The sequence below is a fragment of the Diadema antillarum genome, unplaced genomic scaffold (genome assembly GCF_040938485.1).
Source record: "Diadema antillarum isolate AM-2024a unplaced genomic scaffold, OU_Dant_1.0 seq00000893_RagTag, whole genome shotgun sequence".
Classification (NCBI taxonomy): Eukaryota; Metazoa; Echinodermata; class Echinoidea; order Diadematoida; family Diadematidae; genus Diadema; species Diadema antillarum.
In genome coordinates, this window is record NW_027271756.1 from 575,538 (window position 1) to 647,626 (window position 72,089).

General features: G+C 39.7%; 1 protein-coding gene across 1 annotated transcript; it reads left to right on the forward strand.

Moving 5' to 3' along the window:
- The first annotated feature begins 4,024 nt into the window (after window positions 1-4,024).
- On the forward strand, window positions 4,025-37,811 carry LOC139740977 (pituitary homeobox 3-like). The gene is made up of 3 exons (XM_071651562.1): window positions 4,025-4,202; window positions 17,365-17,579; window positions 37,266-37,811. Exons 1-3 carry the CDS (start codon window positions 4,025-4,027, stop codon window positions 37,809-37,811), a joined length of 939 nt encoding a protein of 312 aa, XP_071507663.1.
- The last annotated feature ends 34,278 nt before the right edge of the window (window positions 37,812-72,089 follow it).

A 72,089-nucleotide genomic window follows, 5' to 3' on the forward strand; every position in this document is an offset into this window, starting at 1 on the left:
GGCTGCGGTTAAATCGGACTTGCGTGAGCACCTCCGGGCAACTACAGGTGAGATACGCGCTAGGTACTGTCAGGTGCGGACCAACTGCGGAGAGCTCCGGGTAGCAAATTTGTTTCCACGCAAGTCAAGCCGCAAAACTTCCCCAGATACGGTATAACAAGGCCTAGAGCATGCTCAAAACTTGTTCCGAGTGAGTCGTGGGGGTTCGCTCGCAGAGGTACGCGCAGAACATCAGTAGGAGACCCTTACCAGCAGCACCTCGCAGGCAACTCCAACGCAGGTACTTCTCAGTACCCATAAGTCGCTCGTAACAGAAAACGGATCGGTTTCAAAGCTCTCACGCAGGTCACACGAAATGCACGCAAGTAGAAGCTAAGTAGTACGCGTCTAGTAGGTAAGAAACAAGTGCGAAAATTGCAAACATTCTTGTTCGCCCGCGGAAAATCTTCTACGTGCTAGAAACTACCTCCTCGCCACAAGCCCGCGTAGCTTGCCCGGAAAGGTGTGACACGGCCTTTAAAGGATGCAAGTCATTTTTGTTTCCATGTATAACCATGGAGGTACAGTTCTACCTCCATGGTATAACGATGTGTGGTCGCGTTTACACGTGGGACTGAGGCTGTGAGGTGGCTTTTGGAAGAGCGCCATCTACGTTGCGCTCTTCATTCTGGCCACTCCGTGGGCTTTGTTTTCGTGTTTTGCATAACGGTGTTTTGTGAAACAGAACGAATCTATTTTCTTTTCTTCTTTCTTTTTTACATTTTTGTTTTGATAAAAAAAAACAATGCTCAATCATACAAAGTAGGTTCTGAGTTTCTTGTCAGGAAAAAGAAAAAAAAATCAATAAAATCGCAGGAGAATCCAAGCATTTGTAGGAAAATGAATAGAAATTTGTTGAAATTACTGTTGGAAGGCTTTAACAATGCGTCGGAGATGATACCTCGGTGTGTATTATGTTCAGTCTACACAGTAAGACGACAAATCAGTCACGAACAAAAACACATGTGTAATGAATGCAAAGAAGTTTTTACATTCAACAAAGAAGCGGTGACCCCGTTACTTGTTATTCATTACGCTCGGTTTTTTTTTATCAGTTATGATTTTTTTTTCTTATTTGATTTTGTTTTCTCATTAAAAAGAGGAATAAGTGAGTAAGGAGGGGGGTTGGGGGAGGGGGGGGGGTTGTGGGATTCATGCGTATTATGTTATCACCCCAGTCAGACTCAGTGTTTTGCAGTTACAGGAGTCTCTAACTTGAATCGTTGTGTTTGATAGCAAAGGAGTCATGACGGCACGTAATCATTCCCATGATAACCCCAAAAAGCGACATGATAGTCAGTGGGCCTTGCATTATTTTCGTCTCGTTGTTTTCATGAATACCATTTCCCTCTTTGGATGCTGCAAGTGTAATTTTACGCCATTGATATACCCCAGATCGTCTCTAATAGCCTTTTGTCTGGTCCGCAAAGACCTGTTACGAAATTAGAGCTACTCCCACTCATCCAACACTGCTTATTCTACACCAGTTCGACGAGTTTAGGCCATAGAAGTTGATGATTTAGAAGGTTGGGGTTGAGACAGGGAGGGAAGGGGGGCGGCTAGGGGGGTTGATCATTTTTTTTACATCCCCATAGGTAGGAGGTGGGTGGGGTTACAAGCTCTGTATGCCATGAATAGTATAGCTGGTTTCTAATTGTAGGCTATTCTCTGCCATACGAAGTATGATTTCGATGAAAAGGGTTTTCATGGATGGGCTGCGTGCCTCCCCTCATTCTGTTCGATTATCCTGTTGCGATCTTATCTCCCCTCATTTACCCCATGATCTGGCGACAGGGCTGCGAGAATTTCGCAATAATAATATCTCTCGTGAAAAGAACCCCATTGAGCAAGAGATTGATTTACAAAAAAAAAAGACAAAAAGGTAGACGTAAGACATATTTATAATTGTCTGTTGCCTCACGCCAACAACGTGCTGGAAAGCGTACAATTCAGATCAACGTTACAACTTCCCGTCGGCATCATAGTACGGCACCATCATGTAGGTCACTCATTTTTTATTGAAGTTTAAGTGTGTCTGGTGAAACAAAGTGACATTTTACCCCAGTTTTGTTCTTTGTTTCTTCTCTGTTGACAACCGACTGACAGCGAATGGATGACACGTAGAATAAAAGGGTCCAGTGAAACTAGATGTGTGTATATACGGATGGATAGATGGATGCTAGATACAAATATAGACCTATACATAGACATAAAGAAAGGGATATATATATATATATATATATATATATATATATATATATACATAGTTATATACATAAATAGTTGTTCAAAATCCCTACACCCCCCAAAAAAAAGAGAGGCAAAAAGGGAGGTTAATGGAGGTGAGATGGAATATTGATGAGTGGTCAGCGAATATAGCTGGCTGGACATCTCGACCTTGAAAGTGATGGGCACAGAAAATGATGAAGTTTGCCAGGCATGAAAATGACCACGAGGACGATAAAGTGAAAAAAAGAGCGAAAGAAGGTAAAGAAGGAGCAGAAAGAGAAGGAGGAGGAGGGGATGGAAACGATGATATCATGAAGAGGAGGAAGGGGCGAAAGAAAAGAAGGGGTGGTAGTAGAAGTAGAAGTAGTAGTTAAGCCATGGTAGTAGTGATGATAATGATTATAGTAGTAGTAGCTGTAGTAGTATGTTAGTAGTATTAGCAGTAATAGTAGTAGTAGTAGTAGCAGTAGTAATAGTACTAGTAGTAGTAGTAGTATCAGCAGCAGCAGTATTATTATTATTATTATTATCATTATTATTATTATTATTATTATTATCATTATTATTATTATCATCATTAGTAGTAGTAGTAGTAGAAGTAGTAGTAGTAGTAGAAGTAGTAGTAGTAGTAGTAGTAGTAGTAGTAGTAGTAGTAGTAGTAGTAGTAGTAGAAGTAGTAGTTACAAGATAGGGATGAGAAGAAAAATAGAGGACTAGGAGGAAGAGTTGGGGGGCAATGTGAGGTATAGTGAGATGGAGAATGAGAGACCCAAAGAGGAGATGTAAGAAGGGAGATGAAGTGTTAGGGGATGGGGTGAAAAGAACAAAAAGTAGAAAAAAAAAGCTCTACCACGCTGTATGTTATGTGTGTCATTTCCCCCACGTCTCGCTCCGTCCGACACGATACACACACGCGGGGCTTGAATTGTCCATGCGCCCCCTTGTAACCCACCGGAGCGCCGGTAGAGCCGCCGCAGCTCACGCTTACATTGTGACGTCACAGATGAGTACTTTGGTTGAGTGGCTCTACCAATCGGGGGGCTCTAGGGGAGCGAGAAAAGCTAAACCCAAAGTGAATGTTTTCTATCATATCCCCCCTCGTTCATGAGAATGCCTCTCGCGAAGTTTTTTGGAGTCATTCCCGCCGCCAATCTCCCTCTCGAACGGGTGATATATTATCAACCGAGTATTAAGCCGACTTGCAAACAAATGATCGGACGTTTCTCTCTCCAACACCTCCAAGGGACGATCAGGTCTTGAGTAGCAACGTTGACATCTCTCGCCGATTATTTTTTCCTCTCTCCCTTCTCGTGTAGTCACTTATACATTCCGTAGATTTTCGGCCGAATATTTTCCCTCCGCCGGCAGCTCGGAGCGTCCTAACCCGCCACCATCCCGCTTGATCCCTTGCGGTGATCCGCTACTTGAGCTTGGGGATTGTCGCTCACGAATCAGCCCATCTACATCAGGAGGGGGGCACATATTTTTTTCTTAATGTGAATTTTTTCTCCCGCGAGCTACCGGAACACAATCAAGGGGATTTGCCCACCCGGTAAACCGGCGGTGACACATACGGCAAAGCTTGGGCTTAGCTCTCGCCCCCTTTGGCAACGAACTTTGAAAGGGGAAAAAAAATCCTTGTCATACCTGCTGTGGCAAAATCTGGTTTTTATAGTCTAATACTCTTTTAAGTTCTCCGAACACCGCGTGGTTTTTCTCTTGTTTTGTAATTATCGACGATAATTGACTGGTGAACATGAATACCCTGCATGGACCGCTCTCCACGCTGGAAGATTTGGTAGCGAACGAGTCGGCTCGAGTATCGGCGGGCATAGGGAACGTCGCGGGCCAGCGTCCCGGCCACCACGGCAGCCAGCCAACACACAATCATGCTCGGTCTCCACCAAACGATCACACGCATTCCGACAAAACAGGTAAGCAAAACTGCAAATTCCTCCTGCCTCTGTTAATTGACATGCTACCTTTTTCAGTACCACTATTCATCCTGAAGTTGAGCTCGGCACCATATTTTTATGTCAGTAAAAGCCATACTCTGGTATCACCATTCTTTCTACAGATTGAACCGAACAGGTGGTGAGAACTATGCAACGATTTCCATACTGCTTTTTCTTTTTTTCCTGTGAGGGTTTAATATTCAGGAGGCAAGGGTTCAGCTAATCAAGCCAGCGGTCCAGGTGTGGCGAATATTTTAGCCAGTGTTCCGCCGCGATCACGCGCGTGTCAACTTTAAAGGTTGCAGAGTCTACCGGTGACAGACGTTGACGGTGTAAATCGTTTGAAGACCTGCTTTCTTCATAGACCCTTATAGAGCTATTATTCCTATACATCGAGAAGCCGAAATGTCGATAACATTCTTGCTTGCTGAAGAAAATTGTAAAATATGTATTGTTGTTGCTGTTTTTTTGGTCTGCGTTCGAGTTTACACAGTACTAATTCAGATTATAACGTAAAATGAGAACGATTAGAGTTATACTGTGGTGAAATGAGCTTGACGTGGTTAAGAATAGAAACTCTCATAAATCAAGACTACTATTTTTACGTTCTACGTAAAACATTATTTTGATCTGCATTCACGTAAAGAGCTTTCATGCACATCTGCTTGTGAATCTGTTGTATCATTTCGTCAATATTGTATAGCGTTATCAACATAACACAAGTACAAGACGTGACTGTACAGAAAAATCAAAGAAAAGAGAGAGATTCCAGAAAAGTGTCTCGTAGTAATTGCATTCACATGTATGTGACATCAGCTCAGGTAGAAATAAAAAACAGGATGTTGGCTTATTGGCTGACAACACAAAGTGGCGCTTGTCCTCACCTCGATCGCCTAGCCTCTCATTGAAAACGTGCAACGTACAGTTGACAGAAAAAACATCTACAACGACAAAAACAAAAATCGGTTGCCATGTGCACCATTCTCACAATGAGTCGTTTAGGAAGCGGAGTAGCTGGTCGGTGTTTTAATAAATTATGCACGTTGCCGAGCATGACAATAAATATAGAGGTACCTACATGAGCCTTCGTCTGAGAAGAAGCCACAAGAAGGCACAATAAAGATGTTTGATTCTTAGTAAATCGCTTTGAGTTGCAAACAATTTCATTCGTGACACAAATTCCTGACTACGCGTGATGAGACAACCTACACAAGTGTAGGTGACCTAGAAATTCGCGAGTGTCACGTGACGTGACTATACGGCGGTCACGTGTGTAGACGAGAGTGGAAATTCCTCTCTGGGACAGTTCGCAGTTGTTGTTGTCTTTATTTTGGCCTCTAGCAAACAATGTCAGCAATAGCACGACTTGATCAGATTTTTGCCTCAGTTTCAAAAGAGGCATGCACTTTTCCTTGCGAAAGGTAGTGGTTTTTTTTTTTTACCTATTAGAGTGCTCTGTTGACTTAAGGTGTTTGCACACAATGCTTTTTGTTCTCTCTCCTCTCCCTCCCTCACACACACATACACACACACACACACACACACTGTTTGTCCTTCTGTCTGTCTGTCTGGGTGTGTGTGTATGTGTCTGTCTGTCTGTGTGTGATTTATAACCATGAAATTTGTGCATATCATCAGACACGTGCACATCGCAAAATAGCTGGAACATGTGATTCCTATCACACGTGCAATAATAGCAATGTGTGACAAATTAAGGGACGAGTCTCAGAAAATGTATACCTGGTAGGCAGTCAGGGAAATCCGTAAGTGATCACGTGGCTTTGACCACACGTTTACACAAACATTAGCGTCAAGTCCCAAATATCAAATGAAACACACACGCACACACACATACACACAAATATAACATTATAAAACCCTACGAAATCGGGATCCGACTGAAATCATTTGAGATAACACAGTTGGCCTCATACTAGTACCACACATGAGACTTGCATTAGGCAACAAGACACAAAGTAACACTAACACACCAACACGTACACACACAAACATGTTGTGTTCAAAGTAATTGCCGAATAATAATACAAACACACACACACACAAGACACATACCCTTCGTATCAGGATTTGACTAAAATAATAGGAGATCACACATTTATAACTATAATGGACTTTATTCTGTTTATTCTACACTGACCCTAGGTGACAAAACACATGAAACAAACACATACAAACATGTCGAACTCAGAGCGATTACCTTATAATGATGCAATCAGCGTGACATGTTATTACTGTTGAATCAATGCTTAGGTTGTTTAAATAAACAGGACTGTAAGTGCCACATGAAAAGCAAAGAACAGAAACAGCATACATAATTGAGGTCAGCCGACAGTTGAACTATTGTTCCATGCAAACTCATTAGTTGTAATATCAAAGGGCATTTATTTTCATCATAATAGCGGCTATATACTAGGCATATGATGATGATGATGATTATGATAATAATAATAATGATAATAATAATAATAATAATAATAATAATAATAATAATAATAATAATAATAACAATAATAATAATAATAATAATAATAATGATAATAATGATAATAATAATAATAATAATAATAATGTCTTCTTTATCCAAGATAGCCTCTTCAGTGTTGCCACTGCTCTACCAGAGGGCCCTATCATTATTAATACCCTAGCGTTACCAGGTACCCGTTTATACACTTGGGTCTAGAGGGACATTATGTGGATATAAGCATCTTGTCCAAGGACGTAAGCACTTCAACTGAACTCGGGTCCTCCAATTGGGAGTCGGGAGTCTTATCCACTATGCCACAGTACCATCACAATTATTATTGTGGGGGCTTATTAGATACATTGTATGTTAGAATTTTCCTATATAGTTCCAGCGTGTTGAAATCAGTACGACATATACTTGCACATCTGGTTGAACATAGGGCTGATGAAAACACTGCTACACGAAGGATAGAGGCATTAGAACTAGCAAACAAATTACCGCACAGTATATCTCAATAGTTGAGGGGAGCGCATCCCCACTTACAATACTAGACGCTATCAAATTGATCTAGTTTAACAAATCGAACATTAGAGGACGAAAACATCCGGGGTTTGGCCTTTGTTGGTTATTTATATCGTCAGTCGTCTCATGTAGGATTGCACAATCGGTGACATAATCGAGTGATCGATAATCGATCGCAATGAGTTCATGTCGTGGCAATGTAGTGCCGCCAGATAGTATGCAGCCCGTGTAGAGCTGTTTTCACGAACCAAACAGTGATTGGCTGAAGGGATAATTATAGATTTATTGTCTGTAATGTTGTCCAATCCAGGAAATAAAATGTGTAATATCGTAATTACATTTTACCATCGGTTTGCGGCACACATATAGCGGTATTCAAAATCATTTGGTAGCTTTATCCTGGCTTATCCATTTCCAACTACGAGCACGGCGTCTTTTTATCATTAGTTTTCTAGATCCGTTCTCAATCGGCCTGCATTTGGTCGTTAACTCCCTTCTCTCTTTCTTGTTTACGAGGCCGTAAAACAGCAAATATTGGTTCACTTGAATGTTTCATTTATAGGCTAACAATATTCCTCGTTTGGCTATTAGTGGTTCTCGAACCATAATTACACGAACATTTCGACGTTGCAGTCGATGCTATATGTTGCAGTGAAACTACATTACTGCAAAGCTGTCTTTGTTTGTTTTTACTCAAAATTACAAGTAAGACAATCAAGTTTATCTTCAGGTTATACTGAGGTTATTTTTTTTTGTTTCAAGATTAATTCGAATGAAAAACAGATTATTAATCAGACGGGTGAATGCGTGCTATGATGTTTTTTTATTATGTTTTCTTTTTTAATCAAATGTCACTCCTGTACAAATGTATTTGTAAAATCGCAACTCTGACCTACATTTACTAACAAACACATTTGTACAGATTGTGACAATTGATTAAAAATATATCATAGGCAAGGCTAACTTTATATCACTTTGGCGTTGGTTGTGATGTTGTCAAGGATACTTATAACCAGTTAAGCGAAACAAAATAAAACGAAATTTACACCCTTTAGAATCACGTAATTTGCAGTTATCACTTCTGATCGTGGCCACTATTCACTGCAGGAATGGAATTACCTAGGAACTACCTAGTACCCCTAGCAGCGGGTCAAAAACTTAAGATACCCTCAGGATAATATCAAAAGACGACAAGAGTTGCCCTCATCTATGGGAATACATTATCATTATGTGATTATAATCATGACAATTATTCGTTATCACTATCAACACGATGTTAGCAGTGGTATCAGTGTCAATATTTGATGTCGTTGCCATTACTATAAGAATTAGTACTATAGGAATGATAATCTGATTCTATATAAAATCTATGTTGTAGTTTCCTTCCTTAGATTGTTCGAAGTAAAGCACTCATTTAATTCCCTTGGTAAATAGTAATAATTATTATGATGATTACTGATGGCGAATCAAAGTGTCGATTGCTATTGTACAAAATAAGAAAACTGAAGAAAAAGTCATCTGCAGTTGGAGCGCTTCAAGGTATTATAATAATCGATGAAATTGTCATTTCAGAGTATCGTGAGAACATAAACGATTAATACACGGCTTAAATCAAAGCTCCAAATTCAAGCAAGTGCAGCTATCCCACTTAAAACTCAATGATACGGTACCGCAATTAATGAATGCTGGTATCCCTTCCGCCCTGCGCTCTCTTCGTGACAACGGGCCCACGGCCCTCCGTTCAAGGTGACGAGGCGTAGATACAGATACTATCTTTCAAGTCGGCTGGGCAAGATTTGACGAATTAGGTCAGGCTACCTCTGCCGACTATCAGCGTACTAAAAATACGGGAATTACGTTCAGCTAATGTCTCGCTTATGATATGAGTCATATCTCTACGATTCTGTCGTCTACCCCGCTACTCGGCAAACATGTAAAGCAAACACTTTCAAACACACCCACACACACACATAAACAAGCAAACACAAAAATCCCACACGGCTGAAAAGGAAGAGCTTAAACTAAGATCAGGCCAATATTTTTTTGTTTGTTTATGTTTGTTTTGAATTGTTTTGTTGTTTGTTTTGTTGTGTCGTCAGAGTCAAATATGACCAGATCCTTCCAGGGCGATTGAGGCTTGGCGAAAGGCTGGTGCTGCCCTAAATCTATTATTTTAGTCCAAGTGAGAAATGGGATAGCATGACATTGTGATGCCAGTCAAAACGGCTGGGAGTGGCATGATTTTTTTGACCGCTGATCCCCGGCATTAGGGGGCGAGAGGTCGATGAACAATATTTTGCGACTTTACCATTTATAAGAGCTACCAGCGACCGCTCCCTCGCCCGTTCATGACCGCACTTCTTCCCATCCATTTCCCGCCGTCTTAATTAAAGATTACGGGTTGTCGTCTGCAGCGCTGGGTTGCCGACATTTTGGATTCTGGCGCGGCTTTAAACGACTACCCCCCGATAATTACTTGGCTACGGGTCATTTTGAGTCCGTTCAGGAAAACCCTATCGTAGAGCTCTTCTATATCTGTACGAAAGAGAGATTATCTTACATAACCATCAAAGTACGTCTTGGCCCAAACTGCAATTCGTTCAAACGACGGTTCTTCTTCCAAAGTTCTTGAAACTTTCAAATTTAACAGTAAAGTATGTAATATTCAATGAGAAATGGAATACAAAACCCTGGGAAGAGAAATGAGTTTAGCAATTTAAAAAATTGCTTTATAAATTATGAGAAAACCAATCTACGATGAAAAATTCACATGGAACTATAGATTCTAGCATATTCAAATCGAATCAAATCAAGTTTGATTGTGCACAATGTTGATTTTAACTTGAAGCTAATTTTGCCGGTATTGTAGGTCTACATTGTTGAATATAGATTTGGTTCCACAATGTGACATAAATTGAGAGAAACAATGAGAAAACAATTAGTTGGCAAAAGTAGATGATGATGAAAAAGAAGAAAAATAACAATAAGGAGATAAGCAGGTGGAACATAGATATGTTGATGAGGAGAAAAAAAAAAACTTAGTCAGGAAATCTTGGGTGCATGATATCCCAGGGGGTGTCTTATTAGTGATCTAAAGTTATGCAGTGACACAGTTCTTGGATAATGGAAGAAACGGATCATCGAGCATAACGAAATTGAAAGAGTCGCAAACGAACGACAGCGCTTGAAGTAGGTAAACAAACTCCCCACCTATACAATCTGCGATACGCACGGTCCTCGCGCTCAGCGCCAGACGGCTAGTGACGGCTCGTCGGCACCCGACGATCCCGCCTCCGCTATGTCGCCTGCCACACCGCTTTCCCCTTTCTCGTCTCCGCGCCATACGCCCGCGGACCCCACGCGCGAGGCGGGGAACCCGACTCCAGCATTTTCGACTTCTACATTAGCTCTCGTCTTGTGTGTAAGTGTGTACATAAACGACACTCGACCTGTCAAGTGGATTGGTACTTAAAACGTCGCATCTCGACGCGGAAGGAAAGCCGCGTCGGAGGTGAAGCCTTTCCGAAGAGTATTAATGGTCCCCTGAAACTCAAGACTCGAGAAGGGCCGGGGCATAAAACACTCGGCACCAGCGCCCAGATATTTATTCTGCTATTTGTATCACTTCCTGATGTACCTCTTCTCTCCCTCCCTTTATCTTCCACTCTCTCCTTCTCTCAATAGGATGACAATCAGAATGCGATTTGTTCCACAAGTGGCTTATTCCTCTCTCTCTCTCTCTCTCTCTCTCTCGCTCTAAGATGGAGGAATGTGGCGTAAAAAAAAGATCAAGAAACTGACTGTCTAATTTCTTTAAAAGTGTGATAAGTCAAGACATTATATTCGATTATAAGACGTGATATGAACACACTCACACATAGAATAATACTTGTAGATTTGCCCTTTATTGTGCGGTTCAATCTCACACACATACACACATTGTTTTAATCCATAAACCATTTGTTATACGTCTGTACATTATGTGTGACGTGTGCGTCTGTAAAACTACAATTTGCATGAAATATTTATTTCTACGTTGATGAAAACAAAATGTAATCGAACAGCACAATTAAGTGAGCACAAGAGTATAGCTGTCTAGTTTTCTTTTTATTCATTTCATCTTGAATAATGTGATCTTGATACCGAACGAAATTCGAATAAAGAACATCATAAAATAGAATAGAATAGTCGTATGTAACATCTTTAGGTGGACTTTGAAAACTAGTAAAATATCAACTTAAAAAAAAAAAAACATGCCAGAAACTGTTTGCACTGAATGAGTGACAGGAAAATAAATAACAGAAACAAACAAAAAAGACGTACACAAGGAGGTTGTTAGGCTTAAACAGAAAATATAATCATTGTCTAGTGTTACAAAACAAATTCACTGGGGAGATTATGCTAAGGAACATAATAGGCAGAAACCTTTGTGTGGGGTGTGCTTGTACAGGCTAATCGTATTTCGCTTATTACCCAGTTTTTAATCATGTGCAACGGAGAGTGACAAGGAATCTTATAGCTGATACCTACAGCTCAATGCTGGGAGAGAAAATTATACATAACAAACAAAAAATCAATCTCTCTGTAAGGGAGGTGGGGGATCGGTTGAGGGGGGAGTTCATAGTCCTCCTCCTTTTGTAAAGTTTTGTCGATGACCGGATAATGAGGGAACTCACCGAATTATCGACCTCAAACACGACTTGACATGACCTATCCACGATTGACTTTTTTCCCCCCAGAATGTTCGATGCCAGGGAAAAATCGTCCATCTTTGTTCTGATTCAAGCTAAACAAATCTTAACAACCATTGTATTCTCTCTTTTGCTCTCTCCATATGCTATATAATGTATTGACATGATATGAGCGTGCTTGTATGTCATTGAATACTCATGTATTTAATCTACCCACTTTGATGTATGATGGAAACACACACATATATTTTTATGATAATACACATGCACATAAATAACTTTTAAACAAATCGGAAGAGACATGTTATAGAATAATTTCAGTGCTGTACGGTGATACGTTTTAAGCATCCTGTATTCCAGATTGCCACACCATTTCCTTGATAATCAAATTAGATTGAAGTGGGCACCGTATCATGATAAACTGAGCCTACAAAACTAGGGGATAATCTTAGTTTTTGATACTATGTTTATGATTAATGACATTTGTATTCACGCTGATTGTGAACGTAATCAGAGGTAGCTATGACATTTTTTTTTCTCTTGGTTTTTTTCGGGAGTAAGGGAGAAAAAGGCCCAAAATACATGTGGCTTAAATGAGTGAACGTAGAAATATTAGTAGAACACATCAGCAAAGTGTGAGGAAAACTGAAAAATAATTATTATGTTGAAAAGGTTATCAATTTTGAAAGTTTCGGTGCCGCCATCTCTAGATGAGAAGACTGCTACCGGTCGTGACGTCACTGCAGGATAACGATATCATGAGAATTTAACAAAATTTCATTTTTCATTAAAACTACACGTCTCCTCTATTTGTTGCTGACATTATGTAAAGGGTATCATTCCCCTACTTTCTGAAAGAGGTAACTCAAGTGATCTTTCATTATGCTAGAAAAATGAAAATATGTAGATTTTCCAAAAATATTTTCTTCATATCGTTGTCCATGTGTGACGTCACAAAATGTTGTAGTCTTCTCATCCAGCAATTACTTTTTGACATTTTCTCAAACTTCTCTGATGTGTTCTATTGGTATTGCTGCATTTCCTCAATCTACATTGGGCTTCATTCTCCTTTAACTTTGTCAGTTCATTCAGATACTTTAACAGCACAAGATGTCAATGACATGCTGACATAATTGGTCTCCCGATCGTCAGAGTATCAGAAAGACCTCAGCCTCACGGAGAAGAAACCTCGATTAACCCACTGAGGGTCACTCCTCCGTGAATGGCATTGACATCAAATACGGTACACTTGCAAGTGGTAATGGAAGGTTTAATGTGTTTTTCAAGGCGTCCGTCAGGTGTGCCTGTGCCTATGTCTCTACAGACCGACCTCTCTCGCCCGCTTGCCCGTTTTCAATGCTCCCTGATTTTATACTTCATAACCTCGATGCGGCCATGGGTACATTAGACCTTGTGGATGACTCGACGGAGTTACCCCCTTTTTGTCTGACTTTGCTCGTATGTCACGTTTCCTGCTCTTACTCCCTTCTGTAACTCGGTCACTCGAATAAATTGTTGTCTCTCCAACCTTTTTCAGAACCACAAACTCAGAATGCCATTCACATTGTACGTAAACATTTTGCTGATGTCACTATGTAGGTTCAACCGATTTGTTAACCGAGACTATAAGATATATACACGTGTATATAAAATGATGAATAAAGTGTTGTTACATATATCGAACGAGGCCATCCACTCGCAGGATTCGCTAGCATGTCGGCTCGCTACATAGTATCCTCAAATAGATGTTAAGACTGAAACGTTGATTACTTTTGTCCCTATCTGAAAGATATGTGATCTTTATTTTCTTATAATCGGCTGAACTTCTTTGACGTCGGGAAATATTCATGGGTGAGAAAAAAAAATCCCAGAACTTCTGATTGTATACTTGATGAAATCACCATAGAATATCGATACCATGGATGGGGCTATGATAGTTTTTACGTTATGGTAAGCAGAATCAGTGAAGAAAAAAAGAATGATTATTATTTTTTTCTTACTATTATATACGCAGCAAAATATTTTCTTATCAAAGTACTAGTGAATCAGATACCCCTGAAATTATAGATTATAACGGTTCCCTTGATATTCATTATATTGTTTGTTGTTACTGTTGTTTGTTCTAGTATGTGTGTGTTTGTGCGTGTGTGTGTGTGTGTGTGTGTGTGTGTGTGTGTGTGTGTGTGTGTGTGTGTGTGTGTGTGTGTGTGTGTGTGTGTGTGTGTGTGTGTGTGTGTGTGTGTGTGTGTGTGTGTGTGTGCGTGTGTGTACTTTTGGGTTTACATTCAACTATTCACTGCCTGGATTTTCTCCCTTCATCTTTTCAAATCTTTGCAGATCCTCGAAATATTCTATTTGGCTTTCACGTTACCGATCAAAAACAAATGGTGAATTCCCTTCGGCCTTCCAAAGAAAAAAATGAAAATAAAGATTGAGAATAAGTACCACTCAGCTCCTTATATCTACTGAAGGTATATAAGTGAAAGCATATTCCAATCTATATGCAAAATTTAGGGCTTGGTGAACACTCTGGGGAAGCCCTGGAAATTTCTTTACGATAATCCTCCCGAAATTCTGTATTCCATTATTATAAATGGAATGTGTAAATGTTATCTTTTTTCCCATCCATATCTGCCGAGTGACTACCAAATCATAACAAATTAGCGGAGATAGATCCCTGTTTACAGAAAGGAAGGACGTACTGTAATTTCGAGTGATATATGGAAATATCAACAGCTTTACACTCATTTCCGACCAGTAGCACCCCCCCCCCATGATTTAGAAGTACTGGCTGGACAGGGGAGAGTTGTCAAAAGCAGCTTTCTCTCGACTCTAGAAAGAAGTTTTACAAATGCAATGACCATTGATTGTTTTCATTTCATCTAGGTTTTTTTTTTCCATTTTCAAGAAAAATATATTAATTTCACTAGAGCTTTGATAAGAAAATATTTTGGCTGTGAGAAGTAAAAAAATAAGTTTTGCTACTGATTCTGCTAACCACAACGTAAAAACGTTTCGTTGTAACGGAAGTCACGCACAAGGTAATTCCCTGTCATTGCCTGTTGCTGTTGTTCTTTTTTTAACTTAGTTACTTTAGTTTTGACCGGCTAACAAACAGACAAAAAGAAATGTATACATAAAGTAGATATCAGTATTGCGATTTTTCATGTGTAGGCATCTTCCTATTGTTCAATTCATCAGTAGGCCTACATGTTATCTATTGATCTCTCTGTCTGCTAGTCCGTCTGCCTGTATCTATCTATCCATCTATCTGCCTGTCTATCCATCCATCTACCTATCTATCCGTCTATCTATCCTTCCATCTATCTATCTATTCATATATCTATCCATCTATCTATCAGTCTATCTATCTATCTATAATCTATCTATCTATCCTGCTATATATCTATCTATCTATCTTACTAACCATCAATCTGTTTATCTATCTATCTATCTGTCCATCTATCTATCTATCTATCTATCTATCTATCTATCTATCTATCTATCTATCTATCTATCTATCTATCTATCTATCTCTTTGTTACGTTGACGCAGTGACACAGCCAATAGAACGTTGACCATCTGAGCGAAAGAAAAGAGTATGATCGGGAAGTTTTGGGACATTTTGAGAGTCGGTATGTACTCTGGTATTGCGTTGTTAACTCTTTCTTGACCACGGCAGTAAACAAGGCTGCTTTTCTTTCATACCAAACAAGTCATCGACACCAACGACAGTCTTATAACCTACACCGGAGTGAGAGCATTGGCCGACGTGTCACATGGCGGTAAAGTCGCGTGCGCAACGCACTTCGGTAGTTGTATGCGAGACAAAAACATGATGAGTACGATTTCACGTTTTCGCGAAAGACACGTGATCTTTATAAAGCCTGCCTGAGATGATAAACAAAGGATGTTATATCCACTACAACCGAGTCTTGTGTTGAGATAATCCTAGAGAGTATCAAACTTTTAATGACTGACTTTGTAGCACTTTCTCGTAACACTCGGCTGACTGTGATCTACATTTCCTTGACCGATTGTCTTTGAGGCATATTTTCCTTTCGTAATCTTTGTTTGTTTTTTCTAAAGGTGCAATTATCACATATGCCCTTCATAGAAAAATCACCGATTAAATCATTTACCATCTCACATATTAATGTTTCTTCAGATTGGAACGGCTATCTTTGATATCACTGTCTGGTAAGGCTAAAAATAATGAGTTAATTTTTAACTTTATTAGTATTGGGAAACTGAAAAAAGTGTTAAAAGCAAAATTGTTTGTTTTGTACTTGTGTTGCTTTATCTACATAGACTGTGTATTCTAATTGTTTTCAAAATAGTCTTCCTAGAAATGAACGCTCATTAACCGCAACTGAGCCAACGCCAATGTCAATTGAACCTTTCACCTTGGCTAGCAATAACTATTATAATGTTGCAGTCTGCAATTTCAAATGACGTGTTTTTCTAGTCTGTCGTGAACGGGCAATGATATTTTTGCATTTAGACTGACACATAATGTCAACACATTTCATTCACTTTTGGAATGAGGGAGTATGGTAGAGATTTGAGTATTAAAAAAAAATGCGATAATAAAATCCATGTCAGAACGCTGAAGAGTTTCTTTTGACAAGGGAATTTTTTTTTCCAGCAATAGTTGAGATTGATCGGGAGATAACGAGACATAATAAGAACACATTTAACACCAGCGCTCGTACATCTGTATTTTATCGATGTAACTTGATAATCGAATAGAAAGAATGAACGAGAGCGACAGAGAGAGAGAGAAGTACAGGTGATAATGGAATATGACCTTCCAGCAAAAATACTGACTGATTCAAAATGAGGCAGAGTTCCAATGACACTCATTTTTGTAGTTGAACGTTTATTGCGTGACAAGTCTTGCTGAGACACTATAAGACAAGAAGACAAGAGGCACTTTAAATAGGTTGAAGGTTGGCTCATTTCCCCCTTTTTTGCGTGTGGCACACCAATACGTAGGGCTTGTCCGAGTGTTACTTGTCGTTAGCTGCAGTGAAACAATTAATGCAAAAAGTGAATAGAACAGAGCCGAACCAGGAATATTTTCATGATTATGTTCACCTCCATATATAGACGAACATCATGACATAATGGCAGGAGATTTACCGGCGACATGCGTAGGACGCAGCTCGATCAATTTTTATGAGGAATCATTTCATGAATTCAACCGTACTGAAATCAGCGCCATTTAGTTATAAGTATCGCTTAAACGTAGGTGTGTTTTTTTGTTGGTTAAAATTGTTAGTGTGAAAACATAAGGCGATACGTTCACGGTGCTGCTACAGTAGATGAGGGTGTTCATGAAGAATCATTGACGAGGACACATACAATTATTAGAAACAATTGTACTTCGTCAGATTTATCCCAACCACCATGTCCAACCTTCTCCCTCGTTGCATTCCAGCCCTCTCCAAGACGAGCCCGGACGATGGCGACTGCGACGATTCCGGCAACGAGCAGGGCGGCGACAAGAAGAAGCGACAGCGCCGACAGCGGACCCACTTCACCAGCCAACAGCTACAGGAGCTCGAGGCGAACTTCTCGCGGAACCGCTACCCGGACCTGTCCACGCGAGAAGAGATCTCGGCCTGGTGCAACCTGACGGAGGCGCGCGTACGGGTGGGTGTTTGTTTGTTTGTTTGTTTGTTTGTTTGTTTGTGTTTGTAGCTTCCTTGATGACCATTTTGTTGTGTCTATTGTTGTTGTTGTTGTAGTTGCTGTTGCTATTGTTGTTGTTGTATATATTGGAACATTCGTATCATTGCAAGTGTATGATTTTGTCTGCCTGTGCGCTCTTCAATCTTTAAACGAGGTGATCTATACTTCTTGTGATCCGATTAGTTACTATCTTCTATTTCTTGTCACCTTGATTTCCGCCTTCTATTTTGATTGTTATGATATCTGTTTTTGTTTTTTATATAATACCTTATATGGCTTTGATTATCTAATCAAACTATTTACTGGCAAGGAGCTTTGACTGATTGTTAGGGTACTATAGCGAAGTAGTCTAAACAAAAGTAATAAAGACGTGTATGCGTTTGCTGCTTGCTGGTTGGACCTTCATGGACATGATGACTTTCGAAGTGTCTTTTTTTTTTAACTCCAATGTCTGTTACAATGATCTGTTGCAACGATCCTTATCTTATTTGCTGTTAGGCGATTAAGCAACTAATTGGTCGTAGAATATTGTATTGGTGCAATCAATTTACTCTACCTTACTAGAAGAAGGGAGGGGCGGGGGAGGGAATCGTGAATTCCCTGGGGTGTGGACCACTTAGCCGTTCTTGCTTACCACACCCATTTAGCAGCCAACCTTCTGTGGGTAATTTGCAATCAGCCAAACGTGTAAAATATGGATTAGCCACTCAGCGATCATACTGATGAATGATTGACAGAAAAGAAGAGAGAGAGAGATTTGGGTGGGGGGGGGGGGTTCCCGTATCTCAAGACCAGCATGGAGCGTTGAGAAATTCTCCCACCATTCTGGTCTCCATTAACCTTCTAAGGATCATCGGATCAACATACCATCGATATCGCACGCAAACTGGTTATTCACGGCAGTTGAAGAGTTAAGGAGGGACGTCTGTCGTGCAGCGAGCCCATTAACGCACTTAAAAAGCGGCGATTTCTTCTCAGAAATGACAACATTATGCACGGGATTCGTCCAACACCTTTAGTGTCTTAATTGCTAATACTTTTTATCCTGTTCATGAGCTCTTTTTGAATAATGCGTTAGATGAGTGGCCGTAGTGTCCCAAAAGATTCAAAAGATTTGACCTTGAAGCATAGTCGTTACAATCTTGAAATCGATAAATGACGAATATTTATTCCCACTCTTGTTACCACAATAAGAACAAGAACAACATAACATTTCATTTCCTGCCAGCATAAACTTGTTACGACTTTCACTGTTAGTGCTACCATTTTCATTCTCGTCATTTATGAAGGTTATTACCACTTCCACGACTATTGACCTATTTCTGCATTTGTCGGATTCATGTATGCCCTTTATAGTACCACTGCCCATCCTTGTGTCATCGTGTTTTTCTTATCATTATACTTTTCATCGTCATCTTCATCATCATCATCATCATCGTCTTCTTCTTCTTCTTCTTCTTCTTCGTCATCATTATCACCTTTCTTCTTTCTCTTCGTCTTCTTCTTCCGCCATTCTGTCTCTCTGTCCCTTTCTTCCCTGCATTATCTTTTCTATAACTGATCATCTGGTACGTAGGGGTTCAAAGGAGCTATGAAAAGTTTGCTTACAAACATGCTCTACAATGTCAACAAGCTTGGCGAAAAGGGGGGGGGGGTGGGGAGTTAATGAATAGCCAACACAAAGGATGATTTACAAGCTAGTGAGAACACTGTGTGCAATACTGAATTCCCATATACGAATGGCCTGTTGTGATATTAATCTCCTTACTGATTGTAATGAATGTCTCTCTGTATTTTTTTTTAATATATCATATTAAAAAAAATACAATTTTCTTCTCTTTCTATCTTTCTTCTCCTGTTCTGAGAATTCCTATCCTGTCAGTCCTGGCCTACCGTTCCGATCTGTATCACTGCAACTATCTTCGTCTTTCCTATGCAATTTTTGATTTATTCAACTTTATATTTTCTGCAGCGTCCTTTACCGCCCCCTCCCCCCACGAGTACAAAAAAAAGAAAGAAAGAAAGAAAGAGGAAAGTAAAATCAGCGCAGTGTCGTATTTTTCCAGATTACGCCTCGCTCCCGGGCGTTGATGGCGAGGGAGATTGGAAATTTGCGACAAACCTGTCGAAACTCGATGCGGCTAATCACGATATGTTATCCCATCCGTGTTTTCCACTTGGGAGATTTGGGCGTTTTCCCCCAAATCCCCGAAGAACTCCGAAATCGCAGCCCCGAAGTCTAAACCACACCACATACATGCTTGAAAAAAAAAAGAGTCCACTCGTTACTTCTTATAATTGAAGAAGAGAAGCATGTTTTGACGAATATTTTAACTGCAGTATGAAAACACATAATAGAGAAGGTAGATTTACTCTTTACCGATTCTTGCAAGCTGGGTACGTTTCGAGTTCTACTATGGAACCTCTGCATCATTGACGAGAACATTTTTAATTTTCCCTCCATTTCCCTGTCTGTGTGTTGAAGTATTTTGTACATTATGATTGGATATAGACGTATGTCTGGCGTCTGTCTGTCTATCTATTTATCTATCTATCTATCTATCTATCTATCTATCTATCTATCTATCCATCCATCTATCTATCTATCTATCTATCTATCTATCTATCTATCTGTCTATCTATCTATCTTTTATTCATTGAAAATGTGTGAATGTAAATAAATATATACACGCATACACACTCTAACACACACTTCCACACATCCACGCACACAGATTACAATATACACACACAAAAAGAAGATCCCCAGCCTACGAATTTTTGCACTGTCTTAGATAAATTGCTATTTACCTGAGTTTGTTTTTTCGAAGATTACGTGCGACAAGTGAAGTTTTGCGACGTACAATTTACACAGCTCTCCTCTAGAACCTCACGTTCGCGCCGTCTCTCTCTTTCTCTCTCTCCATCTCATCGACTTTTTTTTTTTGTCATACTTTCTACTCATATCCACAAATTAGTTGGGCATGAAATGGTGTATGAGTGATATTTTCCTCCCCTCCCCCAACACTCAACGCGATGCACACCCCCCCCCCCCCCCTCCGGATGAGTTCTTGAGAAACGAACAGTGATGAATCCTAGGTAATTGGGTATAGTAATCCGGGTGTTACGTGACGCGGCATACGAGGCGACCCCGGGTACAGCGCGCCAAATCTTGAAAGGATTGGAGAGCTAGATGTGTATAGGGGAGAGTACATGATGTGCAAAAATAAAAAAGTGCAATTCCTGATTAGGTTTTAGCTGCCCCGTTTGTTGATATTTTGGCGGGAATGTTTATTTGTCCTCCTTCCATTATAGACTCACCTGTCACTGAGGCGTATCATAACCCACCGGCAATCATCTCGCGGGCTGGTTGCCGGCGATTTGGGGAGTGATTTCTGGTCGACGGGTATAGGGGAAAAGGGGGGCTGGTTCAGGAGCAAACATGAATATCGTTGACGTGATGTTAGTTTTCTGAGCTTTATTCTATTGTGGTATATACGTCTGGCCTTCATAATTTGCGGTTTGCGAAACAAACTGAGGGAAATGTTGACCTAAGCATTTTGATTTCTTAACGAATTTTCATTCTTATCTACTTTTTTTTTCACATAAAGCTGGTTCACAATGCATTAGGCTGAAGCCTTGTGGTTGACCTTAAGTAAAAAGAAGCAGATCTTGTTTGGAAAATGGCGATCTTTATAATAGCCTGAATAATAATAACATATTCCTTTATTCCTATATTATCAATAATAATATGTTTCTGACCAGTCTTAGCAAAGAAGAACAAGACGAAAATGTGAAAGAGGAACTGGTTTAAGAAGAAGAAGAAGAAGAACATGAACAACAGCCAAAACAAGAACGAGGGAAGAATATGAGAGAAATTTTTGATAATGTTGCTATAACAAAAAAAAAATGTTTAACCTCCTTTTAATTTGATGCGAATTCTTTTAATATCGAGTTTGTAGATTTTGTAGAATGGTACAACGCAAAGTACAAATTTGTAGTCCAGTTTATGCACACACAAGTTACACGTTGACCGTTTATGAAGTTCACAAAATTTGCCAACATAATTCACAGCCTTCAAGAGCGTGCTTCCCGATAGCTTGGACGCTTGAGAGAGACCGAGCAATCAAGTTACAGAGAAGAAAAAGTAAAAAGAGATAGTATCGTTGTTGTTTAACAAGTTTAGCAAAATCTAACTTTCGGCTTCTATTTGCTGCAAACTTGTTATTGCGCCTGACCATAAAACCTAAGCTGAAGACAATGTTGTTCTCCATGATATGTCATAACAACGGTTTGCTTGACAGCTGAAACGTTGAGTTGCTTGATACGAAAGCAAAAGCAAAAACAAGTTTATATTGGATAAATCGATCCATGCTGGAAACGTTGAAGGTTATCTAGCATGCAGGATCAAGCGAATCAAATAACACGTTGCCATAAATCCTCAATAGCAGAGACATGCATACATTTGAATACATTAGTAAACTGGTGCATTGAATGTCGAGATTATAGTCTGCCTGTAACCTGAAGCTTCTGGCATTTTCAGCCACAAACCCACCGTTGTTGGAGCCTCTCGACGCATATGCAAATGAGGGAAAACACCTTTAACTCAAATGCAACATGGAAATGGAATCTTGATGAAGAGAAAACACGGGGTGGGGGGAGTAAGGAGCTTCGTAGAACATTCAGGTAACTTCAATTCAAGATTCATCGTGTGTGAATTTGTTGCAAAGAAGAATGGCTTTACAAGAGGTTTTATGCTACAGAGCACTTTATCGCCGGAAATGATTAGTAAGATGATGATGATGAAAACGAGGCACTATAACCACAGAGTTTATAAAGAGCGTGCTTTATTGGAACTGTAAAACTCTTCTAATTTTGCAACCTTGTTCATGCTTTCGTCTCGTTTTGTCTCTAATATTGTAATTCATGCTTGTGCCACTAAAAAACAAGACTGTTGCTGTGCTCAGAGTGAATCTGATCCGCAGTCTGCCTTTCTCCAGGGAATCATGTTTTGTGTTAATTGAGCGTCGATGACGTGTTTGTTTCTCACCGTGTCAAACCAAAACGAAGACAGCCGAGGAATATTATGAAATGGACGCCGCATTACCACTTCGTTAGCTACGAATGGTCGCCCTCTCAGTCCGAGCATGAAAAACCATTATGAAATATTCATTATTGATGACAATCTACTCGGAGGGTAAGGAGCTGTGCAGTCAAAATGCTGTTTCGCTTCTCTTTGTTTTACCCCTTCTCGTATTCGTGTGAGTGATGTTGAAACAATAATGAGAAGCGGAAGCTAATTCTTTAAGGGTAAAAAAAAAAGACATTAGGAAAGGAAAATAGAGAAGGATGAAGCGAAGACAGGAGAGGTCGAGAGACGAGAAAGCACGATCGCCGGGGAATACCGTTGGGACCGAGTCCCACCTTACCCTCACGGTGGTTTGGCGGCAGCTTCTTCGCTCAGCGGCTATCCGCGCAGTCCCGAGTGGGCATGGGAGAGCGTAGACAGAGAGCCTCGTCTCCAAGTCGCAGCCCCGGCTGCCCCGTTCGAAACGCTCGGCCTTTTTTTTTTTTTTTTTTTTTGCTGTTGCTGATTGCGGGATTAGTACGAAAGATCCTTTTAGCCATAGCCGGTTTTTCTTCTTTCTGTCTGTCCGTCTGTCCGTCTCTCTTTCTTTGTCGATCGTCCTTTCTCCCTCGCCCTCTTTCTATCTATTTACTTTCTTGTCTTGCTAATCCTTTCTTCATTCCATCTCGATCTCTTTCTCTCATAGCCCAAACCTATCCTTCGCGTTGCAGTAAAAAACCGTGCACAGGAGCAGCAGTTTGTCACGTGATATTATCGTTCGTCTGTTTTTCCCGCAAACCGCGGGAATAATTGTCCCACAAGAAGCGAAAGCCCGGTCCATTCACTTCCAGATAACGAATACTGATGAGTAGCAACACAGGGAGAGAGGAAGAAGAAGAAGAAGAAGAAGAAGAAGAAGAAGAAGAAGAAGAAGAAGAAGAAGAAGGAGGAGGAGGAGGAGGAGGAGGAGAAAAGGACGAGGAGATGATAAAAGAAGAAGAAGAATAAGAGAGAATCTGCTTTCCAAACTCATGTGTCGAAACGGAAGCGCCTAATTCCTATCAGTTTTGTTTTATTATTTCCTAATATTTTCCTCACCCCTCCTCCTTCCCATTTACCATCCTTATGTCTCAGTTCCGGTAGGATTTATTCAAATAGTGGTTTAAGTACAATCTTTTGGGTTTAGATATAGGGAAGAAATGAAGCCTTCAGACCTCCCTCTCTTTTTTCCATCTTTTCTCTCCCCCTCCCCCCTCCCCCCCCCCCCCTCCTGTCACTCTCGCCCTCTATCTCTCTCACACGTGATACGATACTGACGTAGCGGGGAAAACACAGTGAGTGTCCTGCCAGGGAAAGCAAGAAGTGGGAGAATGGCCTGGGTTGAAATCGACGGAATTGATGATGGTAACCGTAACCGTTGGTTCACGAGACAGGACTTAAAGATGATCAACCGGACTTGATCTTGCGACTTCAATTAGGGCATCCCAAAGATCATGTTCGTGCGCTGGCCATTATTTTTTTTTTCTCTTCTCCTCAGTAAACTTGAATCTAGAGCTATGACGTTGTGCGTGTGTATGTGTGTGTGTGTGTGTGTGTGTGTGTGCGTGTGTTTGTCTTTATTGCAGTGTCTGTTGAATCGTGTTTACTTTTTATTCTGGCAAAACTGCTTCCTCAACAGAAGAGGGGGTGCATGCCGAAACGATGGCTTCTAATTAGTAACATTGGTGGCATCTTTTCGACAAGCGCGCGCACGATTAGCCGCGTCTTCTTGATTTTGTCGTGTGCGGATCACGTGAGCAGCGAGCCAATCAGTTCTCCACAAGTCAGGATGCATACAAACACGAAGATCTTAAGAGTGTAGCAGAAGACCTCTTTCGCAAAGTCTTCAGTATTTTCTCGAAGCTTACCGTGTAACTTTCACTGTCATTTATAAGAGATCAAGCGGCTTCCGTAATTCGGCGCTGAGAAAAGAAAAAGCGTTCATCTAGTAAAGTGTCCCCTCTCGTGTGTGTGTGGTTTTTTTCTCTCTCTTTCTATGAAGGCGCGTTCCCATCGTGTTTGATGCGGGCACACCAATGGTACGCTCACAGCGTACCACGCAATCCCTGCAAGAAACTGCATTGGATTCTTGCAGGCAAGTTCCCTGAGGCTGACTCAATGGCCCACTACATACATGCGTACTAGTATATATGTTTATTAGCAGAGAAAATGAAGGATTATACCAGGAAACCCCACAATATTCACTGGGATCTCAAAGGGGTATGCACTTAAAAGAGGAAATAAAAGAGGTGCGGCTGAACATGATCTTAGGTAGATTCATCACGTGTGAACATGAATTCAGAGCCAACCCTAACTTTTAATATGTTTAGTAGTTGTGTGCGTGTGTGTTTTATATTTCCGTCCGGTTTTGTTTATCTTAGATCGTCTCAAAAATGTTCAATGCAATCAAACGAGGAACTCAGCTCCGTGCTCGAGTTGACTTATTAGACAATCAGCAAGATGGGATTTTGTATAAAATCTCATGAAAAGGAATGGAAATATGCATTCTTAGGTTTCCCTTGCCCTTGCAAAGTTCTGACGAAGTTGATAATCACTAACTAACGCGAAAATTTAAGAAAAGAAAAGAAAGAAAAACCTACGAGAAGAAAAGCATCAGTCACCGATGATGATACTAGACAAAAATAAAATAAAATATGGCGCTTACATCACATTTGAGAAATCACGTTGGAGGTAGTGTGTCGTACAGAAACATGTCACGATATAGACAACAATACAATAATACACGAGGTTACGTTCTGTAGTTGAACTTATCAGCATGCAGCTAAAAAAAAAAAATGTGTAAAATATTCCCCCGCATGTTGGAAGACAAAAGCCACGGTTGATTGTTTGTCTCAGAAATATCAACGATCCCGTTCTTCTGTATCGCGTGGAGGGTTGAATCGGAAGGAAAAAAAAAAGAAGAAACAGTGGAAATAATCATATCAAGATTCAGCTTCAGAAATCACAGATGGTGAGTGGTGGATCAAATAATGAGAGGGGAGGCACACAGATAAATAGATGTTATTATGAGCTTTTCTTCCCCTATTTGGATTTTATCGCTCCACTAATATTGCATATTTACCCAACCGGCGATTGGAATTTCTGATACAGCAAAAAAAAAAAAAATGTGGCGGAAATCGTGACATGAGGCTATACACTGCTGAGGCACATGAGAGCGACAAGAAGATCGACAGATACGGAATGAAAGAGAGAGAGAGAGAGAGAGAGAGAGAGAGAGAGAGAGAGAGAGAGAGGGTAGAAAAAGATATAATAAGAAAGAGAGAGAAAGATAGGAGAGGTTAGATATGTCAGGTAAGGTGAAATGAACTCGTGCATTCTACGGTGACGGAAAAAACCGTGCGACCCGTAAGGTGCAAAGTTCGCAGGTCATGGGTATGGAAGATAATGACGTGAGATTTTGGAGCCGTTGTGTTCTCTCCTTTGACTAAAAATGCGAGGAATGAAAAGACTTCGGGGATCCGTTTTGTGACTGCGGTGTGTATGTGTGGTTAGTTGAACAATGATGAATCAAAGTGAGACCAGCAAACTCGACCCTTCACACACACACACACACATTCACAAAAGTTTTCCCTCTGCGTATTACGGTTATCATCTCTTCTGCATGACTGTAATTTATGCGACTTTGAAGGTCTTTGCAAATCAACATCACTGTTCCTCTTTCAAGCTCACAAAGAAAGGGTCAAAATATAGCATGTTATTTTCAAGCTTTTTCTGGTTAAGTATGAATTGAAAGTGAAAAAAGAAAAGAATATTTATCTATTACGATCAGCAGCCAACATTTTAGGATGTTACAACGAAATCTTCTTTTAAAACATTGATTTCTTATTGTATATACACACATTATTATATAACAAAGTACGTATTCATATTAATAGGTCTACATATTGGTATGTGAATCTTGTCTGTCTTTGAATAATTGAGTTTGGATTCATATTTCATGAACGCTGCGAAAGCAATTCGATTTTTATTCAAATAAGAACATAAAGCGTCGATCAACTAGTCGAAATAATGACAAAACACATATTCATAGTGATACGTCTATGTTTTGCGTGTTTCATCTAAATTTTGCCTGTTTATCTCTTTATCACTCTATCTATCTATCTATCTATCTATCTATCTATCTATCTATCTATCTATCTACTCATCTAGTGTACGTAACGAGATAAATGTGATGTCAGTATGAGACAAAAGGATGACAGGTTTCTGGCTGGTGCCTGAGGGTGTCGGATAATTGTGGCGGATGACCATTAAACTCTTCACGGTGCAACAATAGGGCGAGCGACGAATAGGAAATGTCAAGTTGGCAATTTTACACGACCGCGTCCGATTGTGTCCGATTGTGCACTGTGTTTGGGCCGTCGCGAAGGCGAGCTCGGCCCATTAATTACCCGCATCGCGCAATGTCGACTTGACATGTTTTTGTGTGGACGAGTATGTGTGGAATTGTAATTCACGGTGCGACCCATACACAATCCCAAGCTGCTTGTTGTTTCGTCTATTTTTTTTCCTTTTTTGAAGTTATGTGATTTGTATGGAATTGCATTTCAAAAGAGCTTGCTATGCCATGACGTGCAGTGTATAGGCACTGGAACGGCGCTTGTATCTTTGCGATGTGGCGCTCGCCTTGTACTGATCGCTTGTCCTAATATTTCAAACAACTACTTTCAACAATTAGTTGATGTACATGTTTACATCTCCTTCAGATAATGTTTTTGTTGTCAATGTCGTTAACTCACCCTTTCACAGAGCTTTAACAGTCTAGCTTTGCGTAAACATAAACTGTATCTCTGTTTTTTATTCGCATGATCAAAAGGCTATAGAGTACTTGTTGAATACAGTCAGTGAGGGTAGAGAGTAGAGGATATTTTGTAAATACTTTCTATCCATTTTCTTGTATTTGCAAGGCAGTCGTGTAGCTGTTGTCAGTCGTTCCTGAGACAGAAAATGGTGTTACTATTTCTCACATAACTTTAATGTTCATTTCTCAAATTCCTGCTTACGTGCTCTTCGCAATCATCTTATCCTATAAATCCTATCTATCTATCTATCTATCTATCTATCTATCTATCTATCTATCTATCTATCTATCTTTCTTTCTTTCTTTCTTTCTTTCTTTCTTTCTTTCTTTCTTTTTTCTTTCTTTCTTTCTTTCTGTCTGTCTTTCTTTCTTTCTTTCTTTCTTTCTTTCTGTCTTTCCACTTCGTTCCAGACCTCTTTTTTAAGGTCAATGTGGCTCCATCGTTGACGAACTTTAATGCGTGTGTGTCTGTTTAACTATACAGTACATTGCCACGGCTTGATACGTTCGACAAAGAGCGCCAAGAAAAAAACAAACTCTGGCAGCGCCTGGAACATGGACCTGCAAGGGGTTCCCTTTGTTGTTCACCTTATGCCCCTGATAATACCACGCCATTAGGTGATATCCATGGTATTCGTTTTTGTATAGAGTCGAAGTGGCGTTTCCAGGGGAGTCTCAATAAATCTTCCCCACCAGTCGGATCCAAAGGATATTCTCGGTGAATATTCTGGTGAATGCTCGGTTGTCTCTTTTCCTCTTTAGGCTTTTAACTATGAACTCATCTTTTTTTTTCTCTCTTTGCGAGCGCTCTCTCTCTCTCTCTCTACATATACATTATATATTCTTTTCTTTATTTTACTCATGCAACGTGGTAGCGTGAAGTTTGATTTATGGAATGGGGAAGCGACTTACATCTTTTTAGAATCCGGCAGCAATTAATTATGGAATGACAGACACATGGAATCAATGGCTTCTCAAACAACAGGAAGACAAAAAGAGGAAACTGAGAGAAAGAAAGAAAGAATGAAAGAAAGAAAGAAAGAGATATATATGAAGAGGTAGATATCGAAAGGAAAAATGGTTCCTGGGGATTAAGCGCTGGCAGCAGAGTGCAATATAGGACCACGGTCTCACAGGGGTTACTCAGATTAATATCGTCCCACCCTTCATTCAATATGTGATCAATAATGGAAATACACAACTCTCGTATGTTGTTTGTGTGTTGTTGTTGTTGTTTTTACTGTTGTTGTCAGAGCTTAGATGACGAGTGTTGATTCTTTTTTTTTCTTCGCTTTCTTTTCTGGTTTTTCTCTATGCAGTATCAAAACTTGTTCAGGTTATACTGTAGAAATGATATATTCAATAGCTACTCTAAAATTATTTCGGTCATTCACTGTTGGATCCGTGTAATGATAGTCGGAAGGCTTGTTGAATAGTTATTAAGTCCAGTTAAACACGCTACCTTGAGATCTCCCATTTTCGGAATAAATAGCCTTTTCTTCTGGATACGAGATGAAAATACTCGACGAGCCATAGCCATGGAATGTTCTGAAGTATTATAGTTTCCATTTGTCCGGAGCAATTTACCCCCATTATAATGGTAAACCCGTTACAATAATAAGATCAGCAAACCGTTACATTGACCAATGAATGTGTATGAGTTCCTGTGTTCAGTCACAGTATAAAGAAAAAAAAATGGTAGAATTGCCCACTTAAATGAGAGGTCATAGCTCAGAATGATCATGTTGGAAAAGCAGGATATAAAGTATCATCCCGCCACCCTCCCGCTTCCCACGTTTTTCAAAGTTTGAACCTACAACGCTTCTGTTGAATTTGAAGGTATTCATCCCTCTTCAGGTAAAATAATCCGAAACAAACCATGACATTCTGGTTTTTTTTTTTTAGCTTCAGTCTTAAGCTCCATGGATATGTCATGTTTATTTTAGGAGTCATTTTTGTCTTGAATCAGTATACCTTTTTATTTTTTGATAATGTGTGTAAAGTGTGATGCTAAGGGTTGAAGCCTAAAGCTCCGAGGCGATTCAAGTTGTTAGGTATTCGATGTGGTCTGAGCACCTGGTGGGAAATGGTCTTACCTGCCAAAGAGAACAGGGAAAAGGTTCCCCTAGCCCCCCCCCCCCAAGTTCTTAAACCCTTCCTCTTTCCAGTCGATATACAGGAGCATACATTAGTATCGTTATATCCTACCCTCTTGTATCCATGGTAACGAATGAAATGATGACGGTTCTTAGAGGCAGTGGCCAGACATGCTAAGGCTTGATGTTGTCATAAAAAGATTCCTCAGGGGATGCGAACTGATGACCTTTCGTGTCTGCAACAGGTTCGTTCGCTAATGATGCTACATACCTCCCGTACACGATCCTTTTCAGACTGGTACCACAACTCGTTTGTAAGTGTGCCATGTCTAAATATTACCCATCCTACTCGAGTAATCAATTTTGAAAGACTCCAAGTACACTTGAGTTACGTTCACCTTAACACGTTTCTCATACGATTTGATTAACCAGGGTATGTATGGAGACAATATTTTCCAGTCGAGTTTCCCTCTATACTGGATGCGCGTTTTGTAATCTGAAGGGTTTGATACCAAAAACAAAATCAAATCTGATGAAGTGGCGCTTCACTTGAGCTTGTATATTGAATTAATTCCGTCATGATGATAACGCATATACGCAGGTAGATACAAATGTAATAGGCCTATTGCAAGTGAACGTATCAAGCCTCACTTTTAACGAGACAAAAAAAAGGCCAGGGAGTCTAACATGGCACAGCCGTTGTATGTCATGTTGTTTGCAATCAGCGACCAGCGAAGAGAGTATAGTTATTATCTAAATGTTCATATACACCGTAACCCCAAACGCGTAAAAAACGGCGTTGTTGAAACATGATTAAAAGTTAACTAGTTCTTTGTGAAGCTGAAAAGCCTAAATACAACAACACTTATGGTACGCATCTGACACGTGCGGTCATAATGGACAATGGTTTGTCACTGAAGTGAAAAGTTTGGGTTTGATTAAGATTTTTCGAAAGAGATTTGTCTCGACACAAATGTATGAATAAAACTAATTCTAGGTGTCCTTCTCTAGATTAAAATGAAATAATTTCCTCAATGGCGCGCCTGCAAGTCGACGATGATTATTATAATCCAAGCGCGACACAGACAGAAGTGCATCGTTTCCAATCAAACTGGCTATTTTCTGTCTGACATGTGTCCGGCGATCTATTCCTTCAAGAATTTGTTCTCATTGTTGCCTTGACGGTTGTTTTTTTTTTTCACAAAGATGAAAACAGAAAAGAAAGAAATGATGGTACAATTGTTTCCGCTTAGTGCCTTCCAAATCCCATAAATCATATCGCAAACATTAAACAAAATTATCTGTTCATAATACAGTGCAGCCGCACTCGTCTTCAAACAAAGTACTGCAATTTCGCCAGCTATTGACTCAATTAAGGGCAGAACGAAGTAAACATTCGTAAAGTCACCGTGAAGCTAAATAGCCCGCGGCAACTTTTTTGAAACTTGTACCAAAAAGAAAAGAAATCCACAATGACATGTCTGAGAGACATTTTACTTGCTGAATCTATATCCCATCACCTGATCGTCCTTTGAAAAGGGCAGCTCGAAATCAGGAGTGCCATTTGTTCCGATTTGTCGGTGTGTAGGCACGGCGGGCGAGGGGGGAACGGCGTCCAGCGCCGTGACGTTTGAATCTAATCAACGGCCCCATTATGGCTCGATTGTGGTCGTGTTTAGTAACAATTAGACCTGAAAATCGAATTTTGGTTTGGGTAAAAGGGCTTACTGAAATCTCTCATTACGAGGCAACCAAACATGCACACGGGCATACACGCGTTACGCCGGTCACAATAGATGCCAGTTAGAGATCCGAGAATTGTTAAATTGTTAAGTCGGTATAACAGGCGCCATAAAAGAGACGTTACTTCCTTCTCCTCCCTCCCTCCCTCCCCCGACGCCAATCAGTTTCCTTTTTTTACGATCCCTTGCACTTTACGTAAAACAAATCAAAAGATTTGTCTTTCATTTTACAGGAGTCAAACCCCACTTAATCAGTTGTGTTCTGCTATTCTTTTTATTTCTTTGTGTGTGTGTGTGTGTGTGTGTGTGTGTGTGTGCAAAGTTGATGTCCTTGGACGAACCGTTCATATCCATCTCTAGCAAGCACTTTTCCTCCCTTCTCGAAAAATTCGATTTATTTCTTCTCGTTTCGTGAGAGGGAAATGTCTTTGTCTAGTTTATAAATAATATTTTGTGGTTTTGATTATGTTTGGAGTTTTGACAATTATAGAGATACAGACTGACGTGTATACATGTGCAGAGAACGCGGCACCAAATATCAGTGCCTTCCAAATTACAAGCTCAGGCCATGTTGCTCTAATCAAGAGGTGTCTACATAGACACAATGGAAAAGGGGAGGGGAGGAGCATTTTCGTGTGGCGCGCCTTTCAAATGTGTTGATGTATCACCAAATGCACTTTACAGTCACCATTCCTCCTCTTATCCAGCACACTTGGACTGATCTGCAATCGTATGTTCACCCTAGAGTGGTTCACCCCTTACCGAAAAGTGCCGCGAATGAACTCATTGCCCGTTGGGAACCGGGTGAAACTTGTGTAAAGTCTACGGGTATCTCAGAATGTCGATTTGAAAGGGTTAATGGCTCTCTCTGCTCGGCCACGCCCCACCCTCCCCCCCTCCCCAACGGCTCCGTCCTCATCAAAGTAGCCGAGCATGATAACACTAATATAGGTCATTCCGTTTATCACGTTTGTCTTTATTCAGCCAAAGAGAAAGGAGAGGGGGGTGGTGGTGGGAGAGAAACTAGGGTTTTAACCATCTCGTATAGAATCTCTCCTAAGCGATGAAGAATAATATTACAACATCAAGATAACTTTATTTTAGGAAGGGAGGGGGAGAGGAAAGAATACCTTCTCATTACGTTTTTTTTTTCTTCTTCTTTCTTCACCCCCTACCTACCACTTTCCCCCTCTGCCGATGCCTCGTTCTAGAAACACCTTAGCTCTGGAGTTCAAGGCCAGAAATCCTGAGCCCTGTACTTTAACGATGTTTTCATATTCCACGGCTAGTCCGCCTCCTCAACGACCCATCAACATTTACGTCCCCGAGTTACTCCTGTCGAAAAAGTTCAGGCGACCCTGCAGTCTTGTCTGCGCAAAGGCGGTCCGACCGACGAATTACGTCCGAGCGGACAACAGCGTTTTTTATGATCCGATGAAATTCTTGAGTGTTTCTTTCAAGAGCGTCTCTTTTTCTTAAAATCTCTTTCTCTCTCTTTCTGTCTTTCGCAAGTTTTATTTTACCAGCTCTCTGCTCAATACAATCAAATTCCACTAACGTTTCCAAGACATAGATCTGTTCCTGTCATTCGATTGTTCCTATGATTCTTTTCATCGTGATTTACATTCCAAATCAAATGAACTTTATTTCCTTGTTCTTTCTGCAAAAGGATATGAAATTCGCACCAATGATATTAAGATATTCCACCGTGTAGCACATTCTAAACTCCATGATCGTTCCCTTGTATTAGTTGTTATCCCACCTCATCACTGTTTTTGGCTTTAAACTCCACCCAACTGGAGAGACAGCAATGAAAATCCATTACCTCATTGTGATGCAATTTGTTGTTTCTCATGATGAACTTTGTCCCATCTTTAGTTGCCTTCTCAAATATCAGAAAGAATGAAAAACAAAATAAAACAACAAAATATTCAACACTGATAATCTATATTTCTCGTTTCCTATAGCAATAAGTCCACGTGGATCGACATCAGTGATAAGTTAGATCAATCCATGGACAAACATTCTATGAAATAATTTATGATAAACCATATCTCTTTCTTGGGGAAAATAGAATTACATCGGAAATTTGAAGGAATAGGATACCTATATGTACCATGACTTATCTTGGGGGACGAGTTGCAGTGGTCGCCGCGCCGAATTTCGGCCGACAATGGCGAATAGATCCCAGCGAGGCAGTGGGCATCAATCGTCATATCGTCGGTGAAGAAGAAAAGAAGGTGATCTTACCGCACTCATCCTCAGCGAACTGATGTGAGAACAACCAGCGGGGTGGGCACGGTGTCCCAGAAAACGTCGGGAAGAAGCTCGGAGAGATGGAGTGACCCCTCGCATCCCAACCTCGATGCTGTTCACGCCCCAGTTTGTTGGATCTCATGCGAAGGAGAAAGAAGGATCAGAAAAAAAAAAAGAAAGGAAGAAAGGACGAAAGACAGACAGACAGACAGAAATGTTGCCACAACATGTCAAACACGTTTTTAGAAGTCGTTTGGTTCTCTCTGTTTTATTTTGCAATTATGGTATCGTTAACTTCGGATGGCAAATCATCATTCATGCACAATTTCTCAGTCTTTGGGTGTCTTCTTACTTCTGTTTTCCATGCTGTTTCCTTGGAAACAGAAAATTCGCCATTATGCGTAACCAGTATAATGTCCTCACTGTTTTGGTTTTTGTCGCTTTGTTTCACTTGTTTCTTTCTTTGTTTTCCTATCGCGCCCTTTTCTGAAATGATGCATTTTGATTCCAACTGAACGTCGACTGAACTGAATGATTCTCCCGGAAGAAATGGCTGAAATATTATAAACAGAGTGAGAAAATCGCGGATGTAAAATGCTTTTGAATGAGAAAATTACACAGATACACTTCATGTCATCTAAAAGAAAACGAAGCATGATTTCCTTCACTTTGTCGCGATTAGGTTTAGCGGATTTATGCGAGATTTTAAGCTGCCAAAATTTCATGATTAAGTTTGCTTTGGTTTGGTTGGGTTGTCATATCTATTCGTGGATTAATTTTTCTATAGCCATCTCATTCACTTGTCAAAGATCTTCACAATGTCCGAGTGTGTGCGATTTTTGTCTGGACACCCTGTGGACTTCTCCGCTCTTTTACATCACCACTCTCTCTCCTCTTCCGTAGCTGCTGGCTTACCCTCTCGTCGCAGCCGAAACCAAAAAGGATGAGAGATTAGAACGATATCGGCGGTAAAATTTATCGCCAGAGAAAGAGCGGAGATCGAAGAGAGCAGATAGCGCGCTAGGCGCGTGGGATCACATATAATATCATAAATGGAATTTGGACGCAATATCCCCGTCAAAATGAAAAAAAAAAAAGGTACAGCGGTCGTCGACAGAATTCGCTGGTTCTATTTGGCGAAGGGAAGCGTGGAGGAAAATAGGCGAGGATCACATTATTGTTTCATCGAAATCGCATCAATTCCCGTTAAATCCACATAGTCTTTGTGTTGACCGATATCAATTTAAAAAAGAGCCACTGTACAATTATAACTTGTAGGTACAACAACTCATCAGGAAAAGCAACAACAACAATCATATCTAATGTAATGATCGCATTGAATATCAAAAACTAGGCAGGAAAAAGGAACTACAAGGAGTTTTGCATCATCCTTTCGTGATGATTTTGATTCTGATTCGGCAAGCTGATATCAAACTCAATTTCATGCCTATTTTCAGTGTTTCGATATATTATGAAAGTTTATGATTTATCTAAACGTAGATCAGCTTTCTTCAACATCAACCAAAAGAAAGTACATACTGCTTTTAGCTTTAATCAAGTAATATCCATCATATATATATATATATATATATATATCCATGTCCACACATACATGTACATGGTACAAGTGCCCAAACATACCAAAATAAATTTATACAAACATAATACCCTGAGTGATAGTCAACATCATGTTATCACGATCATAGTACTTCGTTCATGCGCACGTATAAAAAAAGAAGAAATTGTATACAGTAGGCCTTTTTGGTTACCCTTTTCAAAATAATTTTGTCTTTATTTTGTTCTTGTCTATTCATTTTTTTTTTTGGGGGGGGGGATTTGCCTGTAACTGTCATTCCAAGTCCCTCGTGAAATGGAGGAATTTTAGGATATCCATCTGTTTCGTGATATGTTTCTCTCCAGTATGCCCAAGCACGCACGCGACATTCCCTCCACTTTCCATATGTCCACTTCCAGACGACAGGTTGTTGCCATTCAAAAAGAAAGAGAAATACGGAGTGGACATTATTGCATACACAATTACACACACACAGAGACACACAGACACACAGTGTAACTTGTTGTCGTATGATAAACCACACAGATAAACGGCAAACACACACATGGTACAAATGTACTAACTGATTTACATTTGATTATATCTTTACACGTTTGCACACACTCACGTACACCAAATATACACAAATTCACGAAGAAAGGAATACGCGATGTGAAGCAATCCCCCTGAATGTGGCTTGTTTCGACCCCTGGGGGCGAGGCGACAAAGCAATGGCGTATCATAGGAACCTGCAAAGCATGAACGAGGGATACCCATTTTTGTTTCACTTTCTCTCTTTTAGCCTTTTATCTCTTTTATTTTCTCCCTGCATCTCTCTCCAAGTTAGTATCTCTCTATCCCCCCCCCCCCTATTTCCTCTTCTGCGCCGCAATGGTATAAACACACAGAGAAATTTATTCATAATTCCGACTGCAAATGTAACACAATCGTTTAATGACGCTCGAATGAGGTGTACGATTTCCTAAGTAAACACGCTGTGTGGAAACACGAGTAGCTATTAGTGCGGCTACCAGTGCAAAGCCGTGGTCCACTTTTTCCTGTCTTCTTTTTTTCTCTCTCATCTTCATCACGTATTTGTCTTTCTTTTCTTATTTTCCGTATGTCAATGTGGTGTGCGGTGAATGGGAAGTGGCGTTGTCCGATGGTGTTGATCAAAATACACACACCGTGCAAGGTTCTTTTCTTCTTGAGGGTGACTTGCGGGGTCCCATGCTCAAGAGACCAACGGTCCCAACAAAAGGGGGCCTGAAATACCCTTGAAAGGAAAAAGAGGGGTGAAACTGAGGATCGAGTGTCTCGCACACCTCGAATTAGCCTCATGAATACCGGATGAAAGACCTTTTTTTTCATGACGAATGGTGGGAGCAAGGTATTAGCAGATTCTGTCAATTATGGGCCGCACCAAAAAGAGTCGCCCAGATCCAGGAAAGCGAAGAATATACAAGCGCACCTCCTTAGCCCTTCGGGGGGTGAGGATGGTGGAGGGTTAAGGATATTAGTTTACTTTGTTGCCTTGTGGAGGAATGAATGTTCTCTTACCGTTGTCTCAAGAAGGCTCGGGAATTCCTTCTCGCCCCTGCCCGAGAATGCACATTAATCCCTACATCTGTCGTGTTAGGATAGTGTTTCATCACTTTTAAAGTTTTTAGTATGGTGGTGGATGCGTATAGGGAAAAATACGTTCATCTTTTTCTTCCTTTTTCTTTAAATGCAGCTTCCAAATCTTGACGAAGATAAGATGAACTCAAATGACTTTTGGAATTGTCTAGGATTTTGCTATACACGGAGAATAACTTAGTCTGAGACTCACATTTTCATTTTGAGGAAGAAACGTTTCATTTTTCTAGTCTTAATTCATTGGCTGTATGATCTTTCCTGCTTCTGTGTTGAACAGATGGTATTGAATAATATAAGGGATTTAGGCTATCCATTTAAGGATTTGAGCTATACAGCAGAAGTCTGTTTTTCGTGTTGCTGTTAAGCTGTGCCTCATTTTTATCGTTAAGAGAAAATTATTGCATTGTGTTTCTTTCTTTTTTCACTTCCAATAGGTCTGGTTCAAAAACAGACGCGCCAAGTGGCGAAAACGTGAGCGTAACCAACTCCATGAGCTGAAGAACGGGTTAGGAGCTGGCTTCAACGGGCTGATGCAGCCGTTTGATGACGGTCTTTATTCGGGCTACTCCTACAACAACTGGGCAGCAGCCAAAACAGCCAACCCGCTCGGCTCGAAGAGCTTCGCCTGGTCGCTGAACACGGTCAACCCGCTGTCGATGACCAGTCAGCAGATGTGCTTCAACCCGCAGACGTCCATCTCCTCCACCTTCCCCGCCGCCACGCCGGTCAACGGCGTCGGCCAGCAACTGAACTCGCTCAACAACGCCGCCGCCGCTGCCGTGGGCGCGACGAGTTACCCGTACGGCTCGACGCCGCCGGGTCCGCCCTACATGTACCGGGAACCGTGCTCCAATAGCATCGCCTCGCTACGTCTAAAGGCGAAGCACCACTCAACGAGCGTCCCGGGACTGACGTATCCAGTCCGCCAGAGTCCCACGCTTTCGGCATGCCAGTACGCTGGGCTAAACGGCACAACATGAATATCACTCCCCCATCTCCGCATTCGATTTCCAGTCCAGAAAAAGCAAGGAAAAGGTACACAGAAAGAACTGGTTCATTGCCGCAGACCCAAACTCTCTGAGTCTAGCAGCGTATGTCTCCTCCATTGGGGTCATACTTGAAGACCGTATCGTCTACGGGATGAATGTCAGTACAATCGCTGTAGCTAAACGTTGTTTGCAAGCGACGATAAAGTGGAGGAATCTGAAAACAAAAACAACAACTATGAACATGGTTTTTATTCGTGTTTTGGTCTCGCCAAGATTGACACAAAATGTGATTTTCTCACATGGACTATAATGCGGTATGTGTGTCAGATCAAGCACAAAGGCGAGAACACATGCAGGAGATAGAGTTACGTTTTTGATGTAGTCAATGTCCGTACTCGTAAAGAATGAAGTTACATGAGACAAAAAGAACACGGTTCAGTTTTAAATTGGGCTGGTTATGGCGAGTAACACTGTTGTATTCTGAAGAACCTCGCTATGATAGACCAATGAATTGAAGAGACCATAGTGTCAAAGGAGGCACTTTCTGGACGACTTTCCCAGATTTGGACATTCCTCCTATACATCAGCAGTGTCATTACTCTTACAATTTGTGTCCCTGCTCTTTTAAAATAGCTGTACTTTGCTCAGTCGGCATCAAGAAATGAACCACGTTTTATGAATTCAGTCAATCATTGTTATTCTTTCTCATCTTATTCTAACGAATTACTTATAGTACTGATAGCATTGATGTACCTTAATATCACACAATCGAAAAGAAGAAAGAAGATTCACAATGTTAACTATAGAGTCAGCGTAGCTTTGGACAAATAAGTGTATAAATGTTCCAGGACATGTCAGACGTTCTGACCTTAACTCTACCACCACCATGGCAACTTGCGCAACTTGCACAACATTTAGGCACAGTGGTTCTCAGAAGGTTAATTCCTCCAGCCCCAAGTGTTATAGGGCAAATCGCTTTACCATTATTGCCCCTTTTAACCTCACAGTGTACAGGGATGTACTTGACAGTACAGAAAAAAAAAATGATAAGAGAGATGAATGTGTTCCTCTGAAGAGCTATTTTTTATTATAGATACGGCTATCTGTGGAGAATGATTAGTTGTATGTTACCATCTCGTTTTATCACTACTGTCATTCTGCGTCTTAATATCATTGTTACGATGACGACGATGGTGATGATTAGTGCTATTATTATTGTTATTACAATTTTTATCAGTTATATGATTATCATTATGATTTTCACGGCCATTATAACTTCAATGATTATTATCATTCAGACACCATCATCGTCATCACTTTCAGGAGTATCGATGATATCATCACCATGTCAGTATGATCACAGCTACATCCACCACCACACCAGTTCTCTATTACATCTTTCACATTTTCTCACGTCGTGTAATGTAATAGAAGCCACTCACTCAGTTTTGTGATTTGAATCACACTCAATCATCTATTACACGCAATTTTCTTCCTCCGCGCTTGGTTTCAATTGAACTTAAAAAAAGATCCGAGCATTAAGTGCGATGCCTTCACTTCTGTGTCGGGATGATAAATCATAACTTAATCTTTTTAACGCGGAGATCTTCACTCTCTACATTATGACACAACATAACTTCGCAGTCTGTACTCAGTTACCATAGTTTCACTCTAAGCTTGCACGCGATAAGATGCGCTCCCCATATACATACGCTCCAACATTGTGACACACACGACATGAGATAAAGAAAAAAGAAGAAGTAGAAATCCTCCCAGTACAGACACCGTGGATATATACCCCCATGCCTCCTGGATTTCAGAGAAAGGTTGCGAGCACTTTCGCCCACGGGCTGCACCCGCTCATCCCAAGTGTTTATTTTTCCACTGTCAATGTCAAAGCGATGACAGTTCGTCGTATTTAAGACTCTCATCCCAAGCCCTCAAGGTGGAGCGGGGCGAACAAGCCGCCGAAAAAAGACTGTCATGAACTCGGCAGGCGAAAGAGCCCCGGCGACCCCTGGCTTCGGAGCCGCGTACAGACGCCAACTCCCGCCTCTATTTCGTCCTACTTCTCCTCCCCCCCCCCCCCCAAATCCACTCCCCCTCAGTCCGCCTCTAGCTCAGCTAGTTAGTACACAACTAAACTAACTAATTTTACAGACGAACGGATAGCCAGACAGAACAGACCTGCACAACGGGGTAGATGATTATCATTATCAAAATTTTTGTAGGAGGCATTCGTCTTGAAGCTTTAATACAGACTATGAAAGTTGCATATTTTGTTCTGCCCTGCCCTTACCATACTGTGGAACAAAAATTGTTTAGATATAAAATGTGTATTGTGTATAAAATTATGATAATAATAGGTATTGAGGTCAGCAAATTGTTTCCCATCGGTATTTTTGTTTTTCTTCTGAAGTGTAAGAAAAAAAAAAACCCATGAAACTCCTATCTATGTTTTGCTACTCTTTGTGACAGTGTTGATTCCTGCATTGCCGAGAATTAATAAGATAATACACAATAATATCATGCACTTGACATGCTTGATACCTTTCGCTTGCATGTCTTCATCACGTTAAGCCCAATTTGTGCTCGACTCGACACTTCTGATACACTCGTGAAGCTCTTCTCACATTACCCGCATCCTTTCTTCGCAAAGCCGTCAGAAGACCGTCTGTAGCGGTCTTCTGCGATGGTTGAAGAAACAGGGACCAGTCATACATGAATGAACAGAATTATGACTTCAGGTTTTGTATACAGGCGATAGCTATGAACTATAAGAGTGTAAGGGGAGTATACCCGTATGTAGTGTCTGACGTTATTGGCGGGAATGTGTCCGTAGCGCCTTTGTTGATATCCGACGCAGACAGACTGACCAACAGTTGAGCAAAAACGATTTCATTATGTGTTTCCGTTGTATTCAGGAATATTTAGTGATGTTCTATCATCAGGTCTGGGAATGGTTTGCCAAATGTACTTCAATTTGATGCCTGTTGCTCTTGCCGTCATTGTACAAGAAAAAAACATAGTGTACAACATTCACAATCGTATAGGACTAGACATATCTAAATAAATCTTGAAGTATTTATCATGTTGGTAACCTTTTTAATCATATTGGTCATTAACTACACTTTCTACGTACGAGAGTCGTTTACCATGGTTTTGGACAAAGATGTAATGTAGAGATATCATGTTCTTTTATCATCTATAGCATTCGATAATATTTCTCTCTCTCTCTCTATCTCTCTCTCTCTCTCTCTCTCTCTCTTCGTACACACGCTCGCTATGGCGAGAGTGAAAGTGTAAAAGACCAATGACTCAAGAAAGGTATACTTAATGTTGTTATCTTCCATTCAAATTTGTAAATACCTCACAGGGCGCATCCGAGTCTCAAGAAGATTTGGTGAAAATCCCCGTTGGCACTTTTATGAAGTTGTCAGCATCGTAAAGTTTTGTTTTATTCAACAAAGTTCTTATACTTCTCTTTGAAGTCGTAATATATCATTGTTGTTATTTTCTCTCCTGCGGTCTAGATATTGATAAAGACGTACAGTCTATAGGAGAGAGTATTTTGGGTAGCTATTTGTGCACGATATATTCTATGACTCTCCTTTTTTTTTGTCGGCTAGGTGCTGCCGCCGAGAAATTGACGAATTCAAACAAAATGGGCCGCTTACGAGGGTGCCATAAACAAATTTCGTCGGATTGTGCCGGCTTCGGCGCCGTTATTAGGCCCGAAGTTATAGTGCAGTGCTCCCATTAGCGTTAAAATACCATTTTGGGGGGATTTTTGACGGTTACCGATCGTTCATAAGTCAAGATCTCCCCCTTACTGGTGGTCGGCATCGAGATGTGACGACGGTCAAACACCGGTCTCGACATCGATCAACTGCGAGAGGGGAATAAGGCAAATGGAGAAGCTCGACAGCGCCCAGCGCTCGGGTGACGATATCTTATCCTACCTGTCATTTCTAGTCGACCCAAAGGCGCACGCGCAATAGGTTTTGCCGGCAGAAATGAAGGCAGTTTTTATCGGCATAAGATTACTGTTTTTCTTTTTATTGACGATGTCGACTACTTTTTTATTGAAATTTGTTTTCTGTGTTTATATAATAGGAATGAGGTGGAAAACAAAAGCTGCAAAAGGCTGCGAGATGACGACGATAACTTGACGATTGAAATCTGACGAAATGAGTTTCGTGCGTAGAAGACAGTCGAGATAGTTTCGTCGGTGGCATTGGCCCAAAATCACATCTGAAAGGGCAGATCACCGCAAAAGTCAAAAGAACAATTTTTAAAGATGAATTCCTATGACACCACCATGATATTCTGATAGGGCTGCTTGCAAACACAGCCTAATATTGTTTTCGGCCATTTAACAACTTGCCAATACAATGTGTTCTATGATATTTTTTTTTCTTTCAATCCCACCGCACTCATCCACTTATATTTTTTTCATCGTATAGTTGCGGTCAAAAGTACAATATTACAAGTATTCTTGCAGCACAGCCCTATCTGAGCCCTTTACATCTATTCTCATGTTTGTCAATAGTAGTTTAGTTCTTTCTTTTTATCTGTCATATTCTTTTTATACTTGTAAGATAGCAAAGAGTTGTTTGTTTAGTCTATGTAGACGATAGTAGTTTGTTTCAGTCCCTATGATCGACGGTTTTTTGTTCTGAAATAAAAGAGACAAAATTTAACCAACTGTTTTAGTGTATTCATCATTTTCGATTACTTCAGTCTCACATATTGATGAGAAAAAAAAATAGCCATAGACACAACAATTAAGATATTACCGTGTTTTGGAGAGTGAGATGTGTAACTTGACGATGGACAAGATATGATGAACATCAAATATTCATGATTGTTATGGTGATGGTAGCCATAGTAAGGGAGACGATGTGTGGTGATGCGGGGTAGACGTGATGAGGATGACAACTGGAGACGAGAGAGAAGAGGGTACATAGTTCCTTGCTATCGTCTGAGAATCCAACCACATAGTTTAATCCATCGCTTCTCCATAAAGGAAAAAAAATATTACATTGATAATTCCTCATAGATGTCACAAACGGTTCATCCTGATCTGGACATCCATGAGTTAAAAATCTCTTTTTGGAAGGTGATGCAGCTTCTGCTCTCGCATGGTAGTGATGCTGATGATGCCGATCGTGGTGATGATGGTGATGATGATGATGAGGAGGAGGAGAAGGAGGAGGAGAAGCAACATGACAATCAAAGCGACAACGTTGGTACTGGTGACGAAGGCGAATGGGGTTGAGAGTAAGGATGACGACGACGATAATGCTTCTGAAAATCTGAAAAGGAGAACGATGATGACCATGCAGATAGATAAAAACAATGACAATTACATCGACGGCAAAGGTGATTATTTCGATGAGGAATGAAATGAAATTTGACCATATCCAAGATTAATGTCAGTGAAAAGGACACACACACACACACACAACACACACAGGCACACACACAAACATACATGTATGTAGGCATGTATGTTTGTTTGTTTGTATATAATATTGTTTATATATGTATATATGTATATATGTATATTATTATATATATATATAAATATATAGGCCCTATATATATACATATATATATACATATATATATATATACACATATATATATATATATATATATATATGTATATATTATATATATATATATATATATATATATGTATATATATATATATATATATATATATATATATATATATATATACATATATATTCATTTATACATATTTGGCCGAAAAGAGGTTATAACATATCCCTTATCCATCAAAAATCTGATGATAAATTACGGTAAAGAGAAATTAACGAGAAACCTAATCATTACTATCAAAAAGCCTGCAAAGAGAATCTACTTGTGATTTGTGATTTGTGATCACAGAGAGGTAGGAAAAATGAAGATTATCAAAAGTCATTTTAAACTATCTTGCAGAACTCTACTTGACAACACGTGATTATGATATCTTGTTTATGGCCACGGAGATGATCATCATTGATGCTATACCATATATCTTCCTACGAAAGTTGGGCTGGAGTAAACATCGTGAATTAACGAGAGAGCAAGCATTTTCAGTGCCACCGTATAAACATGCCAACGAGAAATTAGAGTTCTTCTTCTCGTTTACAGTTCCTCCTGTCTGATATAGAGGTGTTATAACAGTCAAACTGCTGCATAGATTTTCTAAGTAAAAAAAAATACAAAAAACAAAACCCCACAAAAAACAAAGAAAGTGGAACACAACAAAAATGCTGAAGTAACATTGTGTATTAGAGAGGCAGCAAGCATTTTTTTTTTTCAGTGCTACCGCATGAACATGCCAACGAGAAATTATAGTTCTATTTATCACTTTGACGTAATAATTCATGCTGGAAAGTGCGGCGAATAAAGGGAGCGCAATCCTTGGGATGAAAGATGGCTTTGGTGTCTAAGCTTTTAAATCCCAATTCAAGGCGCGTTAGGACAGGCGTTGCTCTGGCGGACCCATTACAGAGACAATAGTGCACGCGCACTAAATAGCTATCAAATGGCAAAATAGTGTACGAGCATAATGCTCCGCGCGTGTGACTTGCATAATAACTAACGCGGAGTGCAGAATTCATCAAGTTCAAAAAAAGCGACGATCTAGCTTGCACGAACGATTAAGAGCCTGGCTGAAATGCCCGCTTACAAGAATTAAGATCAGATAGTATTGACGGAAAATGGCTAGTTTGTTGACACGGAATGGAGCAGGAAAGACGAGGGACACAATATGTATGTGTGCGTGTGTGAATGTGTGAGTGTATTATTATTTGAGTATTTTTCCCCTTTTTTTAATGAGACAATTTTCAGTGTCTGTGATGTATCATTCTTTTGAATTCCTGCTGCTTCATGAGACGACAGCAGACTAAAGTAGAATTACAGAAGTGCGTAATTCAAGACACTCATATAGCAAAATCACCCCCTTTTTTTAAAGGAAAGTGAAGGAAAGTGTCGCGATTGTGCGTGTCGTGTCGGCCGGCCGACGAACGGAACAATACGCACGTGCGAGCGTGGCGTCGCGCGATTGTCTTCGTCACGGCCTAGGGGGCTTGGCGGGTTGGGTTGATGCTACACAAACCGTGTCCCACGGAGATGGAAGAAAAGTTGGCCAGATTGTGGGTAAATACTGCACATTTTGATGAAAATTTATGATCGCGAAATGAATGGACGGTGGAATCACTTTCCCCCAAGCCATTACCTCCCATTTTTTTTTCCTGTGACCATTCCGCATCTACCCTTCCTCGTAAAGGAAATGGGGGAAAAATGAAAATGTTCTTCAAATACATGACTGACTAGCCTTATATCAAATGCAATTGATTCCTGTGTTGTCCGTTATATTGTGTGTGGTTGCTAAATTTGAATAAATTACCGTGCAATACGCCGTAACCCGGGAATAATGCAATGAATATAGCTGCTCTGATTTCCTTCAATATCAAACATTTCCCCCATGAATAAATTATCTGACACAATTGACTCGGTCTAATGGGACCCCGTGAGATGTCGGTAGGCAATCCGAGTGATATATCGAAAATTAAGTGCCCGGGATTGCGTCTATTCTGAGCTAATAGTGCCCGCGGTGCATTATCAAGCAATATTATATCGGTGTACCCTTGTCCTCTCTTAGCTCACACCTTCCCTATCCAACCATTATGTCCCCTTCTCTCATGTACAGTGGTGTAGGCCATTCGCTCATTTTGCCGCCGTGAACTCACGACAGAAAAAACAACAACAACAACCATCCCAGATTTCTCAACTCTTGGCTTCATCTATTTCTCACCTTTTTTCTCAACATTAGGAAGAAAATAAGAAAATCCCCTTCAAAATGTCTCCTTTTACGTCAAAAGCAGAGAATATTATACAAAGAGACAAACAGTCATATCGGTGTGGATATAACGAACAAAATACACACTTTTTTGTTTTATGATATTCTTTATTTGAGTTTCATTCAATACCAAGTCCATGTTGACAATGTAATTACAGTGTAAAAACAACAAAAAAAAAAAAGCGGCTGTATTCTTCTTTCTTGTGCTGCTAAATCTTTTTGTCCAACATACGGTACAATATGTTTTGGCGTTTGTTTGTTTTTTTCAAATCATACCATGTTTATGCTGCTAAATCTTTTTTTTTTCCAACATACAGTACAATATATATTTTTTTTCTCAAATCTTACCATGTTTATATGATAGAAATGACATGAAATTCTGCATAACTCTCAGAAAAAGAAAGAGTGACACACACACACACACACACACACACACAACGATACAAAACAACAACAGTGGGATACATCAATGATCACTGAGTAAGGTAGATCCTGATGGCTGTTGGGAAGTTTTACATTGTGACGAAAGAAAATCATCAATCAAAGGTAACATTCAAAACAGAAACGAGAAAAGGTAACACAGATTAGGCACACTGCATTACTGCCAGATAATTATTTCTGATCCTGAATTCTGACTGGCTTACAATCGTGACATAGCAATTGGCTTTGTGATTTTCAACGTTTATCTTGACCACAGACGTGAAGAGAGAGGGCGAAATAGAAAGATACAGACAGACACATAAAACATAATGAATCTAAGTTACTTTTGGTACGACACAGAACTTTGCTGAATAGTACCTTGGGCACACGGCCGAGACGTTATGTGTTGTGTTGTCTCTTCTGAAGGTTTTTGAAAAGTATCATGATGTCCTAATAACGACATGCGTGATACTTGATGCACAGCCATATTTATGATGCAGCACAACTTATATTTGCTCATACATTGATCATAATTTTCTGTTTCTTTCTGACACTGTGAAGTCTTCATTATTTGGAGAGTTGGTTCTTACCCAACGCAAGACAGCCTTTAAATTATTTGTATGTCATTTCTGAATCATTTTGGAGATAATGCTCATAACAGTATAATGGAGATAATGTTCATAGCAGTATAATGCTTGATTCACCAAAATAAGCATAATACGCTTATAATACACATATTCTAGCAGAGGTTATGGAGAAACGTAAGAAAGCTTTTCCTTCCCCTCCTGTCCCCTTCCACGATTAATAATTTACTCGAACGAGAGATCATCTAACTGCTCTGACACCAAACTATACATAAATTCGAGTAGAAGTGTGAAGGAGTTTAGAATGGAATTACCTAATACGCATTTTGCGTTCGATATTTATCTCTTAAGTGATTTTTCTAATCCATGTCCAAGTTCTGCAATCAATATCGCATTAACATGAATCTCCAAAACGAAATTATGCACGTATATAATGATGGCAATTAACCGTGGGATAACTTTGCAATGTTTTCATATCCCTCTCTCCCTCCCCCCCCTCTCTCTCTCTCTCTCTCTCTCTCGGTTGATATTCACCCATTGTTAAGGGGGAGATATAGTATTTGTTGAGGTGAGAATTTTCTTATTCATCTTTTAACTTTTTGCAAGATATTAGAAACAGCTTTATAAAAATGTTAAAAAGCATATACAATTCTAAGAGAAATTCAAAGTTGATTTGCTGAAAATTGGTTTTAAAGTGGCTGAGCTTTGCAAAAACAAAGTAGAACAAAGCGATCTGAATGAAAGGTGGGTACCATCGCACCTTTTACTACGATAGCTTTGTTTGGGATATCTCAGTCATTTCAAAACCAATTTTCATCAAATAAACTGTGAATTCCTCTGAGAATTAAATGCTCTTTCATATTTCATAAGAGGCTTCTCATTATCTTTAAAAAAATCATTATTAGAAAATGATGGAATCCTAAAGTCCCATCTCGACCGAAACTGTACCATCCCTTTAAACTCTGCGTAAAACCTCTCATCGGCTATATAGATGTATCTTTGAATCGCAGAATTTCATCACGTATTTCTCATTGAAAAACAAAACAAAACAAAACCGCCATAGGTACATACATACAGTATTCCTTAAACGATGAAACACGTAAAGATTCAAATTATACCTAGCCTATGAATATTAACCAAGAACTTCATAAAGCATTTTACCTTCTTTTTTCATGGTCCCTTTTCGATTATTCGGACCCGTAAATCGTTGTAAAATTGACAAGCTTAGGTTCAAATCTATCCTAAAAGTATAACGCATCTTTGCTGCGATTACAGGGATAACTATAATCATAGGTTTGCTATCCCATTCTAGCCACAATCACATGGAAAATGTAGATCTGAGTCACATGTTTATATTTGTCAAAGAATTCTTGTCTTCATTGATTCTATTGAAAGGAAAAGCATATATATTTATATCTAAAAACCATAAAGCGACAAAAAGACAGTCAATACAATCCTAAAGAAATCCGAAAATGTTCCAACGGATATAAAGGGTTAGTGCTCAAATCTTTATGTATATCCTGGAGTATTATACATCGCATTAGAATAATGAAAAAAAAATAGATAACAGCAGGAGAATGAAGGATGAGGATAAGGAGGAGGAGGAAGAGGAGATTATAATTCTTAAAAATATAAAAGAGAATGAGAGAAGAAGGGGGAAAAGTCGAGGAAAAGGAGGGCTGTAAGTCGATGTATGGCTTGAAAACTAATTCTGTTTGTCGATAAAAAAAATGTCCTTCATGAAGGCATCTGTTGAGTTATATCAATCATTGTTTCTTAAGACGGGACAAAAAATAAGATGATATGTGTGAGCTGTGGTTGTTTTTCTGCATAAAGCAGAAAAAAAGGAGAAGAAGGAGAAGAGGATGAAGAAAGAAGAAGGAAAGGTGAGAAAAGGAAAAAAGGGAAGAAGAAGAAAGGGAGAAAAGGGGAAACAGAACAAAATTCACACTGATATCCACAGATACACCTCGTGGAATGTGAAGGGAAAGACTCAACATAATACTAATATTTAAACTCTTATAAAGTATGTGCGCGTATGTATGTTTCCTGTATGTGTGCGTGTGTGAGCTTTTGTGCGTGATATCTTCCGTCTTATCTGTAATAATGTTAAATGGAATTGAGAACGTACGTCGCGGAATGCTTTAGACGCTCCCAAGAGAAGCGGATAAATAGAATGATACCCATTTAATCACTTGCTTACTTATTCATTGACTGAATCATAAACTATTGTGACAACAAATCAACTCCAAAATTTCATCCTGAGTGAAAGTGGCGTCTGATTGTCAGCGCCTTTTCCCCCCATTTTACAAGATCGAAAAAGAGAAACGAAAAAAAGCAGAAGAAATCCGCCTCTCAGTCCCCCTATTACAGCTCCCCCTGTATATTCTCTGCGGGCGTCGTATGACTCAGGAGTTTTTAGGGGGGCCGGATAACGCGTAATATTTAGGGGGTTTTAGCCATTTCACGAACCATTCAAATTGCGCTACGACAGCATCAATAAGTGTCAAGGCAACGACTGGGGCGCATCAATCATAAATATGCCAGCCGAAACGCAGCGCTTGAGGGACTCGAGAAGTCTGTAGAGAAGGGGGGGGGGAGGGGAGGAGAGATGGGGCGTGGGGTGGAGGGGGGGAGTGATGAGAGAGTAAGAGGTTCAGAGGGAGATGGAGAGAGGGAGGGAGGGGAAAGAAAGGAAAATGAGGTGGTTGTGCATGAGCGGGGGGGGGGGGGGGGGGGGGAGGAGTTGTGGAGATACAATGCGCCAGAGCGATATTTTGTGAGAGACAACATTAACAGGAGTTGGACGTACAACCGTTCAGAATGACCAACCAGTACATAGAAAAAAGTTCGTTGTTCACTGGTCTGCAAAGTGGTCCTTCATTCACACAAAATAATCAACGTGTTGGTGAGTCCATGGCCCTTTGTTGTCAAAGTACTAAAAGGGTGTAATTTTCACAACGTGAATTGTGTGTTGTATTTTACAATGCATTGTCGACCTGACTAATACGAAAGACCTTGACTATAATGTGAGAGGGCGGGAGGGGCGTATTTTCGTATTATACAGGGGAGTATTTTCATTTTATATAGGGGCGTATTTTCATTTTATAATATAGGGGAGTACTTTTATAATACAGGGTTGTACCCTGAATGGATAACGGGGAAATGGACATCGAATTGGACTTGGTTGTACGAAAATTCCTCAGTTGTCCCTGACGAGGCGAGCCTGTGAGACTGCCCCGTGGTGTGTTTGCATTGCAGGACGCTGTTGACTGGAATGTATCAGCAGATTGAGCAAAACATGAACAGGGCCAGTCGTCCACCATTGCCATTGTATGTTAAATCACTTCTCGTAGACATTGATTTTGACAGAATGTGATTTACTTATTTTGCTTATGCAGAGGCAGATTAAACGGTGTCATCCTATACGAGACCCACACTCACGAGTCATACGGCCCACAAGTTCGACATTGAATAAAGGTCCATGAGTCATACAGCCCATGGGTCCCCCACGGGTTATACAGCCCATGAGCTCGACACTAGGCAAATAAGGCCCATGATTCGGACACTATAGGCAAACAAACCCCACGAGTTCGACACTAAGCAAAAAAAAAAAAAAAGCCCACGAGTTTGACACTCGGTAAAAACGACCCACGAGTTCGATATTAGGGCTCTACAGTACAGCTGGGCTTAATATGTCGGTCTCATGGGCCTTGTTTGCTTAGTGTCTGTCTCATGGGCCTTATTTGCTGCGTGTCAAACTCATGGGCTGTATAACTCGTGGGCTGTGTGACTCATGGGGCTGTATGACTCGTGAGCTGCATGATTCTTAGGTGCCGAACTCGTGACGTGATTAAACATGTACTGGTAGCAGTAAGCTTTCACCTCGTACGCCAGGACGACCTTTAGGTTACTGCACTGTCTTCATTTTCTTTCGCATGCAATGTTTTATGCATATTTTCGCATTTTCGCCCTTGTTTTCTCTGCCTTTCTTATATTCTTTTCAAAATATTTTGTTTTCTTTCGCAATCAATGTCTGTTTCACGTGGTAAAAAAAGTTTCCTTTCCATTCGCCTTTGTAAATGTGTCATATGTCATGGAGGTACCAGTGCATTCAGACAGCTATGACTTTAATACGACTGGGATGATTCCCTTCGTTCTATCAATGTGACCGTTCACACTGGTTCATATTATTTTCGAGATTTCATAATCAGCGGTCCCTGATCACTTCGTATTTGTCATTGGAGCAGAAGGGGGAAAAACATTCACGTTCTTACTGGGGACCTGACTTTAGCTGGAAGTTCCGTCCCTTAGTTGGCACTGCTCGGACCACGCCTGTTCGGGATTTTGTTGTTGTTGTTGTTTTTGATGTTGTTGTTGTTGTTGTTGTTGTTGTTGTTGTTGTTGTTGTTGTTGTTGTTGTTGTTGTTTTCTTTCCATGAAATTGTATCCCGGCATGCGCTGCGTCTGTTTCACACTTTGCATGCGCATCTTTGGGAGTGTATACGCACTCACGTGAGATTGTTGGAGGAGATTGGCTTGTTTCCTATGCCCCCTCCCTCCTACTGTTCCAACAATCGCGAAAACACCTGCGCTTGAATTTCTAGATGCAATTTCCCAGTTTCTTGACATGCGTGAACTGAACTTGACCTGCGTGATGGCGCCTTGGTCTTGGCCAGTGTTAACGCATTCCGACTCATGAGAATGCCGAAACACAAAGTTAGCCTAGTGGTTGCAAGAGGCCCGGCAGTGTGCCAAACATACGCGATGATTTCATGATCAAATCCAGTGATTTCCCACGTCGTTTTACTTCCTCATTATCTTACTTTAAGTTTCAAAAGATGAGAGTAAAAGCAAACGAAGAAAGTGGTTCAGGATTTTATCGAAATTGGACTTAAACTAAGACAGTTAATGACATTCAAAGTTTCACATACTTTTACTTAATCAACAGTTTTTCAAGTTCAAGATTTAGATTTTGCAAAATGTGCAATGTCAGCAGATGTAAAAGGTCATACCGACAACCTTTCTTCAAAAAAAGGCTAGCAAAGAAACAAACAATGTGCAAAACAAACCCACACAATGAAATAATTATTTAGTAATGGAAATGATGGTTCGTGGGTATTTACCTTCAAAGTTTGGGATAAAATCCTCCAACCAGCTCTGGAAGCAAAAGTCTTATCCCAATACGTGCATATATACTTAGATTTGAAATGAGATGAGATGTTTACCATATAAGGAAAACAAACAAAAACGCGACAAAAAGAAAAAATACACGACATATGTACGTTGGATCCCGGGTGTGTCACACGCTTATACTATAAATATCTACATTTACATCAAACAGGGCAACAGAAGTGTAATTTATGATATATGGAGCACAATATTGTATGGGTATAATTAATCACCAATATATTCCTTGTGAATGAAAAAAAAACAAGTATCTAATCTTTCGCTTCTCTTCTTCCCGCCCAAACTAATCCGGCCTTGGTAGCGGAGCATAGCCTGCACAAGCTGAGCGACGAAAAAACGCGTACGAAGATGTATGGCCCATTGTCGGGCGCATACTGGCGACTTTGTTCTTACGACGGATGCGCCGTCTTTCACTCAACATGCAACTGTATTCATCCCCTTGTCTGATTTTACCACTCACTACTGTCCTGTCATTCTGTGAAGTTCAAAACTGAGCATGACCCCCTTTGTTCCTTTAGCAGTGTAAAAGATTCACTCAGTCAGTTATTCTTGCTAACTCTGACAGGGCAGAGTGATTTATGGCGCAGTCGGACAGAAATGTGTTGTCTTTGTCGAGACACGGCGGAGCCTCGAAACACAGGCCAAAACAATGGCGACATGTGGTGATGAGGGGAGAGAAAAAATATGCTGTATATGTATACCTGTGCGAAGTCAACGAGATGATGATATTGCGCGAAGGGGCATGGTAGCGACGTAACGGGGCATTCGTTCACAAACGAGTGCGTAGAATTCAGGTGCTATTCCACCTCTAAACGTATTTGTTACCACGAGTGCATCAGACATTGAATATTGTCATGGCCATCTCTTACAACTTCGTTCCCTTTATACTTCTCGTAGACCGTGAAATTCTCTCCTAAAATGGGTTTTTAAATCTAAGGGGGTACAAAGTTTATGAACAAAATGGCATTGTTTCACAGGAATGAACTGAAGATTTCTATGATGAGCTTTTTAAAGGCTAAATGAATATTGCTCGGGATTTATCGGGTCACGTGATTTACAAGACCGGACTTCGAAAGACTTATCAAAGTGTTTCTGTGTGTGTGTGTGTGTCTCTTGCGGTCTCTTCCTATAGTTGGAGTAAGGAGATGAGAGGGGGAAAGGAGAGAAGGGAAGATCTTCTGCAGGCAACCAGGTCTAGTAGGCGTATTTCTTCAGGAATCATGATAATCCATACTGTGTCATATTTGTCAGTAATACGAATGTTTTCAAAACCTCTTACGTAGACATTCTTACAGGTGAATGATTCTTACCTGAATCTATGTGTGAGATGATGTCATCCATGCATACTTTCCTGGTATCCATCATATATGGCACAATCTATGTGTCAATTAACAAACTGTAAAGAAATATACCATTCCCATGTTGTAGATATCATATTTTGTGATAATTTTTTCTTCGAGAAAATGTAGACATCGAACAAAAAAAAAGTGAATCGAGCTAAAAGTCATTTTTAGGGGGTTATGCATTGGAAACCTTTGTACAAAAAGAATCGAAAATTAGTATCGGCTAAATTTAACCCCAAAATATGTACAGAAATATGGTAGGTATAATCATGATGAAGTTTATGAAATCAAGCTCCTATAATCGCCAAAAAGTGGTACAATATTAGTTCAAACTTATAACGTAAAACTGTCAGCTCTATTAACACACCTATTATAGTCGTCAAACATAGATATTAATTTGTGCATATTATGTGTCCTGTATTATAAGCTCCGAGGACATAGAAAATAAGGTTTCCTTGGGTGCACAAACTGGAATGAATTACAAAAGCAGTTGTTTTTTTTTCTTGACAAGTTTATACCTCACTATTGATAAGAAACAAAGGGATACGCCTAATCATTTTATGATCCTGATCCCGAATGGACAACAATTGTGACGACTATCTGCAAAAATAACATTATGTGGATTTTGAGTGTATAGTACAGAGAGCGTAAAAGTACACGAGGGTGCCATGAATTAACCCATTAACCGCATGTCACGAGTGTGACCAAACAAGCTCAATTCGTCTTCAACGGGGCTAGGGGTCACTACGGCTCACTTAGAATTACATCGATTTCCGGGTACGGCCAAACGACCCTCTTCAGATAAACGTCATTAACCTGTCTTCTCCGACGTGAGCAGTGAGGGGCGGGGGTCAAAGACATCAACCACCATTAGACTTTATTTTGGAATGGTGAAAAATGAGAATTTTAGAGCCAAAATCTCTCCGAATATTACATTTACAAAGGTCAGAATGCAGCGTTTAACCGTTTGTGTGCGTTGAAGCGCGATTGACACAGAATTCATCACAGCTTTGTACACACTGTCTGAATTCCCTGGCACAGAAAGGGTTAAAAAACAGAAATGAGCAGTGGTTTATCGATATCGAATCAGTTGAACTAAGACACGGAATACAATCTTTGTATTTCTATGTTTATCCTACCTTGGGGATGATTTTTAGATTGCCCAATCACAACCAGTGCCTTTTTGTTTTGTTGTTGTTGTTGTTTGCAAATACCATACTGAATGAATCATGGCAGCCAGAATATTTACGTCATAAACATGAGAAGAATCATACATCATGAACTTAATAGCATAACAGTTCTTTTTAATTTCGTTCAGGTACATAGTTTCAGGGAACTGTGCCTCCCCAAAACGAAAATGAAAGAGGGAATTCTCCCATCTAGACTGGACAGGCAAAGCTTACGTCTTCGGTGGTCGCCACCATCCATTACTACGAATACATGAACGTAATGAAAATAACAAATTAACATTACGCTTCCTAAAAATAAAAACAAAAACAAAGACAAAAACAAAACAAGCAAAACAACAACGAAATAAAAAGCAAAAGATCAAGAAGATTGTTTACAATTGCATAAAGGAAATCGGAAGCATCATTTCCGGTTTCCACTGGTGAAAGTACTTTCTATCTTCGTTTATGACTTACAAGACTTGTCAGGATCGATACAACAAAGAGAGAGAGAGAGAGGGGGGGGGGATGGAGAGAGAGAGAGAAAGAGAGGGATTGTGTGTGTGTGTGTGTTTGTTTGTGTGTGCGTGCGTGTGTGTGTGTGTGTGTGTGTGTGTGTGTGTGTATTTGTGCGAGGGAGTGAGAGTTAAAATACTAGTAATATCCTACTTCAGTAAATACAGCGTTTTACTTAGAGCAATGGGTACAGTAAAACCAATACAAATAGCATGCAGGTAAATGCCCGACGGAACAGTCAGGATCGGCAATGGAAATCCAACTTTGTTTTTGTCCTGTACTATATGAGACGGTAAGAATATGACTAACCGTTGCAAAATTGATGTGACAAAGAAATTAAGCACATAAAAACGACAAAACTGACAGGCCAACAAGGTTAACACATCCAAATGCCTCTTTGGCATCTGACACCATTTTGTTTTTGGTGTGTTTCCTTTTTTGTTGTTGTTGTGAGAATGTTCATGATTTTATTCCCCCCCCCCCCCACTCCTAGACAACTATGTGGCAAACTCCAAGAAATTATTTTGCAGCAAATCACTCAAGAAAATGTAGTTTTTAGCATGATGCCATGCGTGCGGTATGTCGAGTGGTTGGGTGATCTTTCCTTTCCGGAATGACGTCATTCTCCCATCGCTTACAGAATATTCCAAGATACCGGCATACCTTTCAAAGATGAGTAGTCCCCTTATGGGTTTGGAAAAGAAACTGGCCAAATTTGATATGATGGTAAAAACAATGACAGACATTGCCCCTTTGCAGCTGAAAAAAAAAGACGTTAAATCAAGAAACATTTTACTTGACATCAATATTTACTTACTGAACACAGTGAATGTATGGTCCTCGGCATTTCGCGATCTCTGCTTAAGTACTTAGCCCTATCATTATGTGGGGATATGTCTTTGGATCTCTTTTATGTTTCAATTATGATATTCTTCAATATTTCAGCGCACACATACAAAGTCGCGTAATATTTTCTTGTCTTAAAGAATAATCATAATGATTGAAAATGAAAGCTAGTATTTGTTCGCTGACAATCATCCTGGCGCCCAAAAGTCTGGTGTATTGAGAGTAGCAAGACCATAGCCGCGGCAGTAGGTGTTTTACTGTGAGGAGAAGAATTTATGAGTACAAAAATCCAAATGTTTTTTTTTTAATACGGTAAAGGACATCAGGAACTTCCAGACGAGAAAATTGAAGAAAACAGAAGAGTCGATGTGCCCAATATCCAAACGCATTCAACCAGTTACCGTCCGAAAAGAGTGCATGGGGGTAAAACGGTACAAAGTTGGAGTCGATGTTTGAGCAAAGGAATCAACTCCGCCAATCGGCAACGCAGCCATGCAGATTGTTCAAATCTGCATAAACAGGTCAGAGATCAAGGCGGGCCCGAATGGTCAGTTGGCGAAAGCGTCGTCCCATGTCGTGTCAAAGGACTTCGGGGGGATTTGAGTGACCATCCTGAGGCGAAAAGTTCGATTTGACTCTTTAAACTTTTTTTCCCCAGAGGTCATCGTTGTGTCGATGTAGCAAGAATTAGACTCATATCCAATTAGTAAAAACTTCAAATGTTTTAGTGTCAATTCCTTATCTTTGGCACTGTGAAGATATTTAAAATTAGTAACTATATAAAGTCAATTCAATGTTTTATCTTTGAAACTCTATAGACCAGAGCTTTCTAATGTCGGTCAACAGCGTTAGAACATTTCCTGACACAGAATTCAAAACATGTCTGAACGATCAAGAGTGCACAACCCCCTTAATGACCATTGTGATGTCAGAGCCGTATAGTTGTTAACAAAATTATAATAACCACGTAGGAGCATGGAGCCTATCTGCACCGTGGATATTGCACTTACTAAATACACGCACTTGCGTGCCAAAATAAGAAAGGTGTGTAAAGACTGACCTATCAAAACAGGTGACGAATCAAGCAGGGGGGGGGGGGGGGGGGGGAATGAAAATCTAGCTTTATCCTAAGTCATAATTCAGTATTCCCTATTCTTGCGTTATTTTTTTTTTTTCAAATTAGGTGGGACAAGTTCAAAACAACAAAGACTTAGTTAAGAAAAAGCTAATCCTATCTGAACTTGAATTACATCAGCTCAAGAGAGCAATGCATTTAATTTTTTAATCTCAAAATAAACGATGCCCAACATGTTTAGTTGATGAATAAATCTTGTAATCCAATAACTGTGTTTTTAAACATCTTTATTACTCTATTATTCAGTGACTACAACTCGTTTTTGTGTCAACTCGCAATTTTTTAAGCGTCGTTAGATAAACCAAAGACTTTCTTTGTCAACATCTTTATTCTCCCTCCAACGGTAAACCGTTATGTTCACATGAGAACTAAACATCACATACCTACAGACGGTCATTCGATTTTTTTTCTCTCCTCATTCTCTTTGCACTCAGTGTTGTATTCTACGCAACGCAAACGACCGCAAAAACAAGTACTCTAGACTTAACCAGAGGAGTTGTCCAGCAGGCTTGACCAGCCTCTCTTCTTTCCATTGATCCATGTATGTGGTTATCCATCAATGTCAACGCCGTTCTAAGTCCACGGTGACCCTAATCCCAATTAGACCGTCTGGACATCGTAAGTGAGCAGCATTGAACGAGTCTTGAAGAGAATGCAGCTTTCACAGCCGGACCGTTATGTTACGTAACTGGTCTATGTTACATGCAAATGAGAGACCAGCCCGATGTCCGATCTTTGTCCTTACCTCTTGAATCTAGGCTAGCGGGGTTAACGGGCTTGAGTGCGAAAGCAAGTTTTGCTCTTCTTTTATCGTCCTAAACTGATCTTTGCAACCGCCCAAACGAAAGTATTCTTGGTTTTGCGTGTTTTAGTTGAAAAATCTTTATGATTTACAGTTCACTCGAAGTAAATCTTCGTTCGAGAAGCCGCCGAAGGGAGCAGTTATGGGACGGGCAAGCAGAAATATGGGTAAATATGAAGTATTTTCTGTCAAAAATTCAATTACAACTATGTAGTGGTCAGTTTGTGACTTATCAAACGTATCATATTTCACTCGAACACGATGTAAACTTGCGCTGTTAGATTTTCAATTTTAGCATCGAGGATTTCTCTATATCTACCCTTCAACAGACTCTCGGATCAGGAATTTACGTCTGTTGATCTAGCATCAAATGTGCAATTGTATGAGTAAAAGACGAATGTGCCCGATTACTCATACAAATTGCGTTGGCGCGCGTATGACGCTGCAGCAAGCTTTGAGACTGTTATGTTGAATGACAACGTAACAATTGTACCGTCGCCATTTTGTAAAACGTGTACGATCGCAAACGAAATCTTTTCCCCCTTGCATAATTCTTGTCTCTAAAAATATTGATGACATAGATTATTTTGAAAAAAAAAATCTCACAAATCTGCAAGATTGACGAAGAACACGGCTGTATGTCAATGTTTCGTCGATAAAAGTGTTCGGAAGAAGACAAAATGTCACAACTATTGACCGTTAGTGTTGTGAGTGCTGCATGCCTGCACTACGTTCACCAAGAAATGTTTGGTGTGTTCTCACAACGTTGGATGAATACAGCTATTATGATTTTTCTGTAACCAATATGGTCGAGCACAGAGAATGAACCTACCGAAGAGTCCTTTAAACATACATTTAAAAAAAAGGAAAGAAATACAGCAAGTTGCTGGAACGGTTACTGTAAATGGTTGACGTCGTTTAAATCTTGCAGGCAAGTGCACAAAAATTAGAATGCAGTTTAAACAACTAATGGTTTGTGATCAGTAACATTTGTTTTTAACAAGGCTTATAAAGTTACTCTGCAGTATCATTTCGAATTTTTCCTTTAGTGCCATCCTTTTCAAGCTTATATACTTCGTGATAGAAGTACGTACATGTATGTCTTTGACTGTTGAAGAAAAAGTAGTATGTCTGCACAACAGTCAAACTGCTATGACAAATCAGGCAAAATTGAATTTAGTAATCCAGCATTGATTCTTCAATAATCATACTGATTTTAAACACCTTTCGTATAGTTGCAAACCAATGAAACATCAGCATAGTAAGCATCCCTCTCTGAAGATGCCATATCATGTCATCATAATGTAGTCAGCAGTGCAATCATGTAATCAATCATGAAGTCAGATCTTGAACCAGTTTACACTTCACCATTAGAAAGGAAGAAGAGAGTGATTTTTTTTGTTTGTTTCAAATCTGCTTTTGACATTCCAAAATCAGACTAAAAATCACCATCCCAACACTACAGTATCAGTAGAGGAAAAGCAGTACCCTCCATTTCCAACGACTTTCCTTTCATACAGTAAAGTCACAGTATGTGATTGTATTTCCTTACAATAAATTTTACCTTGTAAGAAATGAGCTGCTTTGATTTTGCATAACAATCTACGGTACATGCACATTTTACCCTGTGTAATAATACTTTTGTTGGAAATGAAATAGATAGAAATGAAATGAATGAAGGGCATGACCATAACTAAATTGTAACATTAATTTGAACACTTAGAAATGCGAGTCAAGAACTAATTTGTTAGGATTTTTCTACCTTGCGGGTAACTGTGAATACATGGTATAAACAATAAAGCAATGGGTTGTTTTTCTTCCTTTTTGGAGGGGGAGGGGGTGGATTATCAACAATATCATCATGTACCATTATTTTTATTATTTACATTTAATTGTAATCACTGAGAGGAGATATCAAAATGACTATTAATGTCTTTTGATAGTTTTCATAAGTTGATAATCACACCATTTGCAATGAAGAAACTTTGTTATGTTTTCCTCGATTTTTAAGCTGAGCTGAGCTGAAAATGACATGACTTGTAAAAAGACTGCATACGAGCTACCCGTAGACATGTATAATGAAACGAAGGGATGGGAGAATGAAAGGAGAGATGTGTACATAGAATTGCTTACCCTTAACAACACGTATGAACATTTTATAAAGCAGTGAATATCAATTGTTTTTCTAAGTTCTGTTTGTTTATTCTGTTGGAATCCTACTTTATTATAACATTTGGTATCAATATCTCTCTGATCTCTGTTAATAAAATGGTAAAAGTATGTGTTAACAGTACGATTATACCTGTTATCCGTACGTGCCTATAAGAAAATAAAATGCACAAAATTAATGCAAGTAGAAACAAATATCAGTGAGATAACACTGCCTATATACACTTTGCTTTAAATTTGCTTGGCTATCAGAAAACATGTTGAGCTTGAAGAGATTCCCAGTTGCTAAGGCAAGCATGACATTACCAGGATATTACTTACTTTCAACGAAGACTTCCTTGAAAAAAATGAACGTCAAACATGATTTGTCTGTATTGTATAAAAGCCATGATAACATTACAAGGAATATCAACAGGAGCTGTTCACTTTCCTAATAGAGTGGAGCCATTAATGCTACATCTAGCTTTCTTCTGTGGGTATGCCAATATTTGGCTGTGGGGAAAAAAACTACTCTTTGTAGTCCGTCATGATTAGGAGTAGTATGACATTTCAACCGTCCTAAATTGAACATACACATTGGGCATCTTTTTCCATAATGTTTTGATCAACTATGCGTAAAAAGATCAAACATAAGTCAGAAAATTAAACCTTGTTCAGGTATCAGGCAATGAGAACTGAATATTCAGAGACTTACGTTTGCTTTTCTGACTTATGTTTGATCACAACTTTTTTTTTATTGCAACAGGGTCCAGGCGACTTATTTCATGAGGGAAGAACATAAAACAGATAGGGCCCTAAGTGTTTAGGACGGGAATATGAAATAATGAAATAAATTTATAGAGGACAATGATGATTGACTTAAAACTTTTGTAGTAATTGAAACGATGCTTTCAACTATTCAGTTCTCAGCCTTAGACAATCAATAACCTTTGCTGAAACATCTAATGTTGCGAATTATATTGCACGGAGCTCACTTGCATGTATTTTGAAGCTTATTTTACATAGGGCCTACATAAAAATGTAATAGCCTACTGAAGCACAAAGATAAACTTCAAGTTGGGTTTATTATAGGAGTGTTATAACTTTGTATGTATCTATGAATGATATCAAACGTGTATTGCAGAGAAGAAAGGCAAGAGCTAAATATTTCTGTTGTTGTTGTTGTACAAGGAGAAATTTGCAGTTGCCAGTGATGGGACCAACATAGTTAAGAAGAATATGTGTTAAGGAAAACAACAACAACAACAACAATATGACGTTCTCCCGGTTTGTGTGGGTAGCACAATGATGTTTACATGATTCAAATTAGAATTGCTCCATGATAATTTGGAGTTTATCCATTTTTTTTAATACCACTCTGACAGTATCTGATGGAAATGCATATATCTGCCACTCGGTATTGTCATGCAATTGGCAATGATCTAAACACATGTAATTGAGGATTATGTGCTCGGCTACCTTTGGTTAGACAAAGTAATGGAACTTTTCCGCACAGGTAACCACTCTTTGTGACTGTATACGTATCCCGATCTTATTTCTGCATGCATTTTGTCATGCTTGAAATTAATTAGATTAGTAACACATTTTGTCCTGTCTCTTGTGAAAAGCCTGGCTCTTTTCCGTTGAATTCATGTAGCCGCAGGGTAGAATTATGCTGTGATTGTGCTTAAATTATGCGTCAAGATTGGGACATTAACGTCGAGGAAGAAAGAAACAAACCGTGTTTGATTTTTTTGTTATTTCACCTTGTAAAGCAATGAAAAACGTTTTTGTTGTTGATGATTTTTTTGGGGGGATAATTTTCTTCATAGTGTTTCGCCAATCACATAAAGTGACTTGAATTGCCAAAAGCGCAGGTCGGGCAACATCGCTTCTCATGTCATATTTCAGGGAAGTCATGCAACACAACAAGAAGGACCCTAGTCAGAGCCAAACTCTTTGGCATTATTAGCGAATAAGCTACAGAGTGCAGTAACTACAGTCTATTTCATTGGTTGAGTTTTCATTCTTTCTTCTTCTTTTTTCCCCCCATTCGTGCAAGTTAATGGAAAAATAACAGAGGGAGATATAAAGACCTGAACTTGATCTCAGAATCATATACTATTCCAGAGGTATTATGAAGGTCAAACTTCATATAGTTCGTGCTGATAGGTCGAACGAAATGAAAGATCCCGTCTGCCCGCACTCAATTTGTTTAAAAATTGACTCGCGCCATGTTTTCCGCCCCTGGCGCCTCGCGGAGGATTTAACGTGTCATGCCCGCCAAGTCACCCTTCGCTGACGGGGCTCCGTCCAAAAACAGGAAGAGAATGCCATCACACACGACATCGGCAGTCGCGGGGCCGTACACTTCATCCACGCTAACACAAAGACACGCACACATACAACAGGAAGGGGGGGGGGGGCGTCGTTCCAATGCCTTGTTAGAGTTGAGCAAAACTATAGTTAGAACGAAATTAGGTCAAACAAGGAGGTGCTCTTCTCTATCTCTTCCCAACGCCAGGGTTCGACTCTGGGAGTACCCAAAAAAAAAAAAATATGAGAAGCCTCCGAAATTGATCGACCACGAGTGTTTACATCTCGCCCATCAACACATCCAAATCTTCCTCTCTTACCAGAAGGCTTAATTGCACATTAATAACAACTATGATCTTAGGATCCTAGACATAAGTCAATAAAGCTTCTGAAAGTCTCCTCTACTCTCCGCCCATCCCTCTGTCCTATCCAAGAACACACACGTGTCCTCTCGCTCATGTTATCATTATCTCTTTCATTTTTTTTGACCCCTCTTCGTGTTCATCTACGTCTGCCTGCCTTAATCTGCCAAGGGATAGCGAAGGAATTTTCCTCGATGAAGACGAAGTAATACGGTTCGAATATCACAGGAGAAGACGATAGTAATTCCCCCCTTAATACTAGGTTCAGCTCTCTTTGGTCCCGGAATCATTCGCACATAATTACTCGCTCTGCTAACGCACAGCCCTATGCTGTCCCGTGGGACGTGAACACGAGTTACCGTTGCTTTAGGAATTGATGTATTCTAATAGTAGTACTTTTTCATGTCATTTCTCAGTGACATATATGTTAACATATATCTGTAATAGTAATGAATTATATTTCTTTAGCATTACACCTATGTGATATCATGATTGCTACGCTACCGACATATTTTCGAGTGGAGCGAACACTAGACAAAAATAATGTAAAAATTTTCACAAAAAACAATGAAACACACGATTTGTTCCTGTCTTAAAGCCCGAGCAGTAATGCTCTTCATTGCAGTAACAAAGTGGATGACATAAAGAGAGATTGAAGGAGATGGAGAGATAGAGATAAATAGATGAATAGATGAATAGATAGATAGATAGATAGATAAATAAATAAATAGATGGATAGACGGATAGATAGATAGATGGATAGATAGATAGTTGGATAGATAGATAGATAGATAGATGGATAGATAGATAGATAAATAAATAGATGGATAGATAGATAGAGAGAGAGATAAATAGATAAGTAGATGTATAGATAGATAAATAAATAAATAGATAAATAGATGGATAGATATTTAGATAAATAAATAGATGGATAGATAGATAAATAGATGGATAGATAGTTGCAGTAGATAGATAAATAAATAGATGGATAGATAGATAGATAGAGAAAGAGAGAGAGAGAAAGAAAAAAATATATATGTACTCTTCAACTAAATAGCCTTCAACTTCACTTTATTTTTCTGTGTTTCACATAGCTTTTGTGAATACTGTGATACTCATTATGCTTACTAATGATGTTTCAACCAGACACAGTATAGCTCTGCTTTTATAGGTGTCTCAGACACTGTACACACATGAACTTTCGTAGACTTGATAACACGATGCAATCATACAGGATAAACTAATCTGTGTAAACTCAGACGATAACCACATTGCCGTGTCTGTGAGGAAAGGCATCGGTCAGCGAAGACTGGTCAACACTGGGCTTGCTGGCCGAAGCCAGTGTCCAGAAGCGTGAAAGTGGACCACTGTTCAATTTTACGGTCTGGTGCAATCTGAAGTGCAAGTTCTCTTTCAATACACGACGTTCTAATAAACGGATTAACGGACGACCGTTTTTTACGTCGAAACCATTGTGAATGTGATGGCTACTATTCTTGCTTCCAAGATGGTGACTTGTTATTCTGTCTTTGTTCCTCGCGCCATTCAAAAGCCTACTGCAGACATTTCCTCGCCTTGAAATTAGAAATCAAAGTCAACATAACATCTCTTCTAAATCAGGCAAACAGAGCAAAGTTGACTTGGAGAAGTGTGGAGATATTTAGCGACAGCCTGGAAAAGAGACTAATAGTTTCCTAATGACGGCAAGAGATCCTATGTTTACGCACGCGCGACTCAACCCCCGCAACCGCCGCTCCAATTGAGAGACAAAAAGATGGACACGGAAACCAAAGAGACAGCAAAGAGAACGGTTAACGGTTGTATGGTAGAAAAGCTTCTTTGATGCAAAGAGAAAGAGAAAAAGAATGGGAGGGGGAGAGAAAAGGGGGAGGGAGAGTTTAGGAGAGAGGCGATATCAAGCATACATCCTCAGCTACTCTGTTTTGTGCTGTTAATTTTTGGGGCGCGTCCGATCACTGCCGCACAATGCCACCTAGATTTGCCGACGTTGCAGATTGCACACTCGTATCATTTCACAATCGAATCGAAATACATTTCTGATTGCGACTGTCGACGCGCACATGTGCCTATTAATGACGCGCGCATGTCACAAACCATTGTACTTCAAACCGAACTTGCTCCTCCGATCCAGCGGAAGTGACCGTCGCGTTACGGAGACATTTACGTCCTCTCACCACGAGAAAAACCATGCAAAAAGTCAAAAGGTCTGGTATAAAGGCGAGGAGCTTACCGTCAAAACGTTAGTCAGTGGTTCACATCAATTCCCCTTCAAAGAACCTATTTCATTTGTTGTGTACGCGTACAAGAGAAGAATGAAAATCTAACAAGAATGCTCCCTTGGATTTGGTGTCACGCTATAACTCTTACACTTTCTTCAAAAGACAACACCTACGATGATATCACATCGACAAAGCCTTTTTCTCGCATAGTTTCATCTCACTGGTTGAAGTCCAGGTACGAATAACAAACGGAAATGCTTTACTTCTTAAGTTTGATAGGGGAAATTGACATTTTTATGGTGTATAGGGAAGGAAGAAGAAGATGCAGTTGCACTAGTTATTATTTTTTTTGCATCGAATATCATTCCATAAACTCATCACGAAGATACAACTATGGCCGCGATCTGCCATTGTTTGATAGTTACGTTGCCTCTGCGACTGGTAGGCAGAATGAGGTAACATTCATTTCATTTCATTTATTTCAACATTAAACGTAATGCTCTCCTGTGGCTTACGAGTTCCTGCACCTTCTGATGTCTCCGTACTTCAAAGAAAGAAAAATTATATGGGCAGGTAGTAGCAATAATTGTGAAAAGTATATCAGGATTTCCATTTCAGTTTCTCAGCCTTCGCTAAACTTATGATTATGTGTTCAAGACAAGACATTTATTTGAAACCAAACCACACTTTTGTAAGTTTGATTTTTATAATAATAACTTGTAAATATAAAATCCTTTTGCTTTATACTTAATGATTATAATTTAGCAATGATTCTTTCTCTCCACGTCTGTTCACTCATCTATTCATTTATCGCTCTTTCTGTATGTTTTAGTAATGTATTATTGATATACATTAAATTAAGTTTGAAATTTAATGTATTATGATTTGCGCATACTATGTGACTTTATGCAAATCATGTATGAGAAAGAGAATGACAAAAAGAGAAGGGGTTTGCATGTTATTATCACAACTTTCATATGATTTAGCAGATAAAGCACTTCATAAAATACTATTTTGTAGCGCAGCCTCTGAAAAGTATTAATTGTGCCAGTTTGGGTAACGTTTGGTCATCGTTCTTACACTATTGTTGTAGATTTTCATGACGTCATAATTGTCATTCGTCAACTAAAGGTTTATTTTCGTTTCTTTTAAACTGTAATCCGCCACTCCGCTCCGATCCATTTTCCTTGGTTCTTTTTTGTGTAAGCCTCATGGCCAATTAGGCTCCAGAACTTGTCCCTCTCCTTGGGTCCAGGTTGAGGGATTACCAACCTGTGAAAGAATGGCCCCTTTTGTTTGTGTTTTTAGCGTGAATAAGTATAAGAAAGAGAAGGGAGTAACGGGATATAAAGAGAGAATAATACAGAGAAAGAAAAATAGAAAGAGAGAGAGGGTGGGGGTGAATCAGGGAGATGGGAGAGAGAAAGAGAAAGATAGAGAGTGAAATATATTACCACAAGAATGTGGGTGAAGTCTTCTCTTGTCGCGTTCATGAACCACCTTAGACCTGCACGGTGGAGCAAAATACAATGTACCCATCTAACCTGGAGATTCCAGTTGTGTGTCATAGAAAGCGTTCAAATAAAAATAGCACCTAACTATACTGATACCCACTCTGCCTTTATACTTGGGCTATGACATATACATGAAATGTCATCTTCATTATGAACTTGGCCCATAGTTTTGAACAGAGTTCACAGGTGTACGGGCCACCTAGCCTGGCACAGGTGGGCCGAAGAGGGTGCTCTTTAGAACTATTCCCCTGGCTCCGGCTTCATGTTGGAACACACCTCTCCGGATATTGAACATTGTAATAGAAACAATAGTGTTTCTCCTCTTGTGATGGCAACCGAATATGATTGACTTTTACAGCAAAGACAAAACAATTGTAAAGGGAATGAGATTTCATGAATGCTATCATACATCTGATGTAGAACTGTAGAGATGCATGACGATAATTAATTATTTATGATTATTATTCATTATATAATTATTTAACTATATCAATATTCTATTCTTCATACGCTTCTGTCCGTAAACGTCTGCACGTTACTGATTGAATGTGTAAGGACGATTATACTGATGTATATTTATCTTACACGTCTTGACTTATCTATTTATGTATTTACCTATACCATCCATTTGTTATTAGTTCTCTATGGAGGTGTTGTGCTCAGGGCTATGATCGTATTACTCGTCATATTCAATTCATGTCGATCCTGCAAGAAGATGTGTAGATATCGAGGGCACACGATACAACTACTGAAAGAACGGTATCAGGTGTTTTTTGTTGTTGAAGTTTGACTGAGAGCCCAATTATTTCATTGCTAACCCACGAATAGGTTGAAGTAGATTGCTCCGTTCAAACCTATGTAAATAAGTGAAAGAGAGGGGAGAGAGAAAATACTGGATCACTGAAGGTAGTAGATAGAAAAATAGATGGATAATAAGGTCAGCACTCAAAGGAAACTCGATTTTATTATTCATTTTGGTGGATCCTCTTCCTGTAAAAAAAAAGGGGGGGAGAGAAAGTTTACCTAAAAAGAGTAACAGAGGGACACACATTGTTACGTATAATGAGAAGTCCTCGGTGAATCATAACGGTGTGATGTGTGAAGAGAACAAATTTCTCAATAGAAGCTTTCTCGCTTTGAAAGCCGTGTAATTCGCCATCCCTCTTTTCAGACTATTAACAGCTTTTTTCAGTATCCATTTTTTCCACTATCTAATTCACAAGCCCTTAATGAAGTACTATGGGAAGAAGCTAACCCGGATTATAATCAAGTAGGAGGTAGTTCTGTAACACAGCGCTTGGGGCTACTCTTGCAAACAAAACAGAAATAATAAATTCTTGTTTCGCTGTCCTTTTCGTTCGAGAATTACTCAAACGCGCTACGTGGGAGGGTGGAATGAGTGTAACAGCAAGTTAGCCGCCATTCCCTGTTACACCCTTTGAGATCATTTCCACTTCTTGAGCCCATCGTATTTCTCTGTAAACCCCAGTTACGTAATTCGTGGCATTCCTGCTCATTCGACCCGTGTTTTCTTCTTTCCAGTGGGATAGAGATAATAAAGGAGAACTAAAGGACCCCCTTTGTGAAGGGCAGCAACGCTGAATAGGCACTTTGTCCTTCGGCCGTGTCAGCGCGGCCAGCTAGGCGGTAAATTACGCTGACCTCCCCCCGTCGCGGTGCGCGCTCGCGATGTGCCCCCGTCTACGCAGGATCACACGGCCGACCACAACACGTGCGCTCCCGTATACAGCGGTAGCCGAGACGAAAAACAAATAGCGCGAAGTGATATTTTATGATAAACGAATAATGACCTTCTCATAAACAAATTGCGACATTTCAAGATCGCGTTTAGTCACGTAGGGCTAGGTGCAAATCTTCCAACACTTTGGAAGTCGTAATGGATTTCAGCAAAGCCCGGGAAATGTTGGAAAGAAATCCCCTTATTACCATACCCATCAGGCTCAACGAATGTTACATTATGCATGCGGATTAGCGTACATCACCTGCAGAGTTGGCACGAACGAATTTCTCATGCTAAGAACGAATGTTATGATATTAAGATGTTTTTATGATTTATCTGAAGACACAGTCTCCTTAGAATATGCCCATACATTTGCTAGCATGTGACTTTCCTTCAAATGAAGTAATTTTAAATCACAGGTAGTAACATCAGTAACGCGAGAAAAGTTGCGTGGGAATGAACATGCAGAACTTCTAGTGAGAGACACCAGACTGAGTGAGATGGTGAAAGTGGAGGAGGAGATTGGAGATAATATGGAAACAATCTTTGTAAAAGCTTAACGATAGCTAAATGAACTAAAGAAAGAAATAAAAACAGGACGTTACAGCAATTAATCATACAGTGACATAAAAAGGCGACAATATCGACAAACTTTGGGAATAATCCTATGTTTATAACCACCTCTGCTGGTCTTTGTGACAATCACTATACACAGGGTACAGTCTATAAAATAATTATGTAAGAAATCTTCATTGACAACGAAAAGGTAGAATAGGTAAAAGAAAGGGAAATCTTTTGTCATAATATTATTCTTGAAAGTAATTCATGCTCATGTTGTTTCAGGATTCAATCTTCTTTCTTTTTCTTTGATAACTACATCTTACTGAATTTTTATGAGATAAAGAGATCTGAAAACATGAATAACATTATATTGCAATCAATGCAGTGGAGATAATTGTTGGGATAACATTAAATGAAATAAGTAGCCTTTAAAGTATCAATTTGTTTCATACCTCTCATGTATCAATTTGTTTCATACCTCTCATATATCAATATTACATCAAGAGTGATAACACAAGTTCTTGTACCTTGTCAATAATATTCAAACAAAAAATATACACACATACATAATAATTATACACAATTTATCATGATGATAACAAGTTGGAATCGACCAGTACTATTATTCATGTCTGGTATGACATGAATGAATTAATAAATCATTAGTAAGAGCCAGTGTTAACATGACCCTACCCCTTACTGACGTGAATACTCCGAAATGAAACATATTTCTACCAGTTCATTATGAGGCAAAGAAAAGTAAGAAGGCCCTATGAACTAATATGTGACAGCGGAAGTTAGAGACATTGAGGAATAATTATAATAAATATAAAGATAGAAAGATGGATAGATAGATAGATAGATAGATAGATAGATAGACAGATAGACAGAGAGTGTGAGAGAGAACAGAAGAGGAAGTATGATGCTTTGTTGTTAATTTCAGAGTAATGTAAGCGTATAGATCATATGAATATTATAATAAAGTGTAATCGAAATGAATAGATTACAATATAATCTTGAAAATACATATCAAAGGTGCTGACAAAGAAAGATGCCATCAAAATGTCGAACATTGTTTAACAAAAACGGGCGTGCATACACAAGGCACGTGATAATCATTCAGGTTTAGTTCATAATATGGTCTGAAATAAGTATTATTGACAATGATTTACACAGCTACTGTAACTGTTATTTATGTGTGATGCTGTTTGAGACTGAGAATCAAAACATAAATTTCTTTGTGTTTCAGATTATCAGAAAAAGCTACAGAGAAGAAGAAAACTCAAAACAGCTCAACACGATGCCTTCTACTTTGATTCGACGTGTCGCGACTATCACGTCTCTACATCACAAAGGTATCATCGTCTACCCATGATTAAATCTATTTAGAAGAACAAAAGTAAGCGACACAATAATATGATTACTTGAAAACATCCCCAAATGTCAATTCAAGTCATTAATTTCTTCTCCTCCTCCTCCCCCTTCTTCTTCATCTTGTTTCTTTTCTTTTTCTTCTTTTCCTACCACCTTTTCTTTTCGGTGTTTTTTTTTTCACAAGAGAGAATTGTCTGTCCATCTTACAGGTTTCACACTAAAAAAGAAGAAGAAGAATACTGTTTAAGATTATGACGGCAGCTGTCATTTATCGTTTACACTTGACCTGCCTTCTCGTTGCTTGTCAGAATTTGCTCAAACTTTTACGTAGTGATATGCTAGTGAAATTAGATCCAACAGGGATAAAACCTCATACATGTGTCATTGCAGATTACTTTCTGGTGGAAGGAATGCATGAAGGTGTAATCAATACACCTTGATTTAGTCCCTCAGCTGTCTTGGGCAGTTGACTAAGCTTATTTCTGCAAAAAAAAAAATATTCAAGAGTCATGTGACAAAAATTAAGAAGCAAGAGTCTACAAACATACACACACACAGTCATGCAAGAGCAGACAAAACATAAAATTAGGCCCTACATATTTTTTAAAAATCTATTACGAAATACAGGTTAACTACTCACAGACTTACACTAATGCTAAAGTACAAAACACACTGAGCGGTGATCGCAGAGTCTGGCAAACTGCACCAGTCAGAATAGCTCTTTGGCATTTTCCTCGTTTTAGACCAGAAGACTTTCAGATTTCCAGATTTGATTTCTCTCTTTCTTTTTTTTTACTCCAAGTCCAAAGGCAAAGATTGAATATTTAATCATAATAAATCGAAAAATCTAAATTAAATGTCTACCACACTCTGGGGATAAATGACGACAGATTTTAAGATCGGAAAAGCTGAGAAACCGAAAAGGTAAGGTGACGCCCACAACAACTTTGATTCTTTGAGCAACTCGTACCAAAGCAGCCTGATAAACACAAAGTCAAAACACCCCCAAAACAAACCAGAGAACAATCCAACATATATCACTCAGTGTGTTATCTCGACAACGTATAGCAAAATATCAAATTTGACGTCAGTCAAGGTCGAAGATTTCTCAACTCTCGGATTGTCTGATATGCAAAAATCCACGGACACGAGACATCTCAGTGTCGCTTCCCAAAAGAGGATACTAATAGCAAGTAGCCTCATAAAGAATCATCCATGTCATCAAGGCGCAATGGGACAATGTGTATGATATCAGCACACGAAGGGGGGAAAGAAAAATCAGATTTCTACCCGGCTCTAATATTGCATCTACAATTTTCATTTAGGCGCGTGCAAGTCACTCAGGTTCAATCGAGGTCGGCTTGCCGCTCTTCGGTACTAGCATGAAATTATTTCATGCGCATCCGCCTATATCTATTAATCAATATTTTTTCATCCCGTTTCCCCCTCCCTTTCCCTAGCCGTTTCTTTTTTTTTCTCTCTCTCTCTCTCCCGAGATAAGCAATGTAATTTCCAACCTTGGGGCTATTTCGCCATTAGGGGATAAAGTCCAATTTACGTGAACAAATGACTGCTATTTACCAGCGCAATATAGCCCATGCGAGGGTCATACGTCATCTATGGTGGCTGACAATCAGAGACGTTTAATAGCGGAGATGGGGAACGGGGAGGGGGGGGGGGCGGTGGGGGTAAGCGTTTGTGTGTGTCGGCGAATGAAAAATTTTGGCCGCGAACGCGCGCAAATTTTGATTAAAAATTACGATGGAGTAGCAATGTGTCTATCTCGACGCGCTGGATAGCCAAACCGTAGCCGAAAATGAGTAATACATGTAAGTAAATGCGTCAATTCGGGCATCGCGTGATATAGACTCCCCTTTTGATGAGAAAAGCCGAAATCAAAAAAGAGAATGATTTCACCGCTTGGTGCATCCCACCATTAAATCTGACAGTAATGACAAGATTCACTTAGGCAATGAACGGCATGCACTTTTTTTGATGAAAAATGACTCGGACGGATTGTCAGGAAATAATAGTCGATCTTATGTAGTCGATCGGTTGGCTGTGTTTTATTTTTGGCAGAGAGGCAAAGAAGGGATTCCGCTTGGGCTACTGTAAATGGGCCAGGGCTTATG

What these genes read in the sequence shown, in the direction of transcription:
- LOC139740977 (XM_071651562.1), top strand. Translation starts at nt 4,025, where the DNA reads ATGAATACCCTGCATGGACCGCTCTCCACGCTGGAAGATTTGGTAGCG. An exon ending in CACGCATTCCGACAAAACAG is followed by an intron (nt 4,203 to 17,364) that starts GTAAGCAAAACT and finishes GTTGCATTCCAG; the next exon opens with CCCTCTCCAAGACGAGCCCG. An exon ending in TGACGGAGGCGCGCGTACGG is followed by an intron (nt 17,580 to 37,265) that starts GTGGGTGTTTGT and finishes CACTTCCAATAG; the next exon opens with GTCTGGTTCAAAAACAGACG.